The 72,089-nt window shown below is 34.5% G+C and overlaps 1 long non-coding RNA gene and 1 other non-coding gene across 2 annotated transcripts; both read right to left on the bottom strand.

Annotated features, from left to right (window-relative positions):
- Positions 1-29,248: 29,248 nt before the first annotated feature.
- Positions 29,249-29,321, bottom strand: TRNAK-CUU (transfer RNA lysine (anticodon CUU)). Its single transcript has one exon. It is a non-coding gene; the product is annotated as a tRNA-Lys (tRNA).
- A 17,868-nt stretch (positions 29,322-47,189) lies between these two features.
- Positions 47,190-47,961, bottom strand: LOC141481970 (uncharacterized). The gene is made up of 3 exons (XR_012465270.1): positions 47,853-47,961; positions 47,534-47,764; positions 47,190-47,474 (listed from the first exon to the last, which is right to left on the bottom strand). It is a non-coding gene; the product is annotated as an uncharacterized lncRNA (long non-coding RNA).
- Positions 47,962-72,089: the final 24,128 nt, after the last annotated feature.

Raw genomic sequence — 72,089 nt, 5'->3', positions numbered from 1 at the left:
CTTGCTCGCCATGTATTGGTGGGCAGGGTTGTCGGTGTCCGTTTCTGAGTTTTTTCTGCATTTGCCACGCAGATCTATCTTCTGTGCTCAGTTCTTCCAGACGCGTGGTCCACTGTCTTTCTCGAATCGCTTTCAGCTCTTCTTTCAGTATCCTGTTTGCTCTCTGCATGCACCTTTTGTCCATCGGTGCACGTGTTCTTTGGTACTGTCTTTTCAGGCGTCTTCTTATTCTGATTAGTTCCATCGTTTCTGGTGGAAGGTGATCTTGGAAGTTATAGCGCGTGGTTGGGACTTCCTTCGCCCTTCTTTCCGTTGTTTGTATGATCGCCTGCTGAAGCTGGTCCGTGGCGTTCTCCAGATCTGTTTTTGTCTCGATGCGTGGTATCTCACCCAGCGCGTCGTGTATGGCTCGCTGGAATCTTGTCCAGTCTATTATGGATGGTCTGTTTCCACTTCTCCCTCCTATTGTGAATAGGATGGGGTTGTGGTCTGACGAACCTTCATCTAGTACTTCCATCTCCGTAGTATCGACGTTCTGTACTAGCGCAATGTCAAGAGTGCTTGGGACTGCGTTTGCTTGCGGGTGGTAGGTTGGGCTGTTTGATGCTACCACCTCGACATCCTCAAACTCTTCTAGTAATCTTACTATATCTCTATCTCTCGTGTTTGCAAATCTGCAGTTCCAGTCTGGCGACTTTGCGTTGAAGTCGCCGATGGCCACTGTGGGATGGTGATCTGGGAATAATTCTGCCATGTCGGTTCTTTATATTCTCCTACCATGCGGAGGTAGGTATACCGATGATATTTTCAGCTGCTCGTAGCGTCTCACATTGACTCTGACCGCTACTGCTTCTCCAATTTGGATTTCTGGTCTTTTTTCTTCGTTTTGCGCTAGATCTGTTTTTACTAGTAGCGCAACGCCCCCTGCGGCGTTATGATCTTTTTGTTCACTCTTTGCGGTTCCGCCCGCACTATCAAGTTTACGCACGTTCTTAGTGCGAATACAAAATTACATTTGTTATTCCGATTCTTAGCCCCCTAGGCTGAGTTACTTAATGTGTCGCGTAGAACTGTATTGAGTGGCGACATCTATCTTTCCGGAGGACATGCAAAAATCCTTTTATATAGACTATATTTTCAAGGGTTATATTCCGAGTGCACCAATATTGTTTCCGTTAAAATGTGTGGAAATTCATAATTTTTGAAATTTTGCAGAGCAAATGCTAAGAGTGTAACAATTTACCGGTGTGAAGTTAGCAGCCAAAGTCAGCAGCTTTTTTTCCGGAAATACCCGAATGGTCAGTAGCGTACCGAAATCGTGATATTGTTTTTTGGGTTTCTGATGTGCCTTGACGTGAAAGCATATAGCTATACTGTATATTCTGTATCAAGGCAAATCTCTTCGGCCCCGTCCAAGAGGGTTAAACACACCCCCGAAATGAAAAAAATTCTTGAAGTATGAAGGAAACGAAAAGCCACTTTGAAATCAATACGAATGATTTGTATCATTATATTCTTTACTCGGTTCAAATGAAAATCTCTTCGGCCCCGTCCAAGAGGGTTAAACACACCCCCGAAATGAAAAAAATTCTTGAAGTATGAAGGAAACGAAAAGCCACTTCGAAATCAATACGAATGATATGTATCATTATATTCTTCACTCGGTTTAAATGAAAATCTCTTCGGCCCCGTCCAAGAGGGTTAAACACACCCCCCAAAATGAAAAAAACTCTTGAAGTATGAAGGAAACGAAAAGCCATTTTGGAATCAATACGAATGATTTGTATCATTATATTCTTCACTCGGTAAAAATGAAAATCTCTTCGGCCCCGTCCAAGAGGCTTAAACACACCCCCAAAATGAAAAAAATTCTTGAAGTATGAAGGAAACGAAAAGCCACTTTGAAATCAATACGAATGATTTCTATCATTATATTCTTTACTCGGTATAAATGAAAATCTCTTCGGCCCCGTCCAAGAGGGTTAAACACACCCCCCAAAATGAAAAAAACTCTTGAAGTATGAAGAAAACGAAAAGCCACTTTGGAATCAATACGAATGATTTGTATCATTATATTCTTTGCTCGGTTTAAATGAAAATCTCTTCGGCCCCGTCCAAGAGGGTTAAACACACCCCCAAAATGAAAACAATTCTTGAAGTGTGAAGGAAACGAAAAGCCACTTTGAAATCAATACGAATGATTTGTATCATTATATTCTTTACTCGGTTCAAATGAAAATCTCTTCGGCCCCATCCAAGAGGGTTAAACACACCCCCGAAATGAAAAAAATTCTTGAAGTATGAAGGAAACGAAAAGCCACTTCGAAATCAATACGAATGATATGTATCATTATATTCTTCCCTCGGTTTAAATGAAAATCTCTTCGGCCCCGTCCAAGAGGGTTAAACACACCCCCAAAATGAAAACAATTCTTGAAGTGTGAAGGAAACGAAAAGCCACTTTGAAATCAATACGAATGATTTGTATCATTATATTCTTTACTCGGTTTGAATGAAAATCTCTTCGGCCCCGTCCAAGAGGGTTAAACACACCCCCAAAATGAAAAAAATTCTTGAAGTATGGAGGAAACGAAAAGCCACTTTGAAATCAATGCGAATGATTCGTATCATTATATTCTTTTCTCGGTATGAATGAAAATCTCTTCGGCCCCGTCCAAGAGGGTTGAACACACCCCCAAAATGAAAAAAATTCTTGAAGTATGAAGGAAACGAAAAGCCACTTTGAAATCAATACGAATGATTTGTATCATTATATTCTTCACTCGGTGTAAATGAAAATCTCTTCGGCCCCGTCCAAGAGGGTTAAACACACCCCCAAAATGAAAAAAATTCTTGAAGTATGAAGGAAACGAAAAGCCACTTTGAAATCAATACGAATGATTTGTATCATTATATTCTTTTCTCGGTATGGATGAAAATCTCTTCGGCCCCGTCCAAGAGGGTTAAACACACCCCCCAAAATGAAAAAAAACTCTTGAAGTATGAAGGAAACGAAAAGCCACTTTGGAATCAATACGAATGATTTGTATCATTATATTCTTTACTCGGTTTGAATGAAAATCTCTTCGGCCCCGTCCAAGAGGGTTAAACACACCCCCAAAATGAAAAAAATTCTTGAAGTATGAAGGAAACGAAAAGCCACTTTGAAATCAATACGAATGATTTGTATCATTATATTCTTCACTCGGTGTAAATGAAAATCTCTTCGGCCCCGTCCAAGAGGGTTAAACACACCCCCAAAATGAAAAAAATTCTTGAAGTATGAAGGAAACGAAAAGCCACTTTGAAATCAATACGAATGATATGTATCATTATATTCTTCCCTCGGTTTAAATGAAAATCTCTTCGGCCCCGTCCAAGAGGGTTAAACACACCCCCCAAAATGAAAAAAAACTCTTGAAGTATGAAGGAAACGAAAAGCCACTTTGGAATCAATACGAATGATTTGTATCATTATATTCTCTACTCGGTTTGAATGAAAATCTCTTCGGCCCCGTCCAAGAGGGTTAAACACACCCCCAAAATGAAAAAAATTCTTGAAGTATGGAGGAAACGAAAAGCCACTTTGAAATCAATGCGAATGATTCGTATCATTATATTCTTTTCTCGGTATGAATGAAAATCTCTTCGGCCCCGTCCAAGAGGGTTGAACACACCCCCAAAATGAAAAAAATTCTTGAAGTATGAAGGAAACGAAAAGCCACTTTGAAATCAATACGAATGATTTGTATCATTATATTCTTCACTCGGTGTAAATGAAAATCTCTTCGGCCCCGTCCAAGAGGGTTAAACACACCCCCAAAATGAAAAAAATTCTTGAAGTATGAAGGAAACGAAAAGCCACTTTGAAATCAATACGAATGATTTGTATCATTATATTCTTTTCTCGGTATGGATGAAAATCTCTTCAGCCCCGTCCAAGAGGGTTAAACACACCCCCCAAAATGAAAAAAAACTCTTGAAGTATGAAGGAAACGAAAAGCCACTTTGGAATCAATACGAATGATTTGTATCATTATATTCTTTCCTCGGTTTGAATGAAAATCTCTTCGGCCCCGTCCAAGAGGGTTAAACACACCCCCAAAATGAAAAAAATTCTTGAAGTATGAAGGAAACGAAAAGCCACTTTGAAATCAATACGAATGATTTGTATCATTATATTCTTCACTCGGTGTAAATGAAAATCTCTTCGGCCCCGTCCAAGAGGGTTAAACACACCCCCAAAATGAAAAAAATTCTTGAAGTATGAAGGAAACGAAAAGACACTTTGAAATCAATACGAATGATTTGTATCATTATATTCTTTTCTCGGTATGGATGAAAATCTCTTCGGCCCCGTCCAAGAGGGTTAAACACACCCCCCAAAATGAAAAAAACTCTTGAAGTATGAAGGAAACGAAAAGCCACTTTGGAATCAATACGAATGATTTGTATCATTATATTCTTCACTCGGTTTGAATGAAAATCTCTTCGGCCCCGTCCAAGAGGGTTAAACACACCCCCAAAATGAAAACAATTCTTGAAGTGTGAAGGAAACGAAAAGCCACTTTGAAATCAATACGAATGATTTGTATCATTATATTCTTTACTCGGTTCAAATGAAAATCTCTTCGGCCCCGTCCAAGAGGGTTAAACACACCCCCGAAATGAAAAAAATTCTTGAAGTATGAAGGAAACGAAATGTCACTTTGAAATTGATACGAATGATTATTATCGTTACATTTGATATTTTGTATCGAGGAAAATTTCTTTGGTCTCGTTCAAGAGAAATATGATACTATTATTTGTCTTTATTGCCAAAAATTGGGAAGAGAAATTGAGAATTTTGAGTTCTGTTGTCATAACTCCACCAATAAAGCTTATATTCGATTATGAAACCTAATAAATTCACAATTTTCATATTATTCAAATAGAACAGGTTAGTGATAAAGATAAAGGTGTATCATAGATATGAAATTGTCGAAGGAAACTTTATAGACAAAATTCACATGGAATAATACTTAAACTACTAGAAAGCATGTGTGTTTGGTTTTCTTCAAACAAACATACCAAAATTTCATTTCTGTCTCTTCGTTTGAGGTTAACAAAATAATTTTATTTTCCATAATAATTATCTTATTATTTCTACTTTCGGGAATGTGTGGAACCTCAAGGGCTTCTTGTCCTAGAACCAACTTCGAACAATCGATTCCTACAAACAAAATTTTTCATCAAGCATCATGGGTTTCATTTGTGAAAATATTGAATCGAATGATCTGGACAATTAACCAACTGCAAAGCGTCGGATAAAATCGTAAATGACTTTCTAACAAAATGTTTCGAAACTCACTGGATAGCAAATAATGAACTTTTTTCATTGACATCTCGCTCGTCAGTTCGAAAGTTCTTCGATATATACAAAACATAATTCCAGTTTGAATTAAACCACTCCGCTTGAAACCACAAAAATATCTTGAACAATAATGTACAACATATCGGCCATTCAACTATGCACAACTGCAACAAAATTTAGGAGAAAATACGCTTACACGTACAAAAAAAAAATTATTTTACAATATCCAATCGACATTTAAAATTTACGTTGTTTATTAAAATCGTTCCTACAGATGCGGAAAGTTGAATATACAGAGTACTTTTTCAATAAAATTAAATTATTTTCAGCATCCTGAATGGAAATTCTAATCTTATATCCAGTATACTCACCTAATATTATTAATACTTGTCTCGATATTTTAATCTTGAACTCCTACATACTTCGCACCTGCCATAAATAGTTTCTGACTATTTTTCAATCTGGAACGACGTATTCCATCAATTACGTCAATTTTTCAACCTAAGAATTTTTTTTTCATTAAGATAATGGGCACCCCCCGGGGGGAGCCCTTCCAAAAATTCAGACATTCCTCAGTAATGCCCTATTCTATATTCCACAGACAGACAAAAATACTGATTTGTTGTTCCCATTCTTAGCCACCTACGCTGATTTACTTAATGTGTGGCGTAGATCTGTATTGAGTGGCGGCATCTATCTTTCAGAAAGACTATAAATATATTTTCAAGGGTTATATGCCGAATGCACCAACATTATTTCCGTTAAAATGTGTGCGAATTCATAATTTTTGAAATTTTGCAGGGCAAATACTGAGAGTGTAATTTGATAAATTATCATACACGAGAATTTTCAAAATTATGGGATATATGTTGAGAATATTTACAGAAAAAAGGAAACGATAGTATGAACTCAGTTTGAAATTCCGAAATTTGAAGATTCAAGTGAAATAGGAGCATCTATATAAATGTTTTCATTTTTCTTGGTTGAAAGGTTTATTGTTCAATGCCATAGGCTATTTCAATATACGAAGGTTTCTGGGTACACGAAAATTTGTCTTTTGTGATATTTGTTGTCAGCTACGAATTTAACGAATGACAATCAAATTCCACTTTTACACAATTTCAAATAGATACAGAAATTTCCAATGCAATTGATATTATATCGAATTGAAAAATTGTGAGTGGAAAATATAACTGAAAATATTTCCACATGGAACGATATTACTTGTCATGTTCTGTAACCTCTATATGGTCTACACTTTTTTTTTTCAAAAACCCTCAACCCCTACAACCCTATATACAGTGCATTCCATTTAAAACAAGCCACCCTGAATAACTTCTGGCACAGTGATTCGCAGAAAAAATGAAAAAACACGTCAAGCATAGTATACAGGGGTACACATTTTGACATTTGATATTACTTCCCCTATCATACCTCCAGAGCATGTCACCAATTTTTATACACAGGAGGACTCATTTTGACATATTCGCATGTCGCATGTCACCAATTTTTTTTAAATGGATCACCCTTTATTGTTTTGAATTATCAGATACACCATGATGAGCAGATTTCAAGATAGTATAAACCATATGGTCTGAAGCTTATGGTTCAGGAGTTACACATTATTTGAGTTGAAAACGAGCCACCCTGAATAACTTTTGGAACAATGATTGTCAGGAAAAATTAAAAACCACCTCAAAAATAGTATACAATGGAACACATTGTGACATATTCACATATTTAATCTAACTTTCTCTATCACACCCCCAGAGCGTGTCACCGGTTTTTTAAATTGGTCAATTGTTTTACATTATCAGATCTTCAGTGATGAACAGATTCCAACAAAGTTATGGTCTGGACATTATGGTCTGAAGCTCAGAGTTGTGAAGCTAAAAATTATTTGAGTTGAAAACAAGGCCACCCTGAATGGACTTCTATACAATCTAGGTTTCATAGGTGTTTTTTGATGTATACTAAAAAAGTCTTTTTGTGAATTCTTGAAAAGCAATGGTTTATATGCTTCGAGAACGGATTGAAATAGTGAGTGTGTACTTCCAGAATAGAAATAGTGCTAGATCTGCTTGTGCTTGAACATACGGGGTTCAATGATAATCATCCAGGAAGAAAGTGCGACACAAATACGTTTCTGAATTATTGAACAAATTTATGGAAACTGGATCTGTTAACAATAAAAAGCATAACTGTCCAGGAGTTGTCAACAATTACGAGAATCAGGAATAAGTCGTACGAGTACAAATTTCATCCATATAAGATTAGACTAGTTCATGTATTGAACGAAGATGATTTCGATAGACGTATCGAGTTTTTCGAAAGTCTCACGGAACAGATCAACTTGCATCAGAATTTCTTGTATAAAATTTGTTTTTCGGATGAATGTACTTTCAGTTTGAATGGAGAGGTGAATCGGCAAAATTGACGATATTGCAATGATACGAATCCTCATTTATACCTTCAAGTTTATTCCCAACGACCTCAAAAACTGAATGTTTGGGCAGGAGTTTTAGGTGATCACATCATAGGATCTTTTTTATCGATGATAAATTGAATAGTGATTAATATTTGGATATGTAAAAGAATCGAATGATACGATATAAATTTATTCAAAAACGAAATGATTTTTCAGCAGGATGATGCACCTCCTCATTATGCAGCTCCAGTGCGACAATTTTTAGATGATAATTTTCCTGTCGCTGGAGACCTGGAGACCTACCGGTCTCCGGATCTCATTCCTGTAGATTTCTCTCTGTGGGGTTATTTGAAGTCTAAAGTGTGTGAAATAGAATTGATAAAATTGGAAGATTCAAGAGAGAATATCATGAGGCATTGCAGATAATTAACTCCCGAAATTCTCAACCATGCGAGTGTGGCAATGAAAGCTCGTTTGCACCATTGTATGGAAGTTGGTGAAAACGTTTTTTTAAACATTTACTATAGAAAATGTTTTTCTTTTCATTGTCCAGTAATCAGATTTTGATTCAAGAATTAATAAAAGATCTCTTCTTCTATTGCATTCATATCTGTCTCTAGGACGAATATTCCAGATGTAGTCTGCTGTATAATTTTTGACCTGTTTTTTTTTTTCCTGCAAATCATCGTTTTTAACTCAAATAATTTGTAGCTCCCGAACCATAAGCTTCAGACCATATGTTTTACACTTTGTTGAAATCTGCTCATCAAGGAGCATCTGATAATGTGTAACAATATAGGGTGACCCATTGAAAAAAAATTAGTGACACACTCTGTGTGTCCCCCTGTATACTATGGTTGGCGTATTTTTTATTTTTCCTGCAAATCATTGTTATTATATGTAAATAAATAAATATATATATATATATATATATATATATATATATATATATATATATATTTGGACATGGAAAGAGGTGAATACCTGGTTTTCCTTCTGTGTGTGTTGAAGAATGTGTCTCAACTGGATTCTTCTCTCGTCTGTTGGAAATTAATAATAATAATAATAATGATGATAATAATAATATTTATTTCACTTGTTGAACAGTATGAAAGCATTACAATACACATTTACATACCGTAACAAGGAAGACGTTCATTTATAACTAAAAACAAATATACTTATATGAATATGAAACAACAAATTTTTCATCAACAAAAAATTCTTCTCAAGGCGACGAAACTTGGAGCCACGTCAAATCTTCGCTTCCAGAGTTTAATTAAAAATCAATAGAAAAGTTAGCAGATATCGTATAATTATATTAAAAGCAATACTTGAAAGAAGTTTCGAAGAATACTAACCTGAATAAGCTAATTCCAACCAAGGAATTTATCAAGAAATTTACTACTTGGACTCATTCCACGAAAGCGGAAGAACAAAGAGAATATGATCTCAATTTTATGGAAAATACAGTCGCACTCTGCCCAAATTCCATATTTCTCCACCCAATCAAGGAATATGATGTTTTTTATTTAATAAATGAATTGAAGAATTTTAATGCTAGTGGATATGATCAGGTCTCAAACAATCTTCTAAAAAATGCATGGAAGAAATAGTCTACCCCCTGACCTATCTGACAAATCTTACCATGGAAGAGGGAATGTTCCCTGATAAATTAAAAGTGGCAATCGTTACCCCGATCTTTAAAAAAGGAAACTCAAATAGCTATGAGAACTATAGAGGGGTAAGTCTTCTTTCAAGTATATCCAAGGTGTACGAAATGAATATTAAAAATTAGTTACTATCGTTTCTCCTCAAAAATTAATTACTTGCGACAAACCAGCATGGTTTCATGAAAAATAAAAGCACGGAAACAGCTTTATATGACTTCATACAACACGTAGTAACAGCCTTTGTGGTTTATTCATCGATTTTTCTAGAGCATTTGACTGTGTGGATCACTATGTAGTAATCCAGAAAATGCATCGCTATGGGGTTCGTGGAGTTGCCCAAGATTGGATGAGATCATATCTAGAGAACAGGTCACTAACAGTGAGAATTCAAGGTGTTCACAGTCAGTCCTTGGCCTGCAAGCAAGGAGTTTCACAGGGGTCTATACTCGGACCACTGCTTATTTTTATTTATGCAAACGACTTGATACAATACCTAAATAGTCTTTCAAATGTACATATAGTTGCATATGCAGACGATACAAATGTTCTGGTCACTGATTGTAATACATTAGCACTTGCACAAACAACAGAATCCATATATGAGAAAATAATGAAATGGGCTGAAAAAACATTTGGCACTAAATATCAGCAAAACAGCATTAGTCAAATTCACAATGCAGAACACCACCGAAACTCTCAAAATATTTGAAGACAGCCAACTAAAGGTGATATCCAAACCAGATCCCCATATTAAATATGGAATTGTCTTCTGGGAAGTCTGTTCTAGAGATTTATTTCAAATGATTTTTGTGCTCCAAAAAAGGGCTGTCCGATATATGTGCAAAGCAGCTCCCAGGGATCCATGCAAGCCTCTTTTCATAGCTCACGGTATTTTAACAGTAGCTGCCGTGTTCATCTTGGAATCAATTTGCTTGATAAAAAAAAAATATTCTTGTGCATCTCCCCCTTCCTCATATAATACTCGTAGCCACAATAGTAACATAGATCTGCCTTTTCCTGCGAGCTCCCTTGTTAGAGATTCAATTATATTCAACGGGATCAACCTGTTTAACCACTTACCAGTTCGAAATAAAGAAATTATAGTGCTTAACAAATTCAAAAAAGCAGTTAAAATGCTACTTGTTGATAGGGCCTATTATTCAGTTCAGGAGTATCTTGACGATTCACTTGAATCTTAACTTTTATTTCTGTCTTGTTATTTCCAGCTGAATATCTCAGTGTATTTCACATTTTAGCTTATGTTTATTGTATTTTGTTTAAACTGTTTCATGTTTTTTTATGTAGATTTTTGTATCTTATTATTCATGACTTTGTCTACAAGATGTAGTTCTTCAGACAATAAAGTATATTTGATCATAAGCTGAATTGGGGTCCTCATATAGATCCACTATGTGATAAACTACGAATTGGTAAAACGAGATCGGTTCTGCCGCCGATCATGATTCCGCCCCATAGCATTACTCTACCACCTCTGTATGAGTGGACTTCCTGGACGTGTCTCAAACGTTCATTATTTCCAGGTCGTCTCCACAGTCGTCTCCAGTCGTCTCCACAGTATTACACGACGAGAATCTGGATGAAATCCAGATCTGGATTCGTCTGTACACAAAACTGTGGCCCAATCATTTGCATCCCAGTTTTGATGTTCTTGACAACACTCTAATCTTCTACCGCGATTGCCTCTCGACAAAGGTGGACATCTAAGTGGCCTTCTGTTGTGGAGATCTGCTTCATGCAGTCGATTTCTGACAGTATCACGACCAATGGTTACCTGATGCGTCTGCTGCAACACGTTAACCAACTCAGGTGCTGTGACTGTCGGTTGTCTTCTTGCGGTTAAGACCAAAAATCGGTCTTGAACTGCAGTTGTAGCGCGTCCTCGCCCTGGATGTTGTTCGGCTGGACTGCCAGTTTCACGAAAACGCCGCCACAATCGACTGATAACACTTTGGGAGACCCCCAAACGAAGAGCTACATCATTTTGTCGCATGCCACCTTGAAGAAGCCCTACAGCTCTATTCATCTCAGCCAATGGTAAGTAATGGCGTTTCATGTTAAAGCACAATATTTCCAGTTTAATTGCTGAGCAAGAACTGCATAGAATGTACAAACTCGACACTTTCAGATTATTCATTTTATCCGAAAACCTACAGTTTGTAAAAAACTTGATGAAAGATTAGTTACCGTTTTTGCAGGCTTTGTTCAACCCATAGAAATCTACAGGGTGGTCGAGTGTACCAATTTAATCGAAATTAAACGACCTCATGCATTTATTTTTATTATATTTAGTATGTTATAAAAATATCCCTAGACATTTCCGATATATTTCATTTATATATATATATATATATATATATATATATATATATATATATATATATATATATATATATATATATATATACTTACCCCGTCTTGAAATGTTATTTCAATGATGGTTTCGTGGATGAGAACGTTGAGTATGTATTGCAGAAACATGACTTCGCTATTTACTTTCTCATTCGTATTTGAATTACGTAAATTTGTCTATCAAAGTTGGAATATATATTATACCGGTACGTAACATCCTCAGATACCAATATCTTAATGGAGTTTATTCAGTAACTTAGAGTGGGTACATACCGAAAGTTAATATATATTGTTCAATAGAAGTTTCGTACTTTTACTCACCAGAAGCGTATTATTATTAGAGAATATTATGCCTTGAATATAAAGTTTTCATATTAGAATATTGAACGGGCACTGCAACAAAACGCAATCTAAAACTTGGAAACATCGATGTTTGCTTCTGTGAGTTCATGAATGTTGTACGAATGTAATTTGAATTTTCCTCATTCCTGGGATGAAGCGAATTCGCTAGATCTCTGTCTGATTTGATTATTAATAGGTATTCATCTCAATCTGGTTGGGACAATATTTCGGATATTGTAAGGGTAGATTTGAAGCATTATCGATTCACATTATACAGATTTACGAAGAATATTGTCTAAGTTTCGATAATCCTAGCGTAAATTTTCATAGTATTTAAAAACACTGACATACCTACTTGAAGTTTTAAACGATTATTACATTTTCTAGAGAAAGAAAGGTTTTGGCTTTCTACTTCTCTGTCTTCATCCAAACATCGTGGAAATCTTCCAAAGAAAGGGAGAAAGCGATTAATTTTGAAGTAGACTCTTTTAGACACAAACTGGAAGAAACAGCCCTTTCGAAAAAACTACCTACTTTCATATGAATATTGAAATACACGGAATAAGAAATACTTTCGGAACAACTTCTTTCATATGAATATTGAATAACATATACAAAAAAACACGTATTTCAATTCAGTTCGTACTCCAAACATTCTTTTTTGGATTGAATCAGATATCATTCACAGGATTGCACAATATAGTGTTAGAAACGAGTTCAAATTTCACATGGAACATTGTAATCCTCATGGAGAACATTTGGCGTTTCGAAATAAGACAATAACCTTATTCAAATTATCTAAAGAAACAATTCGTTCAAGCCAGTCTCAAATTGCTTACACTGAAGGTTAATGAACGGACACATATCAGAAAACAACTATTCCCCTGGCTAACCAAGAAGGGCGTTGGATTGAATCCGACAGGTGTCAATGCAGGATTCTTCACTGATGCTATTCCTGCCTATGCTGTTGGCGATACAATTGCCGCAATCAATTTTCAATTATTGGAACACACTTGCAGACCGGTTTCGGGCTCTTTGGCCACTTGTCAGTGCAAGGTGGTGTCTATCATCAACATAAAGTTGATGATTTCCGATAATTGAAAATCGAATTCCTTCAGAGTATCATTCCTAGAACAAAGCTGAAGCGAACGACAACCAACAAGTTTGGCATCACCCCATCTGCCTGTGAAAGAGGTAACCAACTGTAAAATTTGCTGAATTCCTCGTGTAAGGAAGAAAACTTCACAGATTGAGTGGGCATAATTGAAAACTGACTGTAAATCAAATTATCTATTAAAACAATTCGTTCTTACTTCAAAATCATAAAAAAATCCTTGGATTTCTCTCAATATTTCATAGTATATCAGTTATGAATGATTTCCAACAAATAGTGATTACTTTTCGTTTTTTATAAACCATGCACATGAATGACAATCTGAATGAATTTCAAAAGTGTCACTATCTGAAGCTTCAATACACATTTTCTTCAGAGAGTCGCCCGATGGTTCATTCGATAAAGGACATTCGATAAAGTCATAATTAAAAATTCTCGAGAATTCGAAAAATTCTGGAATTTACGAAATTAAATGTGAGCACTGCGATGTAAAATATTATGGGCAGACAAAAATATCTACTGAAATAAGATATAAGGAACACTTAGCATACTTAAAATATGGAAAACCTGTTAATAAATCAGCAGTCGCCCACCATATTCTGCAACAAAACCATTACATATACGTCACTTAATTAAGATTAGTTAGACAACCTGACAGCAATAGACACCTAGATGCTTATGGGAGCGTATTCATAATAATATTATGAATAAACGATGGTGGACCAATACCTAATAGTATATAGCTATAGCTTGTTGAAATAATATTTCAATTATTAGATTTACCTGACTATTACATGAGGATACATGGTAAAAATTCATTCCAGACTCTGAGATAAGGCAATATTGTAAAATTACTTTTATACAGCTTGTTCAAATATTATTTCACTTATAAGATTTACCTGACTATTACATAAGGTCACATTGTAAAATTAATTTTCGCCTAGTAGATAAGGCAATATTTTGAAATTAATTTAAGACATTTGAGATGCAGCTACCTAGAAGAGGTATCTATGGTATGAATAAGAATAACTTCGTAAGTATCTTTATTTTGATCTTCCACTTGGAGATAATCAGTTAGTGATCGAAACACTTTTCGAAGTGTTAGAGTAACGGATTGGTGTTGGAATATTTTTTCTATGGCAACAACATCATTATAACATTTTTTCAAGGGCGGAACACAAGCACTTTAGGAAAATCCTCAAGGCGCTCTTTAAGCGGTGCCTGTGCGAAAGTAGTGATTCACATTGGATTTAAATAGCTGGAAATTAAATCCATTTGGAAAAACGTTCTCAGGAAGTTTTTTCCATATAAACGTCGTTCCCCAAATGAAACAGTTCTTGAACAGTGAAGTTCGAGGCGTAATGAGTTGAACCACGAAACGATATAAATATATATATATATATATATATATATATATATATATATATATATATATATATATATATATATATATATAGTGCCAGATGATGACAGTACTACCAACTGTCGAAAGCGCTCGCGGATAATTAAAAGAAGATATGAAGCTTCAAATCCTTTTTGTAGAATTTAATATTGAAATACTCAAAATAAAGAAAAATTAGTTGCATCAATCAAATATATATATATATATATATATATATATATATATATATATATATATATATATATATATATATATATATATATATATATATATATATATATATATACCGGGTGTCAACGAATCTATTGGACAAGTCATAACTTCTAGACTATTAGGTGTATCAAAACGAGATTTGGTACAGATAAATGGTATGTGGAGAGGAGAGTTTTCACATATTTTTCACTTTCCGGTCACTTCCGGTTTCAGCGGAAATGGCTCCGGTTCTGAATTTTTAAATGGAACACCCTGTATATTGTAACATTTTTGGATTTCTGAGACAATTCTGGATCAGAAACTGACATTTCCGGAAGTTTTTCAGCCTACTTGATTTTTTCAGAGTCACTTTTAAAATTGCATCTAGGTGGCCATGATCGGACGTAAACTAATCTATGGACCTCAAGTGATATCATAAAATTGCAATAGCGGAGTTTTAGTGACTAGTGTGTTGAATATGAATGAGACAAGTTTACAAAATAACATTTTCGTGTCTATCTATTATTTTTCAAATGGCCACCATTTTTTGACAAGCACTTTCCGAAAAAAGGATTTTTTGACAAATCTAACGATGCTAATTTATTTGCGATTGGATTACAAATAAGAACATAAATTAAATATTACTGAGGAAAATACTCGATACAAATTCATTTACTTTTGTCAAGGGTGCCATGGATAGGAATGATGCATAATATTTTGCGGTTATTTCCATCAAGTCCACTTTGGAGAACAAAACGCTCACCTAGGTTATGACAGTGACATAAGCTTTATGAGCAGAAAGTAGAAGTTTCTCTTGATTTTCCTTAATTTTAGTTTAATTTTTCGTCGAAATAATGTATACTCAAAGTGAAAAAGTGGATATGTTGTTATTGTTTGGAGAATGCCACAGAAATTCAAGGAAAGCTGCTGAGTTGTATGCTCAGAGATATCCCAATCGGCAACACCCATCTCATCAGTATTTTCCCTATGTTGAGAGTCGTTTTAGGCAAGAGGGAAATCGAGACGCAGAACAGAGGTTTGTCATAAATGAGGAGACTGAGATTAACGTTCTTGCTATGGTAGAAGTTGACAAAACGGTTTCTTTAAGAGAAATTAGTAGAGAAATGCAGATAAGTCACGAATCAGCAAGAAAAATACTGAAAAAGCACGGGTATCGAGCATTTAAATATCAGTTACATCAACATTTGTATGCTGACGACGGCAATAGAAGTGTAGTATTTTGTGATTGGTTGCTTCAAAATCATAGAGTTAACCCAAATTTTATCAACTTCATTCTATTTTCCGACGAATCACGGTTTACAAATAATGGCATGTTTAATAAGCAGAATTGGGCCCAACAAAATCAACATGCAATGAGAGAGGGCAATTTTCAAGAAAGATTTGGCGTCAATGTCTGGGCTGGTATCGTTGGAAACAGAATAATTGGTCCAATATTGTTTCAAGGTCAGTTAACAGGGGTTAGATACTTGGGTTTTCTTCAAAATGAAATCGAGGATCATCTTAATGATATGCCTTTAGAAGTTTTACGGCAAATTTACTTTCAGCAAGATGGAGCACCATCCCATAATAGCAGAGACGTACTTGATTTTTTAATAGAGCATTTTAATAATAGAGTTATTGCAACCAACGGTCCAGTACGGTGGCCTGCCCGCTCACCGGATCTGACTGTGTTAGATTTCTTCATTTGGGGATATGTAAAAGAAAGGGTCTACTATGCAACAGCCCCAGCCACTCTCGAAATCTTAGAAGAAAGAATTCAAAAGGCATTTAGAAGTATATCGCCTCAAATGTTACAAAACGTGTTGAGAGAAACAATTGAACGAGCTGAAATGTGTCTTGAACAAGGAGGGATGCACTTTGAAAATTTACTATAGTGGAATTTTCAAGAACTTAGGATATTGCAAAAAATCTAAATGCATCGCTGAAATTATTAGTTAAATTTGTTAAATTTGTTGATCCAATCGCAAATAATATATATATATATATATATATATATATATATATATATATATATATATATATATATATATATCGGGTGTCAACGAATCTATTAGACAAGTCATAATTTCTAGACTATTAGGAGAATTGAAATGAGATTTGGTATAGTTGAATGGTATGTGGAGAGGAATGTTTTCACATATTTTTCACTTTCCGGTCACTTCCGGTTTCAGCGGAAATGGCTCCGGTTCTGAATTTTTAAATGGAACACCCTGTATATTGTAACATTTTTGGATTTCTGAGACAATTCTGGATCAGAAACTGACATTTCCGGAAGTTTTTCAGCCTACTTGAATTTTTCAGAGTCATTTTTAAAATTGCATCTAGGTGGCCATGATCGGACGTAAACTAATCTATGGACCTCAGGTGATATCAGAAAATTGCAATAGCGGAGTTTTAGTGACTAGTATGTTGAATATGAATGAGACAAGTTTACAAAATAACATTTTCGTGTCTAACTATTATTTTTCAAATGGCGACCATTTTTTGACAAGCAATTTCCGAAAAAAGGATTTTTTGACGAATCTAACGTTACTAATTTATTTGCGATTGGATCAACAAATTTAACAAATTTAACTAATAATTTCAGCGATGCATTTAGATTTTTTGCAATATCCTAAGTTCTTGAAAATTCCACTATAGTAAATTTTCAAAGTGCATCCCTCCTTGTTCAAGACACATTTCAGCTCATTTCATATATATATATATATATATATATATATATATATATATATATATATATATATATATATATATATATATATATATATATTCCAACAAAATCCCGAAACACGTCAAATTCAACTTATAATTTGACATACTTTAAAGGAAAAATGCTAACCCTCATCATTGCATAAATGAAAACCATGTGTTGACCGAAATTCGAAAAAATATGCTCAAAACTTATTGCAATATACTTAAAACTTATTTTATGTTGGGGTATTGATAATGAAAAAGTATGCAAAAACCATAGCAATGTTCTTTTTAGATGATATCCTTCAAAAAACTGTCAATAATTTTCGTGGCAACGTTAGGCAACATTACTTTAAAACGTTTTGTCAACGTTTTGTTTTTTATGTTACAACATTTGTTGTCAGTATTTTAATTTAGGTTTGAAGTTCATTAACTCCAAGTCTGGCAAATGGTTAGATTAACAGAAATGCATAAAATAACAGTTTTATAGATAATTGGTTATTGAGATAAAACCCAAACACAACAGGAAGTAACTCGCCTATTTCATAAGAAATTTTCTAATTTACCGTCCATATCTCAAGGAACTTTTAAGCAAAATAGGTAAGCAGTTTCGCGAGCTTGGTCATGTGGGGCACATAAAAAAAGCAGCTGCCAATGCAATGAGTGATGAACTCAAATTAGATGTTATCTTTGAGTTTGAGGAAAACCCACATACATCGAGTAGACATGCATCTACTACATACAGTGTTAGCCATATATTGATAGTAAACATTTTAAAAGAAAATAAAATGCATCGCTATAAAATGATACCTACTAAGAATCTCATGAAACACGATTTTGATAAAAGAACTTATTTTTGTAAGCAAATGTTGGACATGTTAGATAACAATATAATCCAATTAGAAGACATTATGTTTTCTGATGAGTGTACTTTGTTTCTTAACGGTCATGCTGATCGGCAAAATTGCCGCTACTGGTCAACGGAAAATCCTCACTGGATGAGAGCAGAACACACGCAATACCCCCAAAAAGTTAATGTTTGTGCAATGATTGTAGAAAACCATATTATTGGTCCCTTTTTCGTTGAGGGCAACTTGAATGGCGATAATTATTTTAGCAGGATGAAGCACCACCACGTTACCAAGTTAATGTCCGGCAATACATCGATACAACATTTCCGAATTGGTGGATATGGAGGCAAGGATCGATTGAATGGCAGCGCGATCACCTGATCTTCCATCATTCAGATTTAAATAACTTAAAAGAATGAATAACGCTTGCGATTAGGTCGGTCACGCCTGATCTGTTAATTGTGAAAAGAAATTTTTAATACAATATTATTCCGAGTGGCGAAAAAAATTGCCTCAAAATTTGGACATATATTCAATTAAATAACTTCTTGAAGTTGAAGTTGATGGCGTAATTGGACGCAGAAGTAGATTTCCTTCAAAACTATATTCGGGTTCCGTATACCTATCTCGTCTGGTTTTTACAGAAAAGGCGTTTTTATATTTTAATTATAAGTAATTTTTTCATCTTAAAAATGGAAAAACCTGTATTATCATGAAAACCAAAAAAGCATTCTTGAAGTCATTTTATCGAAAAATTAAGAATCTTAAATAGTTTTTTATTTCAATAAATGCTCAAAATGGTGCCAATTATGCTCGATGCATAGGCGAACTCTTTCTCAAAATGAGTGCTGAACTCTGGATAATATATTATTCGATATGGAACGAAACGCTCTTTCTATTCTATTCTATTCTATTCTTTCTTTCTATTCTATTCCTATTCTAGTCTATTCCTATCCTGAGGTGTCATTGGCGGTGTATCGTGAACAATACTTTTGATATATCCCCATAAAAAATAGTCGGGACTTGTAAAGTCCGGAGAGCTGGCTGGCCAGTTCTGTGGATCCCCTCGTCCTATCCATCTATTTGGATATTGTCGATCTAACTCATTTCTAACACGTCTATCAAAGTGTGCAGGAGCACCATCTAGCTGCATGCACATCTGTTGACGAATATTAAAAGGTATACTTTCCAACAGTATAGGCAAATTATCCTTAATGAATCCGAGAAACATGACGCCTTTTAAATGACCATCGAAAAAGTAAGGACCTACTACTTGCGTTTCAGTTATTCCACCCCCATTCCATCACCAAACTATTCTAAAACCCATAAACAAAAATTGAGTAGTCGATCATAATCTTCTTCGAAAAGCTGTTGATGTAGTTGAATGCGATACGAGTGAAATTTATAATTTTTAATTGTTCTTTGGATACTCTGTCTGCTTACTTCAGTTGTTTCACATATTTTTCGTTGATTTGTGTGAGGGTGTTCAATTAGAGATAACATCACTAAATATTCATTTTCCTCATTTCCAGTAACGGTTTTTGCCGTTCTTGAATATTATAAGATACACTACCTGTTCTTCGGAAAAGCTGCAACAACTTTTCCAATGAAAGCTTGTTAGTTTTCTTCACACTCACCGATTATCAAAATCATATCAATTCGTTCTTCTTGGGAATCAGTTCTCATTTCGATATGACAATAATTTCAAACTAGTTAAAACCATCATGATGTTTTGATTAACAAGTTGTGTCACTGTCAAATACTTTTTGTTTCATAACAATATTTAACGAAATCTAGGCCAGAGCCTACTGTTATTGAAAAAGTGGTAGAATAGATTTAGAACTGGTATTTATTCCACTATGAAGTCTCATATATTTGCTAAGAAACAAGCGAATTCAACATATTTTGTCTCAATAATCAAGACACATGCTTCTTCTTATTTTGAAGAATGCTTTTCAATATTTCAGAAATGGCAATGAATTTTAGTTTTTACATTTGCCTGCATTTTACTTTAGATACACCTTATTTTGAAAAATTTAAACTTGTGCTTCTAGCGAATCTACGTATTCTTCAATAAAAATGTGTTTGAAACGCTTTTTAGGCATTTCATTACAATACAGCGTATTTCATTTCAAAGATAAAAAAATACTCATAAGTAAAATATAAAAACGCCTGTTGAGATAGGTATAGAGAACCCTAATAAAGTTTTGAAGGGAATCTACTCCTGTGTCAAATTACGCCACTGTTCCATTCAATTTTAAGAAGTTATTTAATTAAATGTGTGTCCAAATTTTGAGGCAGTACATTTAATCACGAGCAGCTCGTTACACGTTACAGGGTGAAAACAATTTTTAAATTATGGTCTGTATTTTTAATTTTCTCGAAATTTCTCAGAAATTTCTCTAAGTTTCAAGTATGGGAAATATAATAGTAACCCACCTTTATTTTGTCTATAGTATCTAAAAATATAGGGTGTTCCATAAGAAAAAATATAACTTTAGTATGTAACATATTACAAAATGATTTTGAAATATACTCCTCATATACCCACATATAACTGTGCTGAGAGTTCTTCCCTAACTCTCTTCATTTCACGTAGAAATATATATATATATATTTCTATATATATATATATATATATATATATATATATATATATATATATATATATATATATATATATATATATATATATATTGTTATGATAAGTTTTTTTTTTATAAGATTATTGCAAAGTTGAAGATTTTCAAATTTTAATTAGTTAAAAGTTTACATTTATTTTAGTAGTTAAAAGTTAAAAGTTTGTATTTATTTTGATAGTTCGATGTTAAAAGTTTTTCATATTATTATTAATTTGATGTTAAAAGTTCATATATTTTGTTAGTTCAGTGTTGGAAGTTTGTGAAAACCAAAGTTATTCTTAGATGTTTAATTTTATTAGAAAGCCAGATACTTTACCTTTATTCAAATTCTTATCTGTATAATGGAGTAATGTTCATGCCCAGATCAGGCAAAGTTGTGACTTATCAGTATTAGAGTATTTCAGATCATTTCCAAACAGCACAACTAACCAGAAACCATCAATCATCGGGATAAATACACTGAAAACAGTAAAGACATTAATACAACATAATAACATACAATAAAACAGATTCACACTACAAATTAATAACAAAAATTCAATTAACACTGACATTAGGAATTTTATCTGAAAAATGATAAGAACACTCAGTACATGATTTGGATGCAACTAAAGAGTAGCCAATCAGATTGATAAATTGAAAAGGAGGTGTTAACTTCTGAAAAATGATGAATTTTGGATTCAAAATTAGAAAAATTGAAAACAAAATGTGATGAAATGTAATCAAAATTAATCATTATTAGTATTAGTGAAAATTGGGAAACAGAAATCGTAAATATAATATGTGTGAACAGTGAAAAGTGTCAAAATTGAAGAAATTTCAAAATTATTGTTATGAAAAGCAGTAGGCAGGAAAATTTTGTCTGGTTGCCAGGGGTGAATCAATAAGAGAGGAGAGAAGCTTTTGAATTGTCCAGACGCGAATTTTTTGAAGAGCTGTTAGAAATTAAAAAAAGGAAAAGAAAGAGAAAAGGCCGTTTTGCATGTTCTTATCAATATAAATCCATCAATAGGAGCCAGAGTATAAATAATAATAACAAGAAAGGATACTTACTGGAGATTTTAGAGTGTCTGGAAGAATTCAAAATTCCAATCAAGGGAAAACCAATCCAGGGAAGCTGTACCAGTTTTGAGGTATTACAATATCATTTATAATTCCCAATCCATAAGAAGAATACATTTTTTGAAAATCTTGAACAATTCATAACCTCCAAATCGAATCAAAAGGTTTCCAGTCACAAGGAACTTCCAGTGTGAAAATCACAACTTCTGAACTTTTATTTATTAACGAACTTCATCATTTTATTTACATGAACTATTATTGGATTTAATATTAGGAAAATTTGAAAAATTCACTGACATTTAGCACAGATATTTTTAGAATCGTTTCCCACGCACGAATCACAGACATCTTAAGTTTTCAAGTAACTAATTTGCCGTTACACGTGAATTTAACTGTACGGAACACTATTCTAAGAATATTTTTGTTTCAAATTTAACTTTTATTGGAATATTTCTTAGCATAAGGTATTTTGGCGCAGTTTTAGGGTAATTTAAGTTTGGTTTGACAAAACATTTACAAAAATTTGACATTCATTATATATTTTTTTAACTTTGAGACGAAGCTCTATTTTCAAAAAACACAAACATACAAAATTTTATTTATAACACCTTTCCAAGAACTCTACTCTGAGAAAGAGAGTTGCATGAGCTTCGATTGAGCTGAGCAACCTTGAAGAATAGAGGTAAGGTTTAGAGGTAAGGACAGGTATCTGTCACTAAGAATTTTGATATCACAAAAAATTTTCAAATTATTTGAACTATCAGAATAACAATCAATAATCAAATTAATTCAATCATAAATACTCTTCTAATTTTATATATTTATAACAATATATATATATATATATATATATATATATATATATATATATATATATATAGGGAGGAGCGCTTTCTCGCTCTCCCAATATTTTTGTTGATAATTATATCATGCAACAGTTGCTTCTCACACATAAAAATATGACTAGATTCTTCCATACATGGAATCAAGTTATCAAGTTATCAAGTGGATATCAAAACAAGAGTTTGTCAATGTATACATTCATTTTCCTAATATTACTTTGACTTTTCTGGAATATTCAACTACTTCGCAATATGAGTTGATAGCAGTGGAAAACGCTCAGTCTGTAATATAGGAATATTGTGTCTGCACTTCTGAGATAGGAATAGAAAGTTCTCTCCCGCCGGAACAAAATAGTTTCCTTATCCCGATGGACACTCCTTTCTATTGCTTTTCCGATACGAGAGCTCGCTCCTTTCAGCTCGATTACGTCATAAATACTGTTTCAGACCCGACTTTATTAAAAAGAAGCTGGTTCCATATGACTGTAGCTGAATTCGACACTTTCTTTCAATTCGAATTTCAGTTTATATTCCTTTCTTCTAACCTTTCGATCCACAAGGAGGGTTTATGAATTGAACGAATCAGTTCGTATTCCTGTTTTTTAAGGCCCATTTTGAACATATTTCACTTCATTTGATGGAAATATAAAAAACTCCACCTTGCTCTAAATTTCATGAAAGAAGTTAAAGTGAAACCGAATTTATGTAAAATTGCATCATTTTTCGTCAACGCTATCATTTAATTTTTGAACGTTTCCAACATTTCTGTGGTTCTGCAAACAAATAATTAAATGTCATAACTGAAAACTTTTATTGAAATCCTACTCCAGTTTTAAAAACTATTTTTTCAGTCATGATATTTATCGTTCACCTCTTTATCGTTCTCTCTTAGAGCGCCCGTACACGAGCCACATTTTGCGGTCGAATCAACCACACACAAAACGGGCTTCTGAAGTCAACTTGCTGCTGATCTCCGCCGTACACTAACCGCAAACTTGCAGTCGTATCCAACCGCGTACATATTGGTCTCACAGCATTGAATTTTTGATGTCAGTTGCCTCAACTGCAAGTGCGGTTTATATGACCGCAAGTCGACCACAAAAATGTGGTTGGGTCAACCGCGAAGTGCAGTCAACGTGGCCACAATGTTGTGGTTGCCTCAACTGCAAATATGTGGTCCGTGTACGGCCGGACTTATCGTCAAATTATGTCACATATTTGTTGTGATGCACAAGTAGATCTAGTAGTTAGTACAGGTTCAAGATCAAATCACTTTTCAAAACATTCCAGTCCGATTAGATCCACTACAAAAGTTGTTCATCTACTGAATTCTGATGGGAATCTAATTCCTGTTGCAAAAGCAGTAGAAAAGGTATTTCAGTTGTATTTGATTTGGTAGCTAATACTTTTTATAGAAGTGATTGGTGGTAAATGAATGGTGATGCACAAAAATGCGAAAAATAAATGGAATTAAGAAAAAATTGAATATTTTAGATCCATTTATGACTCTATTGAACCACTACACATCATTCATCTTGATCATTTCACTTGATTTCTAGTTTATTTTTGTTGTTCATATACATTTTATATTTCACAATTATTTCTTTGCTCTACTGAGTACCATTTCCTGAATTTATACTCATTGCCTAACCAGTCTTAGTTTTTTTTCGTCTGTTTTTACTAATACATCTGAATATTTCAATCCGATATTTTTCAGTATCTTCAATGATTTGGTTATTTCATTAATTTTTATATTATTTGTTATTTCATAGATTTTAAGCCTGTTGATATCTTTTCTGGACAATGGAAACTCGAACTTGTAAGAATACCATATATAACTTGATCTCAACATTAGTAATTTTAAGACATATGTTATATGATTTTTCTAAATAAACTGATGGTTTTTATTTGATTCGGAATTAATTTTCTCCTTTCTGGAGCTGATTTAATGAAAAACTCAATTTTAAAAATATTTTTTACTTTTGATTCATTTCATCTTAATTTGTTAAAATCAATTTTAATTTTTATATGCCGTAAAATCAATAAAATTTATTTTTCTGAACGTCATTCTGAATCCAATATGCTATAGCTCAGAAGTTTCATTTCCATTTTGATTATTTCCTATGAGGCTTCCTCAATTCTATTGATTGAACAACGCAGGTGATAAGTGAGAACGATGTGAATAAATAAATTATTGATAATTCATTATTAATGAATATTATTCACAAATTAATTTTCATCATTCCATCATTCGATTGGAATACTCAACACAATGACAGAAATTTGTCATTTGAATTTTAAATTTCGAATATAATTGAGAAAAGAGAATTGAAATTTTTTATGTTTTTTACCACTTTCATTTGTAACTAACGTTACTAGAGTATCGTCCTATAACGACATTTTCACTCATACATTAAACTCATCAATATATAATTTGAAAATGCCCTCAGAGGACGAAACTGCAGTAACGTTAGTTACAAATAAAAGTGGTGAAAAACATAGAAAGTTTCAATACTCTTTTCTTCATTATGATTTCCTACCACGTAGTACCTAATGGCTACATTCAACAATTTATCCAATATAATTATCTTTAACTAATTGAAAAGTTATTTTTCTGCTATCTGGCAAATTCCAAATATCTCTCAATAAAATTCTTGAGATTCTAAACCCCACTCATTCATACTTTGTATTGCTCAGATCCAACTCCACGGAATTAACGACATGAGAAATAACATTGGACCATATCTTTCAATTTTGCTATTTTCAGTATTTTTACAAAAATTTACATTTCCACTTCGACCTCAACATATCGTTTTTTCGAAGTAGGGAGTTAGAACTTATGTTCATCATGATAATTCTTCTCAAGGAATCACTAAAATGATAGCCGTATTCAAGAACACCCTATTTCTCAAAAAACTAACACACAAATCTTGTGATTTGTTCATTTGAAGAAATCCGGAAAGTGACAAATACTTCATGACCTTCCAAATTTTATTTATTTACTGATAGAATAACGTTTTCTGATATCACTTTCAGGAATGCTGTACGTGTTCTTTATTACTGTAGGGGAGACCGGGGCAAGATGAAGTCCGGGACAGGACGGGAAGTAAATTTGTGTGCATGAATAGTAACCGTATTCGGATCGACGCGACGCTTGACGATGGCGGCATTTGCACGAAAGTCACTTTTTGCCGTTGCGTCCATGTATATTCAAAGACAACCGGATGTTTGGTCATCTGCAACGTGTGCCATGGTTGGACACAAAATGGTCAAGAATTACCCACAAAGTGCCGGTGTAGATGAGAAAGAGAAGTGGCACATATTTGTCAATGATGTCTACCAGATAGAAATGTGTACCCGTTTTGCCTCATAGCGTTTCCTATTTTACTTTGGCTATAGGGCAAAACGATAAATTTGCTGAGTTTACTATAATTATTATTCATAATAATAATAATTATAATAAATATGCTTTAATGTCCAAAGAAAAGCTCTTATCGCCAAAGAAGTTCTTTCATTTTGCATGCTATAATCTTCAAGTATAAGGGACAAATATATAAGTGTATAAAAAAAAAGCAAAATGAAAAAGTTATCAATTACAGCTATTTTCATTTCATCGACATTTTCGAAAGGTTCTCATCTATTTGATTTTTGTTTTCAAGAACCTCAAGGGTCCCTGGAAATTTTTTATACCTTTTAATATACAGTGCATTTCCCCTCATAATATTTTGAACGGGTCAACTCAAAAAATTGAAATTTGTAATAATGAGATCAATGCATGAATACTTTATTTAGAACTGAAATTGACAGATGAAACTTACAAGATGGCCACTGGGCACCATCTGGGAAAAAAATTAAATAGAAAGGGGGGTCTTGTGACACATTATTTCGAAGCTCTTGATGAATACTTCACAACTCTAGAATATGAAGTCAATATCTTCACCTACTACAAAATGGCGGAATATTTAATACTTTCCTGAAGACAAACACATTAATATCAAATTTCTAGAAATATTCCTTTTTATTTGCCATTTGGAAATTCCAACAACCCGATATGGTTTGTTAAATTATTTTTTTGTTCGTGAAAACGACAAAAAATGTCAGTACGACAATGAACATCATTGTTCAGTTAGAACATTCTCATTCAGTTTTGGTTTTACTAGTAGGAAGGTACCACGTCAACAATCTCTAAAATGGTCAATTCTCGTTCATTGGAAGCAAAAATTGAAGCGATTTGTATTTACGGTGCGACGCGTAACTTTCACGAGACCGAAAGGATTTTCAATGAATGTTTTCCGAATCGTCCTATCTGTAGAAAATATTTGAGGAAACTTGTATCAAAATTCACAACTATCGATAGTGTACATAACAAAAAGCCCCCACGTCATCCGTCCGTTCCAGAAAAACAGCAAGTGCAAATAATTTGTAAGATGTTAGTAAATCCTTTTACTGTGTGGAGACTTTTGAAGAGGAATAGGTATCATCCATACAAAATTAAAATAGTACGGACGGAAACCATTGCAAGGCATCCTACCTATCTCCACAATATTTGTGTTAGTGACGAATGTACATTTTTTTAAACGGCAATATTCACAGATGAAATTGCCGTTATTGGAGTGACACCAACCCTCTCGTTTTCCGGGAAACACATACTCAATATCTAGAAAAAATTAACGTTTGGGCAGAAATACTGGAAAACCGTATTGTAGGACCTCTATTTATTGATTAAGATTCAACAGAACTGTATTTGAGTATGCTGGAAACTACAATAATAATAGTAAATAGTCTCTATTTCACGTGGTGGAGTTTAGCAAAGCGCTATTTTTTCACTCAACCACGGTCAACTACTGTTGACCTTCTCATCACTGAAATCGTCGAAGCGAATCCTAATGAATTAGAAATGGATATTGTATTCCAACAAGATGGAGCACCACCACATTACTTCAGACAAGTAAGAAACTATTTGGATACTACTTTTCCCGGTCGTTGGATTGGCCGTCGAAGTTCTACAGAATAGCCAGCCCGCTCGCCAGATTTGCCACCTTTGGAATTTTTTTATGGGACTATTTGAAGCAAAAGGTGTACCTGCTTCAATATTGGATATACTGCAGAGATTTATAAATATTTGTAGAGATATTGACGTTACTGTGTTCAAAAATGTTCGGCGTGAAATATCGGATACGCTGTTCATGTGTCAAGAACTTCAAGGCAACCATTTCGAGCATCTTCTGAACTGACGTCGAACTTATTTTCTCATATTATGTAGTTAAATGTCAATGTATTCAGGCAATTATCAAAAGTTCCGCCATTTTGTAGTAGTTGAAAATATTTACATTATATTCTCAGGTTATGAAGCATCTGTCAGGAACTTCAAAAAGATGTGTCACAAGACCCCCTCTCCATTTAATTTTTTCCCAGATGGCGCCCAGTCGCCATCTTGACTCTAAAATAAAGTATTCATGCGTTAAGTTCGTTATCCCAAATTTCAATTTTTTGAGATGACCCGTTCAAAAAATAAAAGGGGGACGACAACATTACAGTAACGCACTGTATATTGAATTACAGGTAGAAAATTACCTCACACTGAAATATTTTCTTGATAAACTTTTTAAAATAATTGAATTCGTTAATTTTTAAAAGGATTGTGATTGTGTGTGTCATTTGAAGACTGTTTTCATTATATTCCATTCCAAAGGTAAAGAAACGTGAATGTCATCAACTGCAGCTTTCATTTTTTATAAACTGGAAAGTGGAAAGGTCAAATTCCTTCAAGTTTGCAGGCAATAGTTAGGTAATAGAATGAAAGGACTTACGAATGCAAAAATATATGCAACGGTATGCAAGAAACACAAAACTTCTTATCGCGATGTAATTCATAAACACTTTGCAGTCCAGAATGTTTATGATAAAATGTACTGAAATCGTCTCTATGAAGGTTTCAAATCTCTTACTATTTTCAAAAAGTTCAAATGCAAATTTTGATCAAAGATACTCATAATTTGAAACACCTTTTATGAAGCCGATCTTCATGTAATTCAGAAATTTTGAACATCAATATCAATTTCTCCACATCAGATTAAATTACAGCTGAAAGAAAATGTATTGAATCTGAAATAAGAATAATTTCAGTTTGGAACGTTGAAATGGAAATTTATTGGTAGAACTCAGGGAGGAATAAAAACCTCAATCTAAATAAATATTTTCAATAATTTGTGAAGAGATGTCGTAAGAGACTAATTATGTCATGGACTCGAAAATAAAAAGAATTCGCCCAACGTGGGGCTCGAACCCACGACCCTGAGATTAAGAGTCTCATGCTCTACCGACTGAGCTAGCCGGGCTTACACAAACAATCTCTGTCAGACTGTATATAAACAAAGAAATTTTTTGAAAAACATTTTTGTGGATGGATTATTGTTTTTACTGTTTATTGGGTGTTTCACCTGCCACAATCTGAAAAATAAAAAAAATTAATTAATCAATAGAGAATCTGCTTACTCCAAATAGTGACTGCGTAATTTTAACCACTGACGTGTATCCAAACAAATATGTAGGTAGGTAGGTATATTACCTACCAAGTACCTACCTGTTTCTACATTTCCCAATTGAAACGTTGTCCATGAGAGTTTTTTTTATTTGGGTTTCTATAACGGTAAAGGATTATTTTCCGAAACGTCAACTATCTAAAGAAAGCACGGTACCTATACAAACCTAATTTTTTCTATTCAATTTGTTTGCTAAATTTACTGACTAATTGGACTCCGGTGTTTGATATCAATAATAGCAAATGCTTTCATTGAAAGATTACTCATTACAACAGTAATTAACCTAACCTCACTTTTCGGAATGAACTTTTCAATATTACCTTTGATATAACACTTCAGCAGATGCTCTATTAGGTATTCATTTTTCAGATTGTGTGAAAGGTGAAAACAAGGGAAAAACTAGCCAAAACTATTATCAAAGCCGCTACACATAATCACATTCACAATGAATTTAATAATGCAAAACAATGACATAAGAATAAATTTTTATACGCATAGTTTTATACTTGTGATGCACTCTGTTTGGATCCTTTGATATAATAAATAGGTATTACCGGAGTTTTATCCCAACAACAAACCGTTACTAGTCTTGAGCAAGAGGCAAAAGAAACATATGTTTTTAGGTGGCTTTTAAAACACTCCCAAGCTGACTGTCGACTCGATTCAAAGTATACATATTGGGTGTATTTATTACTGGAGCCACAAATTTTGAACTATTTACCTATTACTATCTATTCCATTCACCGTTCTTTTCGTTATGGCGATACTTGACCTAATGTATCCCTACTACTTATCCCGGCATCATTTATTTCCCGCACGAGAAAAACTATTATAACACAAATTTTACAAATCAACAGTCATATCTATAAGGTAGCTATGAACAACCAGGTTCATAGTTCATTCGGACCTACCTACCACTATTTATGATGGTATCCAAGCATTGATCTCATTATTACAAATTTCAATTTTTTGAGTTGAGAAAAACTATTTTAACACAAATTTTACAAATCAACAGTCATATCTATAAGGTAGCTATGAACAACCAGGTTCATAGTTCATTCGGACCTACCTACCACTATTTATGATGGTATCTAAGCATCAACCCTGAGTTGATTGAAAGTTCAATTAACGGAATTTGATTAGAAACGGGAAAATTGAAAAGTTTGTACCTGTATTTCATTTCAACAATCGGTGTTTCATTGAAATGAGCTATACTATAAACTTTTTTCTCGTTGAGTTATACGTTTTTACTGAGCAGTTTCGTAAAACTGCTTAGTGAAAATTGTTTCTTGATATAAAAAAACAACATTGTCAATACATATATCAAACTTTTAATAGATCGATATAGATTCGTTTTTTAATAACGATTGTTTGAGAAACATTAATGCGTTTATTGAAAATATCATATTGTACCGTTTCTCATCGTACAGTATTGACTAGTTCCACGTTTAATATACGTCCTAAAGCTCCATTAAGGTTGAGCACCACTGACCTCTAATATATCGAGTGGTCCAACGAAAAGTATGAACCTTGCTTTTCTCCTTTTTTTATAACTTAACGCAAAATTGCTCGGACAGGTCAATTTTGCTTTTGAGGGGGACACATTTAAGATGTATTTTTCTACCTGTGCCTTCAACCCCCTAGCGAGATTGAGTAACAACCCTAAAATTTTAAATGGAAAGCGGGGTAAAGTGATATATCATTTGAAAGTGCACAAAATTCTCTTTCCAATGATACCTAATTTGTTGTATTTACTTGAATAGTTATAAAAAAAGCAAGAACATTTACTCGATATTTTTGGTGTTAATGAAAATGCGGAAAAAACGGCATTTTTATCACTACTACATTCCTCAATTTCTCTCGTGCTTTTTTTGGTTCAAATAACAACAGCAGATAAGTGTACAAAAATAATTTAGGCAAACGTTCATTGATTCAGTTCGGTTGCTTTTGAAATTATTTCAACTTTACTGTAAAAATGGTTTATTTCATTCCTGAACGAGTTGAAATTGTTAAACTTTATTGTCAACATAATAGTTATGCTAGACTCACTGCTCGCCTCTTTAATAACAGTCATCCCGGGAAAAATGTGAATGATTCGTACGTTGCCAAGTTAGTCCAAAAGTTTGTCGATACCGGATCTGTCTGTAATTTGAAACACCAGCCACGGAAACCGATCAGAAATGAAGCAGTGGAAGTCGCTGTTTTGGGACATGTTGAATTGGATCATACTCAAAGTACCCGTCAGCTTGCTGCAGCCTCAGGTGTCACCCGTTCGTCCATAATACGGATATTGAAAGCTTCTAAATTTCATCCGTACAAAATTAAATTAGTACAGGAACTCAATGAAGATGATCGTGATAGAAGGCTGCAATTTTGTGAACAACTGAGCCAGCTACTAATTGATGATCATTCAACACGTGCTTTTCCGATGAGAGTACATTTTTTAATGGAGCTGTGAATAGGCATAATTGCTGTTACTGGGATGACAGTAACCCACACTTATTCCGAGAGGTCCATACCCAGTACCCTCAAAAAATCAATGTCTGGTGTGGCATATTAGGTAGTCATATCGTAGGGCCACTTTTTATTCCTGAGAATTTAACTGGTGAGGTCTACCTGAACATGCTTGAAGGTACAATTGATCCCCTCATAACAGAAATAATTGAAAATGACCAAAATCATAATGATGATCGGCTTCATTTCCAGCAAGATGGAGCACCTCCTCACAATGTTGCTCCGGTAAGAGAGTTTTTAGATGATCGGTTTTCTGGACGGTGGATTGGAAGGATAGGCCCATCGAATGGTCTGCCAGGTCACCTGATTCATCGCCTTCAGACTTTTTCCTTTGGGGACACTTGAGAAATAAATGTTTTGCTACGCAGCCCGAGTCCATAGAAGATCTTCGCCAACAAATTACAGCAGAGTGCAGAAGTATAACACCTGATATGCTACAGAATGTTAGGAATAGATTTGAACAAAATCTGTATTACTGTATGGAAGCAAATGGGTCACATTTTCAGCACTTGCTGAAGTAGGATTCTACTAAGTACATTTCAAAGTACTGAGTTGTAGTTGTTTTTCTTCATAATACCTACATGTTTGAGTGGAATACAAAAAATTAGGTATCATTGGAAAGATAATTTTGTGCCCTTTCAAATGATATATCACTCGACTCCACTTTCCATTTAAAATTTAAGGGTTGTTACTCACCCTCGCTAGGGGGTTGAAGGCACAGGTAGAAAATACATCTAAAATGTGTCCCCCCTCAAAAGCAAAATTGATCTATCCGAGCATTTTTGCATTAAGTTACAAAAAAAGGAGAAAAGCAAGGTGCATACTTTTCGTTGGACCACTCTGTATAATCCATTACCTTTTCCTAACAAGTTGTGAATTCCACCAATTATGATCAGTCAAAATGAACTATCAAGCATAGCATGCCAAAACGAATGTAAAGTATAAAACAGAAGTGTTTCATATTGAGATGCTTGTTGGTGACGGTATATAATTAAAATAAAAATCGAATATTTTTGCATACCCTGTGAAAAACATTCAAGCGGAATATTAGATAGAAATAAGTAAGCTGGAAGGGAACCGTTTAGATATAAAAGCATTATGTGTATGCGAAACGTATGGCCCTTACGATGAAAATTCCACAAAAGGCGGGAAAATGAAATGATATTCGTTCATAAACCGTCCCTAGACGAAATTTGTCTGCGGAGTGACTTTTAAGATTTCTCTCACTTCCAGTTTTTATTGCCATCTTATTCATGAGCATTTTTGAGAATCTCTCTAGCGTGTTGGAAAATGCATGGTTCATCAACACAATATTTTTGTTGAAATTGTTTTCAGACCATTGCACTGAATATTTTCGCTGGAAATCCCTGCATATTTTTCACAACAACCGAATTAGAGGCGACAAAACTGGTTTTGTAGGCAATTCAATTCAATTCACAAACAATTAATCATGGAATACTTTTATTTTCTTTTCGGAAAAAATTATATTTAACAACGCATAGCTTTCGAAACATAATGAGTATTTGGAAATGGTCGCAAAGAAAAGGACCTGCAGAAATCCGAAAGTTTACTTCAAATTTCAAACCACTTGAAATAGGAGTGTTTGTTTAAACCAATATAAAACTGACTTAGAATTGGAATGAAATTATTGATAAAGCAGAAATGGTTTATTAGAAAAGTTGAATGAACATGAAATAATTCCATATATTTTTTGCATTTTCGGTACGAAAATCACAAATAGGGAATCTGATTTTAAGTCACTACCAGAGTTGCCTTAGTTGATACAGTCCCAATTCTTACAAATATTTCATTTATTTCAATTTCCAATTTTTATGTGATTTTTTTCGCTTTTCAACTCAGTACTTATAAAAAAACAAATGAGATTTCTATACCTGGTATTGAATCAAATAAACGTACCATAGGTACTGTGATCATGAAATATGAGTAGATTTGTCTTTTTCGGTGACATAAAGTCGTAATGTTACGAGTAAAATTGATGCTTCGTCTGGTAACGTTATTCAAAAATGTGTTGATGAGGTAATAAGACAGGTTTCTTATTTCGTAACTGTCAAGTACGCCATGTAAGTTGAATTGAATTTCATACAGTAACTTCTTCATACTGACCTGAATTGGAAAATCTTCTTATTTCAATATTCATATGAGAGAAGTTGTTTCACAAGTACTTTTTCATTCAATGTTCATGTGGAAGTAGTTATTACCTCCAGCTTCTGAATGTTACTTCCATGCTTGATCGACACATATTTATGAAGAACTTCATTCTAAAGTGAATTTCTTTCTCTTCTCTTCGAAAGTCTCACACAGTTTAAGAAGAAGACGTAGAGCACCAAAAAAATTCCGAGAAAGTAATCTCTGTAAAATATATATATATATATATAAGATATATATATATATATATATATATATATATCTTATATATATATATATATATATATATATATATATATATATATATATATATATATATATATATATATATATATAAATATATATATATATATGTTGGATGTAGCCTGGGAATTCTAGGTCTTCTAACTGGAACCACAAATGTGCGGTTGGCTCCTGTTGTTGACTCCGTGCATATGTGTTGTTTCCTGCTTTCGCGCTGATGAGGCCAATAGCCAGAAACACGTGTCCGCGGTTTGCCCCACTTTTGGAGTGTTGTGTCCACTAATTGTTTCATTTTTGATTTTTATATCATACCCACTCGATAAAATCTCTCTTTATATATATATATATATATATATATATATATATATATATATATATATATATATATATATATATAATATATATACCCTCTTCCATTTGATGTTACTTCAGGGACTTATTTTGATTCAACAAAATAAAAGAATAAAAATATCTATCTAAACAAACAAAAAATCAAATTCCATAAAATTTCAATAAAGAAATTCCGTATGATCCCAGATGCTAAATTCTACGTAACCGCAGCAACCACATCTCCCTAGGGAGGGTTATTTACATCGGATCATAGATTCACCTGTAGTACAGCGAATAAGAAACTCGCGTATTCTTCCACGTATATAACACGTACTTTTTTTGCAGTCTTGACCGAAGAATCATCGTATTTTATCCAGCAGTTGTAGCCGACGTGGAAGGCATCGGTCACGTAGTGTCCAATGTTGGCATTTTTGCCGTCGTGATATTCACGACGGTGAATAGCTTTTACTGCTTCTCTGTTAGAGACTGTGTTTCCAACGATATCATTGTCCAATCGAAGTTCAAGTATCCAAATTCCACAGCCTTGATAATGTACAAGCAACCATCGTGGCAGAGCATTATTTGCTCCCACTCTTCGACGGAGACAGCCCACCTTAACTGTTCTTGGAGACGACAGTCTTAACTTTCTCAATCTTGAGTGGCAGGGTGAGGAAAGGCTGGATATTCTCAGTAATGTGGTCCCCAGTACGATGGAAGCTCGACTTTAGTTACTCCCCGAAGATGTCACTTATCGGTTTACTGGTGAAGTCAATCCTTCTGGTTAGATTTCTCTTATTTTCTAATTCCATTACGTTCCAGTCATTATTTGAATCATTTCCCAAAGCAGATTCAACGAGCGGTTTTTCATCCCCTGTGTGATATTCAACCAACTCCTTCAGCTCAAACATTTCATCATTGAGTCCATTCAAAAGAGAAACCAGAAAGTCTTCCGCATCTTGTTTTCTATCCTTCAGTCAGTCCGCATGTCATGCAACATTTTATAAATCCACGTTGGACCGAATGTGATACCAGTGTTGATCAGAACTTCTTGGTCATTCTTGGCATTTTTATCCACTCTTCCGTCTTTCGTTCTAATGTAGGAAGGTAAGTAAGCAAACTGCTCCACAAAACGACACATTCCAAATATAACGTCGTTCTTCCTCAATTTTACAATGTATTTTCACGTGTATCAGTTTTGTCACAACTATATGTTTCAACGTAAAAATATCCAAATCAAAATATTTTACTTAGAATGTCACAAAATTGTGAAAAAATATTAACTGAATCGAAATTATTATGAATCGCATTCCATGTCAAGTAATTGACAATTTCTGTAATAACCGTTATCTCAGCTGCATTTGAAATTCTGGAACAGATCAAAGCCATTTCTTGGAACAACTTCATTCTATTATGAGCCTGTGATTGACTATGAATAAAGCACTCAAAAATTTCATTCATTGGGGTGCTTGAAGACAACAAGAATGGGCAACATTTTTCTCCAGGAATAAACATAAATGTAAGAAGTCATCAACAAAAGTCAGCTTCACTGGTTTCATTCAGTTAGAAGCATCGAGTTAGAAGCATCGACTAACGTCTCCACTAGTGTTGCCGCTTGACCAGACCAAATGATAAAATTCTGGTTTCGATTAGACAAACTTTTTTCTCTCGGTCTGTTGAAAATCCTGTTCCTCTCCACGAGAGAAACGGAGACAATATCTTGTCTTATCTTGTCATCAAAAACGATATTGAATTTCGTGAACGCACGTGGGTCGATAGAGTTCCATCAGAAATTTTTAGTGGTTTTTTGTCGATAGAAAATTTTATATTTCACATCAGGGTGATAGTAAAAGTTCCGCGAATATTTTTTGGGAACAATGAAGTCAGTTTCGAGTCCTGAGTTGATGAAATTGAATAATATCTAAAATTGATATATACAGTGTACTGGGACTGAAAAATTCCGATATTTCGTGACTGAACCGTGAAAGGGCCTGCTCATCCAGTCATTTAAGCTTAAATTAGGTAAGAATCTCGGAATTCGAGATACCCAGCTGTAAGTCTGTGAATACCTGTATATTGACACCCTAAAAGTTGTCTCAAAACCTACATATGGTAGGGTGTAAGCAACTATTAAATTTCAAGGTCAAAGGTCACAAAAATCGGTTTTTTGCGCTTTTTTTGGAAATATCTCCTATGGGTTTTTTGCTATTTGTAATCATCATCAATATTGTAGAATACAAAATTCTCTAAAAATTTTGTTTAAAAAAATTTTTTATACGGTGAACCGTTTTCGAGATAGAGGGCGGAGAGCGCGCGGTCACAGCATCACTTCAGGTCAACCGGTGCCTCCGGTCGAAAACACGCCATATATAGTTGATGAACTATCGATAAATCAATGATTATAAATATTTGTCAATTTTTATTAACTATTATATTATATTTTATCATTTTCTTCATGCATTAAATCTGCAAGATATGCTCTTATGAGAATTTCAGAAATGGATTTTTCACAGTGAAACGAACAGAAAATTATAATTCAGGTACATGGACAGATATGGTCATCGAACGAAGTCTCATGAAATCCATGAAAACCGAAAGAGGAGTATCTCGTGGTCGAAGTACGAAAGAAAGTGTTTTGTGTAAATGGGTATATGCTATGTACGCCACAAATACTATTTGTGAGGAAATGGAGAAGTTCTGTAATATCTCCTTGGAGTCGACCGAGCAACACGTAGATTCCAGAGACTCAAGAGTGAAAAAAGACAATGCTGACGTAAATATACTATTTGATTGGTTTAAACTCCATGATCCTTTTCCAAATACTACGCAGTTAATATCGATAGCTTCTGGAATTGTTGGAAATGAGCAAATTAACTCATTTAATGAAATAAAGCATAAACGCTCCGAAAAAGTAATGCCGCTTTCCAGTGTTAACAAATCTGTAAAAATAAATGATTGTAAAGTTGCAGTGGATCCATTATTACTCTTCCAAAGAATTACTGTCAGCAAACAATTTGAAAGTAATCTTGAAGAATATCTTCAATATGAATTGAGTCCGTATCCAACAGCTCTATTTGATAATGATGGCATGAGAAAAACAACAAAATCGTCATGACAACATGAGCCCAATTGATTTTGTTCTCAATGAAAATAATGTGACGTTCATTATTGATGGCGGATTTCTTCTTCATCATATTGTATGGAGCAGAAAAGATACTTTTTCTATTATTTTTGATAAATACATGAATTATTTACAAAGGCATTACAGTTCCAAAATAATTGTTGTATTTGACGGATATTCAGACTACAGTAAGAACGTAAAAGCTATGGAGCAGCAGAGAAGACCTGCTGCACTTTCAAAAACGTATGAAGTTTGTTTCGATGAAACAATGGTTGTACCAGTTACTCAAGAAAAATTCTTGTCAATTCGAAATAACAAAGATAAGTTCATTAATATGTTAACTGAAAAATTACAAGCTGCAAATATTACTACTAAACAAGCCAGAGATGATGCGGATGTTCTTATTGTTGGAACTGCAATTGAAGAATCAAAGTCTAAAAAAACTGCAGTTATAAAAGGACAAGATATTGATTTACTTGTCATTTTAATTGGGCGTACATTGTCTCACGATCAAGAAATTTTCTTTAAAAAAGTTGGGAAAGGTAATGTAAAAACGGAGATATACTCGACTAAATGTTTTGATAATTATCCTCATTCTAAAAAACATATTTTATTTTTGCACGCATTAAGTGGCTGTGAAACAACTTCTGCGCTTTTTAAAAAAGGGAAAAAAATCATTTTCAAAAATTTTTGAGAAACTGACAAATTTGGATAAACTAGCTGCAGCATTTGAGGAAGTGGAACTTAAACCTTATTGGCAGTCTATAATGCTCCGAAATCTGTGAAAAGTCTCGATCATCTTCGTTATATGCATTACGTCAAGTCTACAAAACTTAATAAACCTGTGCAGCTTTCAAATATTCCACCAACAAGTGCAGCTGCTCATCAACATTTCAACCGTGTATATTATCAAGTTCAAACTTGGTTAGGACATGATTTGGAACCCCAGGTATGGGGTTGGGAAATGCGAAACGATTTTCTGGAGCCTATCATGACAATTTTACCACCTGCTCCAGAAGATTTGCTAAATACAATTTTCTGCAACTGCAAGAGTGGTTGTGGTTCGCGATGCGGATGCAGGAAAGCGGGCTTGCAATGATCTTTAGCTTGTGGCCAATGTAATGGACAAGCTTGTCTCAATGCTCTACCATATCAGAGCGACATTAACGAAGATGGAACCTTTGACCCCGAAATCATGGAAGAACATGAGACAAATGTCGTTGAAGACGATAATGAAGACCAGTTTGAAATTTACCAGCAGCCAGAAGACGACGATGAAGAGGAAGAAGATGATTAAAATTATAAATTGTAGTTTTTGTACCCTTTATTCCATTTCTTTACTTTCAATAAAAATGAATGTATTTAATGATATTTTTTAATAAAAAGATTAATTCATAATTTATTTTTTTTTTCATCATGTAAGAAGTTATAAATATCAATTAGGTTGAAATTCAAATATAATTCCTATATTTTCATTAACAATTCTGCAATTACATGGGCAGGTAAGTGTTGTTATAGTTAATAAAAATTGACAAATATTTATAATCATTGATTTATCGATAGTTCATCAACTATATATGGCGCGTTTTCGACCGGAGGCACCGGTTGACCCGAAGTGATGCTGTGACCGCGTGCTCTCCGCCCTCTATCCCGAAAACGGTTCACCGTATAAAAAATTTTTTCAAACAAAATTTGTAGAGAATTTTGTATTCTACAATATTGATAATAACTACAAATAGCAAAAAACCCATAGGAAATGAGATATTTCCAAAAAAAAAGCGCAAAAAAACGATTTTTGTGACCTTTGACCTTGAAATTTAATAGTTGCTTACACCCTACCATATGTAGGTTTTGAGACAACTTTTAGGGTGTCAATATACAAGTATTTACAGACTTACAGCTGGGTATCTTGAATTCCGAGGTGAACTTACTATAATGACTGGACTATGCAATAAACATAAATTACCTCATCTGGCAAGACGACTGGGAACCCCACCAGAGGCGTACCAAAGTGAGTGAGCTACCATCTATACACATAACACCACTTATTTTCATTGTTGTATTTCGATTTTGGGTGAAAAATAAGAGATTCAATTAATATGTCAGCGAAATTTGACGAATGCACAAAAACTACAAATGATAGAGTGCCAGGCCTGCAGTGTAGTTTTTGTTCAAAACTTTTTCATTACAAATGTTATCGCACCGGGTGGAGAGTGTGCCAATTGCCGCGAATTAACTCGGGCGATCAAGGATCTCACTGTACTAGTGAAAGGTCTGCAGAAAGAAATCAAGGAAATCAAGGAGAACAAATACTCTGATAATGCTGAAACCATTATAACTGAAATTTCGGAAAGACAACGAAAAGAAAAAAATATAATTATATATAAACTGAAGGATGATGGCCAAGACTCCGATATGAAAAATGCCAAAGATATAATTGGAGCTATTGCCCCGCCAGTAAATACTGAAGATATAAAAACGTTCAGGATTGGAAGAAGAGGTGTTCAACCACCACCACTGAAAGTAATTTTGAATACACGAGAAGACGTCTATATGGTATTGAAAAATAAACATAAAATAAAAAACTTCAAATTCAACGTCCAGATTAGTACCGATAAGACAATTCTTCAACGTGAATATTTGAAAAAGGTTCTCTTGCAATTCAATGAACTAAAACAAAATGGCGAGGATAACATATATATTAAATATGTTAATGGCGTTCCTTCTATCAGTAAATAAAAAAACTCAATATAAAATTCGGTCACGTGAATATTCGTTCTTTGAATAATTGTTTTGTTGATATCAAAGACTGTATCAATAATAACAAAATTTCAATAAGTGGAGTCACGGAAACATGGCTCGCTCCAGAATATCCAGATAAATTTGTTACTGAACCTAACATCAACTTGATACGTATGGACCGAGATGGTAGAGGTGATGGAGTATGTTTTTTCATCAAATCGCTATATAAATACAAATTATATTACTCTTCAATTTCGCCAAATGGTCTAGAGCAGCTATGGATTATAGTCAATATAAACAAACAAAAAGTAGCCTGTGGAGTTGTTTATCGCCCACCAGGAACAAATGTAGAGGACTGTATGCAGGAGTTAGCAGATGTACTGGAACGAGTGTATTTGGAAACATCTACTGTGGTGTTAGTTGGTTATATTGATATTAATTTGTTAAACTGTGACTCCCGCGACACTCAACTATTCACTGCCCTACTTTCTTGTTTTGATATGAATCAAATTGTAGAAAATTCTACTCGGATAACAACAACTTCTGAATCTCTGATTGATGTCATTTGCATTAGTAAGAAAGTAATGGTAAGAAATTCTAATACACTTGATATGAATGGTCTAACTGATCATCTGATGGTATTTTGCGATATTGATTTCGAAGGCGAAGATACTTAAGATAACTTGATTTTTTTAGAAATTTCAAGAATTTCAATCATGAACTTTTTTCTCAAGATGCTGCTAACTTACCATGGGGTGATATTGTGACTATGCAAGAAGTAAATTTTCTCAACGAATGCATCATTATGTCTATTTGACAAACATGCTCCAATTTAAACTGTAAACAGAAAACATGAAGCATCCCGGTATATAACTTATAATATCAAATCGATGATGAAAACCCGTGATAGATCTCATGCCAAATATCTTGAAGAAAAGACAGCAGCCGCTAGACAGTACTATGTAATTTTATGCAACTACGTCAATGACGCAGTAACACGTGAAAAAACAGCATATATACAATTTGTTTTGAACAAAAATGAAAACAATTCAAAAATGACATGGAGAAATCTTGCAGATTGGGGTGTCATCCTCGCAAACCTATAGCCTGCCAATTGAACTACGTAGACCTGAAGAAAACAATGACTATTTTTTAAACGTGGCTGGACATTCAATAGTAAATAATGACACTCCTTCATTTTACAATAATAATGAATTAAAAGTCACCATTTTAATACTGATTGATCAAAGTAAAGCTTTCGATTTAGGTAATTTTGATTTACTCATCAGCAAGCTCAAGTTCATAGGATTCGATGACATTTCTCTTAAATGGATGACCAGCTATCCCACAGACCCATCACAGAGGGACAAACTGGATGATTACTCATGGTCATCCCTAAAAGAAACAATCCCAGGTGTACCGCAGGGAAGTATTTTAGGACCCTTGATGTGTTCAGTGTTTATTTTTGATTATCTCACTTTCTTATCACATTGTCAAGTTCATCTATACGCAGATGATATACAGTTATATTTGTCTTCTCATAACACCGATACAGAAGGTTGCGTGGCCAATATAAACACAGATTTGCACAAAAACATTCCTATACTCGGAGAATCATGGACTGAATATCAATCCAAATGAAACTTTGGCCTCATGCATAGGGTCTCAAAGACAAATAGTAGAAACTCAGTGTAGCTTTAGACTCACTCTCGATAACGCAGACATTGACTGGGTAGACAGTGCTAAAAATCTTAGCGTAACCATAGATAGCTCTTTGTCTTTCCATGAACATGTGACAAACATTTTCAAAGTATCGTTCTTCAAACTCAAATCGCTATATAAATTCAAATATCAGTTATCAGAAGAAATGAAACTCAGAGGAGTTAAAACTCTCATTTACCCCCATATCGAGTATTGTTGTTCGGTGTATTACAATTTTTTGCCGCAATATAACAAACAGAAGTTACAACGTATACAAAATGCTTGCACGCGATTCGTATGCTGTATACCATATGGTGAACATGTCACCCCATTTTTGTTAAAAATGAAGGAGCTGAATGTGAGGTACAGATTCCAATATTTGATAAAAATGTTTTTGTTTAAGTTGCTTCAAACTAAAACACCTAGTAATTTATATAGTTTATTAAGCAGGCATTCTAACATACATATGGTTAATTTGAGAATTAACTCATTCAACATAACTAGGCACCGTACTTCCAAATTTCAAGGATGTTCCTCTTATATAGCCCCTTCTTATCTGAATGAAATTTCACCCCTTTCAAATCATACTATTCATCAATTTAAAAAAGAAATAAAATCACAGATGCTTACTGCCCAGTGCTATTTTAAAATTTTTAAATTCAATGTATGGTAGTGCAATGAAATTGTTAAATTGACCAAAATAATGTTAAGAATATTAAGAGTTATTAGCAACTATTTGATGTATAATTTTTTTCTCTTCTCTATTATTGGTATGATAGTAAATAATTATGTTTATAATTATTTTCTTATACTCACTGTATAATTTTTGGGACGGGTGGAAGATAGCCTTTGGCTAACCCTTTTCCTTTTATGTATAACTGTACTTTTATGCATAATAAACGATATTATTAATCTCTCGATTGAGTTGATATGGGTAATACCTACTCAGATGATTGGCATCCTGCTGCATTCACAACTTCTAGCAAAAAGCCAGATCGGTAAGTCTCTGAAAATACTATACCTATACGAACTTTGCATTAGATTTGTTTTTAGACAGTAATGTCGGTTGTTCACAAATTGTCGATAACTCTGAATTACTTCATTCTCATATAGATATATGAGACACTATTTATCAAAAACAAAAAAACGAATGAGAATTCTTCCATAATCATCTTCACTTTTTTCGAAATCAGTAAAATTTCAGCACAAGAATTATCTATGAATGATTTGAGAAGAATATTGTATTTTTTATGAAATGAACAATCAGAAATGCGAACTACCCAGTGTTGTCATACCTCATTAATCTCAAAAAATAATCTCAAAAATATTTTTGGATTTCTTCACAACGATGTAAGAACTATCGAAAATTCGGAGTACACATTTTTCGTTTATTGTTTACCCTGAAAGTTTCAACATTTGCATTTTATCTGGTCAGACTATTCTTTTATCATATGTATCAGCTACACTAAATAACATTTTATTGTACAGAAAATTTTTCTAGTTTTTGTGACATTCTATACATCATTTTTCCATTATTGGTTTTCATATCAATTTTTCAATACCAACCCCATTCAAACTTATAGATAGCTTATTGAAAATATTAAAGAATAAGAACAATTGTTCACATTGTAAACAATATTTGAATGAACTGGTTCTCATGAATGTCGCAATTTAAGCCCTGTTCCATCTAGTCCTAGAATATTGGTTTCATACCCTAATGAACTCAAGAAATTTTCCCGCATCTATTCGGCTGGAAGATTTTATTTCATCCATGAATGCGTCCAATTCCCCATTGGCTACATTTTATTATGATTCATTCTGCCTCCTAACATTAATTTGTTAGATGAGTTCTTGGTTCAGTTCCATTCCGACATTATTGAAGATTCTGTTTCGTTCCTAGCTATTGAATTGAAATTCGTACTTTTCCAAACTGATGAATACAATTGATTTATACCATGCTTCTGGACTGGTGGGTAGAATGGAAAGAGTTCGTTTTCCATATTCAGGATAAATATTTTTATATATTTGAACTTCATTCAAATCAATGGAGGAGTTGGAGTTTCATCCCAACACCAAACCGTTACTTTTGACACATTGACACGTGTTTCAATCACCAAGTGATCATCTTCAAGAGGAAGATTGAACTGCGAAATATCATTGGAATGTTCTAAATCGAAATTATAGTCTCGTCAAACCATATTAGACCAGGGCTGAAGCTTTCAGAAATGGTGAAAAGTGAAAAAAACAATAGTAGGATGGAACCCATCAGAAAAAGAGGTGAATATGGTAAAAATAAAAAGAAAAATAGATTACAGACGATCTGGGTTCAGGAAGGATAAAATATGGTTTATCTCGATTTCCGGCCAAACTGCGGGACCTATGAAACAGAATAATTAAATGATAAAGTTGTAGGTAATGAAACGATCTACAACTTTTGTATTCACAATTTTTTCACATAACCTCAAAATTTATATGAAAAATTCAAATAACCGAGTTGTTGGTTTTTTATCTTTAAAAAAAATTTCTACGAAATTTGGTGAAAACTAATCTTTTTATGTCCCAAATACACTGTAGTTTATTTGATTTGAATTATTCATTTTTTAACCTTATTTTGACCTTATATCAAAATAGCATCCTATTTTTCAATCGAAAATTCTCACATCAAAATATCAGCTTTTTTCAGAAAGTTCAAAACTATACAAAAATACTAGAGGGAGAAATGTTTATCTAACGAAATTAAGACCTTCATAGAAATTGCCAGAGATACTAATGAAACTGAAATTGTTGTGGATCAAGATATAGATCTTTTGGTCCTTTTCAATCAAATATTTATTTATTTATTTCGAAACAAACAGGAGGAGCCTAGTTATATGTTTCTCATCATCTACAAAACCAGTTTTGAAACAACGAAAATACTAAAAGAGAAACCAAGTGAGCGGATATAAACGCAGTAGTGAACTAGTGAACTATAGGGGTACGTTCACACTCGTCAACAGAATCAGGAATTGATAACCTCTCTTAGGTTACATTTGAGTTTTGAATATGATACCTCGAAGATACCAAACCTAATGATATTTGCGCATTTATTATACAATGAGCAAATTCTGTCAATAGGGGATTTATGTTGATTGACATGAAAAGTAGTTTGTTGCGGACGAATACCTGGCAGCGGAACATAAAAACAGATTTGACTGGTGAGAAAAATGCTATCTACATGGCCATTCGAAATGTTTCCCAAGAAAAGTATATTCTTCTGTTTTCCAATAATTCTATGTGAAATTCATCTCTGATCGGTCCATACGATATGAAACCTAGCGAATGTCCGTGTTTTTTTAAATACAAATATTTCAAAAATTTATTTTGTATTGTTTCTAGAGTCTGCTTTGATTTTTTTTTATTCCCATATATTACTTGCATATTCTAGTTTACTTCGAATAATTGTATTAAACAAATATTTTATACTGTTTATGTTTTTGAATTCGTAAGTGGTACGTTTTAAAAAACCTAGTCTTTTATTAGCTTCATTAGTAATATGTTAAATATGCCGGTTGAGTTTCAGGTCACTTTGGAAAAGGACCCCGAGGTCACGTATTTCTTGAACTCTTTCTAAAACTGTATTCTGCATTATATATACAAAATGATGTGGAATCATATTTCGGCTGAACGTCATAACTTTGCATTTAGAAATGTTAAAAAGTAATTTATTATCCCTGCACCAATTTGATATTTTATCTATGTCGTTTTGGAGTTCTGAATAGTCATTTAGGTCTGTAATGTTTCTAAGCATTTTGATATCGTCAGCATATAGCAAACAGTCCGATGACATTTTTTTCGAGAGGTCATTTATGGAAAATGAAAAGAGCAACGGGCCTAGGTTGGATCCTTGGGGTACTTCCAATCCAGCCAAAAACATTTCAGATTTTTCTCCTCCATAGATGACGTGTTGTATTTTTTTTAAATATGAGACGAAAAAGTTATTAGGTGGTTACTGAGTCCGTAGTGTTTTAACTTTGCTATTAATATATCTAATGATTTTGCAAAATCAGTAAAAACATAGTTTACCTGATTTTTTTACTCATTTCTTTAGTGACAAATAACATTGACATATTTTACACTACTAAAAGGATCATGGAGCACACCAAATATGGTGTTATTCACAACACTTATTTTATTTCAAATTAATATTCCTTTTATTGATTTTGAGTTCACTCAGTGTGTTTTCAAATTTTTATGGTGAATATTATAAAAAATTTCGGTGTAGAATTCAATAATTTTTGCATTTTTGTAGTGCGATAAAATACAATTCTGGTGAAATGTTACAAAATAATAGTGTGAATCTACACTACATCGGGTGTGAATTTACATCAACTGGTGATGTTTTTTTCATTTTATAGTAATATTTCTAATATTCAAGTGTTTTTTAAAATTCAGCTTCAAGAATGTTATTCCTGATAGTGGTTTATAGCACTTTTCGGTGTAAAAAAGCACTATTTTGGAGTAAATCAGGTCTCTCTCTTTAAATATTTTGGGTGTAAATTTACACTAGATGGTATTATATCATATTGTCCTGGTGCAAAATGTATCTTTTTGATTTCGAATGCATACTAGCACCAGTGTTTCTGTAAAAACATTTCGTGTAATTCTCAACTTGATTTAATGTTTTTGTGAAATACATTAAAATGATAAGTATTAAAATAACACCGGTTGTAGGTATGAATTCGGAAGAATTACGTAAGAAATTAAATTCGCCTGAAAAAAAGAAAGAAAAACAAACATAAATCATGTATAAATTCCATTTATTATAAAAATATATATCTGTGGAAAACATATTTTCCTCAAATAAAAATAACGTTTATTAGAAAAAAATGCTCTTTAGAAAACCTAACTGAACATGATTTTTGTTGACAATTGGTCTGATACCAAAATATCAATAATTCAAACTTAAGAATATTATTAAATAAAAACAGATTTTGGAGTTCTTCAGTAAGATTCATTTCCTCTGCTGTTATCGAAACATTCTGGTCATGAAGGTGTTTGGCAGGAGGATTGTTTCTCTCTATTTTACTTATTCTATTTGAAGTTGTCAGTCGATTTTCAGGATACCCTCCATTTGTGCTAGGGTTGAAAAATATTTCCTAAAATATTACATTTTCATTTTACTTCTGAACATAAAAGTCATCAATTATGAACTCACGTAATCCCCTGTAGAACTTTCCGAATTTTTGTACGCTGGAAAAATTTCAACTAATATTTTTGCGCACTCCATTTTTGCGCTCTTGGGTACTGCACTCCCATATTTTTCATAAAGTACATTTGCAGCTATGTTTACTAACTGTATTCTGCTTCTGTCAGTCAACAGTTTATTCTTCTGGTACTGGTCTATTATGTACTGTCCGCCGCCACGAATAATTTGTGTTTGTAGATCCTACATAATATAATTATAATAATCATAACAATGATGTGAACACTGAGTTATGGCGAGGAAATTCCAATTCTACATAGAAAGTACTTACATCTACATCTGAAATGTTTTCCATTCTGGAGCTAATTGATAACGTAGATGTAGAACTATTAGTTCTATCAAATATATCATTATCACATATTGCCTTAAAAGTGGAATCTACAAAACCAAATCCGCATTTGTAATTAATTTTTTGATTTGAAAAGTCACAGTGAATTTTTGAAAACCTCGAATTCAAACGAAATAAATTATATTTTGTAAGGTAATATATTGGAAAAAAATGTATTATTCACCTGACAATATGTCCAAAGGAGCTAAGGTCTCGGAAATCGGATCAGAATTTAAAAATATCTTCAAATGAGGTTCTTCTTTAGATTTAGAGAAAAATTCCAAAAAATCGTCTTCAATTTCAGTGAAGTCTTTATCTATTTTAAAAACTTTTATTTCACTTCGAATGCCCATCTTTTTTTTTACTGAAACAAAAAGACAAAAACTGTCATAATATAAAAAACAGATAGTTGGTGTACTCTAGTAAGCGGTGTATTTTCTGAATCGGAACTTTGCTGTCCTCACCAGGGGGTGTTAAACCACGTCTAGAAGTTTTGGTTGACACTGAATCGGATTTAATGCAGGTACAAACTGGTGGTTGATTATCAATTCCAAACTTTTATTTCAGGTGAAATATTAACGGAAAAACGTGAAATTAGACACATGTTCTTTGAAATCACCTATAAAATCTAGAAGTTGACTGAGTACACCTTTGAAATCAATATTATACGTATGGAAGTTCAACCAACCATAATTCGCTGAGAGAGTAGACTCAAGCATGTGAAATAAAATTTAAGAAACACTTACTTGTAGATTTGATTACTTCTGGAGCCAAATCGATAGCTATCCACTTTTCAACCTCCCTAAAATTAATTTCGATGCAGTTCATTGTTCAAATTTCCACCAGAGGAACAATTGCCACAGAAACTGAATAATGCACCACTGCGATGTAAAACAGGACTACTGATTGTGATGTAGGATACCTTTTATAGAAATTGTTAGCGTTTTCATATAAAACCAGTAAAATTCCTTCCAGAAGTTTTAAGTTTTAAGATGTCTGGTATCCAACTTCACTATACACAATAACGCCAACCAAGCACAGACAATAATTGGTTCCCAATAGCAAATTTTTTACAAACAGACGTCCTACTGAGTGTAGAATTTGGAGTAACTCTTTCAAATCCACGGCTGTCTTGACTAATTTGATACGATCCTAACAGTGGAGCTATTACAGCGTTGCCAGTAAAATAGTAAAATAATAAGACCTCAGTCAAATAAAAGTTCAAATACATTTTTTTGTATATAAAGTAAGTGTTTACTTTGTATTCTAGCCTCAGAAAAATTAATTGAATGATTATTTCTTCCGTCAAATAGTAATTTTACAGAAATCCTGAAGGTTTCAAATCTAGGAAACATTTTTTTCTCAAAGGAAACATGTAAACTGTTCAATAGATACCACTTTGTAATTTTATAACCTGAGCCAAATCTTTTTCCTAGTGTCCATGATGATGATGATGTCCATGATGAAACCTGTGATGGCTCGAAACAGCTCTGTCTGATATTAGATCATGGATGGAATGCTTCATTGCTTAGTAATTTCATAACTCTAATGTTGTTCTATGAACAAGATTTTTGAACTATACCATTGTATTGATTGGTATATATATATTGAGGTCGTGTTGGTGGGATCCTTTCCACGAAACTTCGACCCATTCAGAAGGCGCGCTGGCTATGGCTAATGACCACTCCCCACAGCTTGAGATAGGTGATCACTGGGTCCAAAAATCATGTGCCCTGAGTAGATGTAATGAGCCAAGAATGACAGCCTTCTGCATTTGTCCAGCCAAGATCTCTGCCATATTGCGACAAGGCGGTATGATCTTAAGATTTTAGAGTAGGGAGGGCATCATTTCACCAAGGACTCCAATAATCAGAACAACAATTTCAACAGAGTGGTTTGGGTAGCGTCTGTGGAATTTGAAGAATAAATCTCGATATTCCACCCGTTTCTCCTTCTCTTTTCGGACGATATTCGCTTTACCCGCATCTGATAACTCCACGACAAATATCGTCTCACTTTGATGGTCGAGCAGAATTACATTAGGCTTATTTGCTTGTATCAGCCTGAGGAGAGGAAAAATGAATAGTTCCAATAAATTCGGCACTTCTCATTTCCCAAAACGAATTCAATATCCCCTGAAGCACTCGACCTGAGAAAAGCAAAGGTCGGGTGCTTTGATTAGCCGAGATCTTCAATGTTGTTAAATAAGGCACCATGTATTGGTCTGTGTAGTTCTGGAACTTATTTAAAATGATAACAATATTTGTTCTAGACTGAACGAAATTCTAGTTTGTCTAGAAATCGCACAAAAATCAAAAGAAGAAAAAAGACGTTCATTCAAAAACAAGTACATAACCTTTGTTATAGATTACAGGTCCTTTATGCTGGTCAGTTCCCTCTTGGCGTTATTGTTTTGGTAAAAGACTTTTCCTCCCATCGTCCATACGTGTTTGGTTCCATATTTCTTCTGCGCTATTTGAAAAAACTCATACCGATCTTTGGATAAGTCCTCATGAATTACTATTCCACTATTTTTGAGGTTTCTTCTGGCGGAATAAACTTCATTTTTCTTCAGCAAAGTTACGAACTTCACTAAAATCATTCGGAATCCATTTTTTTGTTTAGGTTTTCCAATTCTGAATACATCATTTATGTCTATTTCATTGCATGCTACCTTTAGAGTATGATTAAAAGCGTCCAAAATTACATCAAGCATATTATCCTGGTTTCTTTACAAAATTTCGTTTATTCTCAAAGAAGTTTTCCTCTCTATTTTATCTACTGTCTGTTGTAGTGAACGCACATCAGTTTCAATGTTTTGCACTCTGTTTTCGACCGTTCCTAAATTGGCAGTTATTTTTTCAATTTTTTCATTGAAATATTCCAGTTTGGTATCTAATTTTTCACATACTTTATCTATTAACTTGTCCATGTTTTCATTGATATAATCACTATCCAGTATTTTTAATTTAGAATCGACTGTTCTTCTTTTGAAGAACTGGAATGGCTGCGTAAATGTTTATCCTGAGCCTTGGTCATCATGAGATAAGAATGTTTAATGAAAAGCTCAATTTGTATGCAACTGATCACTTCACTAACTTGTGTGCTGGTTGAGAACACTAAAAGATATATTCACACCAAATTTTATATTTATTTTCACTATTTTTACCACATAAATTTTGACATAAGCTGGGAACTGGGAAGCAAACTCACTCTTGCGATGTTGCCATAGGTAATAGGTAATATTCAAATATTCATGACGTTCATTTCCTCAAACCAGGTTCTGGAAATTTAAAGGATCTCTTTTTCACGTCTGATAGTTTCAAACATAAATCCTTCAAAAATATTGTTGCATTTCTACATTGTTTCTCCAGTTGCGATACAACGTCTGAATTTGCCGGAAAAGGGAAAAAAGGTATCGTAAATTTGTCAAATTTGGCCAATGTTTTTTATAAGAAAGATGCAAAATAAAGAAGATATAAAAAAATCAAATCTATTAATGACTATGAAAATGAAAAATTAAAACTGAATCAATTAAGATTTCAAAAATATGAATTGGCAAAAATTAAATCATCTTTCATTTTGCCAAACCTCCCACCCACAGAAGGAGTACAATATTGTTATAGTGCATATTATCAGCTTCAAACTTGATTGGGTAACGAACTAACAGCAACAGATTGAGGCTGGGAGCAACATCCACTTATAATTATACCCAAATTTACATAAAAGGGAATATTTCTGGAAGTATTACTCAAAAGTAAGTGCTGCAGCTGGATGTAACAGTTTGAAATGTGTTTGTCGAAAGCATTTATGCTCGAATTGTCATGGTTCTGAAAATTGCTCCAATATGAAAGAGAAAACCTACGAGGAAGTTGATGATTATTATGGAATTGTGAATGAAGAACCAATGCAGACTGGAAATAATATTGGAGACGAAGAAGGTGATGGTCCTGAAAATTTTGAAGAGCAACTAGAATTGGAAAGGTTTGTCGAGTCTAACGATGAAGAAATGCCATCAAAGAGACAAAAAGTAATGGAGAACGAGAATATAGGAAGTAGAAACATATTCGAAATATAGATGTTTTTTTAGAAATCACTATCAAATAGTATGCCTCTTTTGTGTAAGGGATGGCGGAGAGGGCATAATATTAACTTACACCAAACAGTACTTGAATTATAACTTCAACCACATGTAATTCACACCTCAAGTGATCGTTTGTTCAGTCTCTGTAACAAAAAGACAAGTTTCAACAAGAAATTGAACTGATCAGGAAAATCTTGAAACAGATTGGTTACTCCAAAAATCTGGTGAAACAGATTATCGTTAGAGAATTATCAGACATTAACTTGAGCCTACGTCACCAAAGGCAGATCATCCATACAGGAATGGTGTTTATCGGATTCAGCGAAAATACGGAAAATTATATACATCGAAGAAACCAATTGGTCGTTGAAAGTCTATATTAGCGAGTACAAAAAATACCCAGCAGAGAGAAACCAGCAAATCGGAAACAGCAGAGCATTTTTGTATCGAATAACATAAAACTAGTCCGAAACTGAAGTCATACTCAGAGGTGAACACTGGTTTGAGAGAAAGCTTGAAAATCTGCGTAATTATAATACATGACGCATTCTAAAAATGATATATGTATATAAAGTATTTATATATGCATAACTATATATTGTATATTAGGATTTCTACTACAAATCATCTAAAACAACAATTCGTTCAGACCAGTCTCAACTCCGTACACTATAGGTTAATGGACTGACACCTATCAGAAAACAACTACTTCCCTGGCTAATACGGCTAATACCACCAAGGGCGTTGGATTTTATCCGACTGGTGTCAGTGCAGAATTCTTCACTGACACCTGTCGGATATAATCCAACGCATCATCGATTTTATGTTAATGATATACACTACCTTGCACTGACGAGTGGCCAAACAGCCGGAACCGGTCTGCAAGTGTGTTCCAATAATTGAAAATCTATTGCGGCAGTTGTATCGCCAACAGCATATGCAGAAATAACTTCAGTGAAGATTCCTGCAACGGACGCCTATCGGATATAATACAACGCGTTCGTGGTATTAGCCAGGGAAGTAGTTGTTTTCTGATAGGTGTCAGTCCATTAACCTACAGTGTAGGGAGTTGAGACTGGTCTGAATGAATTGTTCTTTCAGATGATTTGATTTATAGCCAGTCTTCAAGAAGGGTAGAAACAATGTTGCCTGGTGTTGTATCACGAATGAGCGAATTCAGAACTCTTGAGTCACCCTGTAAAAAAGCGAGCCATCTATACATTTTCACTCGCCTCCAAAAAATTTTACTGTCCGATATTCGAGTACCTAAAGAACATTTCTAATTCATCCAGCCAGCTACATCATTGCTTTAAATATGGAAGCTGTGCGTGTGCCGAATTCCAATGCACTTAATAGACTCGTGTTCTCTAAATAATAAATGTAATCGCGAGGGAAAATAGTGGAAATTCCGCACCAGCGTCAGCGCGATGCCGGCTATTGACAAGAGGGAGCTGCATTCACTTCCGGAAATGTATTACATTCAAATGTGGTCCCCTCGTCTCATTTTGTTAAAAATTTGATGGATGGAGCGCTCCGGTGAACTTTTCTATGCGGATGATGAATATTGGATATGCCTCGTATGAGCGGTCTTTTGATAGAATAGAAAATCCGGATGGAGGTTTGAATACAGTACTTTCCCAAAGTTCAACAAGTATTAATGGGGGATGATTACGTTGTAATATCAATCGTGATTATTATAAATGAAAACTGAGATCCATTCACTCATGAGAGAGAAAAAAGGTACTCGCATTCTGATTTATGGTATTTTATCATCTACTACTTGTAACTACAACTGATTTTCCCACAGACCATAACTGCAACACACTTCTCAATGGGTGTATCATCAACCATGTTGGAGATGTACTGTACTGCACTCTTAACCCCAACTACTCCCATTTATTGCTAACGAAAAATACTTTCACTTCCACTTTTTAACCCATAATTCATTAGTTACAAATTAGTAGAACATTTTATATACATTTTTGCGATAATTTTCAACTGAGTGATCCATATGCAAGTAAACAAATGTCTGTCTGCAATTTGACCGGGTCACTATTATTATTCTCATGTTTTCCAGAAACGGAAAAGTCTTTAGAAAAATGATTTTTCATTCAATACATAAAAATTATAAAAACGATGTTTAACACTTCATGTATATGTAGTGATCAGAGTGACTGCATAAGGTCGTCCCCGAGGCGATGCTTTCTGGCCGGCTATGCTGATAAGAGGCTTTCCTAGAAATTGTAGCTGACTGTCAGCAGAATCCGAGGTCAGTGACAACGTAATTTGTTACACTTTGCTATTAACAGACTAACCCAGTCAAACCCAACTGTTTCCACCCAGCAGACTGTGTTAAAATATTATGCATGTCAAATTCAAATTCATTCAGTTAGATAATTACATTACATGAGTAACCATTTTATATGCTATTTTGCATTCATCAAAAAGTTGAGAATTACACCTGAGCATAGATTATGCTTTTATTGTGCCTATTATCTCACTTTGAATGAATTCTCACGACTAAAGAAACAAAACCAAAAGTTTCCATATTATAGGTTGTGTTCTATGCCACATATAATACGATCTCTTATGAGTATCTTTCAACTTTACAAAATCACATGAATTTGCAAGAGATTTCAATTCTGTAACATAGTTGTCAAACCCTTCTCCAGTGCTTTGATTCCCCATAAAGAATTTGTGTCTTTCATATGTTACATTGACCTTGGGAACAAAATAATCATTGAACTTGATAACCAGCACTTGAAATTTATCAATTTCATTTGGTTTCAACTCCAAAGTGTTGTACACATCTAGGGCATCCTGTCCCATGCAGTGTAGTAATGAATTGCACTTTCTCTTGTCATCAGCTTCCGTTAATCCAGCAGCCACCATGAATACCTTTAAGGCTTGTTTAAACTTCGGCCATGAATTGGCGGCTTTTGAATAACCAACCTTAAAATATGACGGTTTCAAATTCATTTTTTGAGCTTCAGTTCCTCTGCGCCATGTGTTATCATTTACCACAATGAGAATGCTATTTACAAGCTTCATTTACATATTCATTTATAACGATATACAGCATTAATCTTATATTTTACAGTTCTTATTTTCATGCACAACGTGTCTAGTCTCACCAAACAACGCTTACATCTCCGTTCTTCCGTCAGTGTCAACGGTCATTTCATAGTAAATGTTTCAGCGAAGGTGGATGCAATGGAACAAAGAAAGAGTGAGAGTGGGTATTTCATGAATGAATACTCTTTGGAATTTTTGTATGATATGATAAATTTGTGTCAGTTTTGTACTAGGGGATTCAAAAGATATTGGTAAACACTGGTTAACACTGTTGATATTTTTCAGAGGTGCTGCTAGCATATTGTAGAGTTCCGGACCAAAAAGAAAACAAATCTCTGAGTGTGCTATTTCTAAACCTTCGAAATTACGCAAAAGGGTAATGAATGTACTGATTCCAACTATATCAGATGGTATTCGTTCATTCTATGCCCAATCATGAGAGCGTGATGAACGATAATACACTTTTGTCATTTTGGAAATCGGATACGTGCAGCCTGTACTTTAATGCTAGTTTCAGTTATTCATTTAATCGGCCAAAATACTCTTTATCGCAGTCCCCAAGGCTAATTCTATATACCTCCTACATTCAATCTTTCACTCACCTTGTTTTCTGGGTTAAATAATATTTGTTGAAGTGAGCAAGCAGTTTTGAGAACTACTTTCACGTTTAGCTTTTTGAAAATGCAATCTGATCTGTAAGTATATTTTGGTTCATAAGGAACAATAAAAAATCAGGTCATTATTGTTTCAAATTCCCAAAACTAGATAGATGAGATACTTTAGCTTATGGTAATATTATATAACACAGTTTCCAGATACGAAACAACATTTCTTGTTTTTAAGAAAAATGGGAAGTATAGCACACCACATCAATAGAATGTGAGAGTACTGAAGTAATAATTTTTAAGATGATTGGGTCAATGCCATAAGCATCTGATTTGGTATTTCTTAGACAGGTGTGAAATTTCTCCGTTTTTAATTCGGAAAATAGTTGAAAGTGAGACCATTCAATTGATTATTCCCGAAATTCAGAGTGTGAACTTTCACTGCCTCGAATTTATTTTTCGAGTTTTCTGGTCGTGGTGTGCAGGTTTTCATGCCTGACGTTTCGTCTACTACAACGGTAGACATTGTTAAAGGCGATGACGTGAAGGCGAAGTGTTAGAATTATTCTCAACGTAAACAGTCCAGTATTGGAATTTTGATGGGTGGCGTGGATTCCTTTCCCTCAATTGGATAGGATGGCCTTCTATAACTAAGGACAAGTAACTACCTCATTGCCTACGCTATTTTCTCATTTTAGTGAGAGAAGAGTAGTATTGCGGAGGCAAGGGCTCAGTCTGACTTCCGGCCATAGTAGTCTTCAAATTAACTGGTCCCATTTGGACGCCATCTACAGTAAATTCCAGAAATATCATACTCCTTTTTCAATACTTGTATGACACTCTAGATTAACCCATTCGCGCTTATACAAGAGGCACTCCAGTAAAACAGTTTGATAAAACAATGAATGAGGTTCACCTTTTTATTTCAATTCTATTTAAAACAACCAAAGGGTCATAGATTCAAAAAATCACTGAAGATTCTATATTTCTCATCCTTTTCTACGATAGGAATATTTTCGAGAAAGAAAGTTTTTGGCTTTCTACTACTCTGTCTTGATACAAAAAATATGGGATTCTTTTTTTGTATCAAGATGAGTGCAGAAAGCTAAAAACTTTCTTTCCCAAAAATGTGTCCCTCCTGAAAATATAACCCTTTCAATATGAATATTTATCAATTCAAACAGTAATTACTAAAGGGGCCACCCCAGGGTTTGATGCATTGAACCTCACAACTCATAATTTTAATCCTATTTCTTAGAACCATCAAGAAACCGACGATTTTCTTTTTTTAATTCCTCTGTTTGCAATCCAGGATTTCGGCAAACTTTATCAGTAGTTCTGTAGGATCTAGGTACTTTGATATTCTAGCCAGCTCTTCAAGAACTGTTTTCACTTTTGGGATCAGACTTTGGTTTTTATTTCTTGCTAATAACTTCAACTGCAAGCTTGATTTTGATTCGACCCAAATTACCACGTCGGACACAAGCTTGTTATCGCCATAAATTTTTTCAGTTTGCCTGATTTTTTTTAATTCACTTGAATTTGTCTTGATTTGACTGACAGAACTTTCCAGGATAGAAAAGAGAAGAAAAACTTGTAGTAATCTTGATGACTTGATTAAGAGTAAAAATTACTAATGCAGAAGATGACAGCCTAGGCTAGAAGACAGCAAGAGCCTCACATGGAAGAGTAGCCGTCACAACCAGTACATGAACTTCCCCACATCTGAAGATTGTCGGAAAGAATAAGAGAAATTGGATACAAGTATAACATCAGAACCAGCTTCAGATCTGGGAACACCATCTGGGGCAGCCTCACGAAAACCAGGCCACCAAACGCAGTGCTGCGATTCCAAGAATTGCATTTACCGGATACCCTACATCGGTCAAACTAAGAGGCCATTGAAATTCCGCATTGCCGATCATAAGGAACACACAGCGAGGAGAAACCAGCAAATCAGAAATAGCAGAGCATCTTTGGACTCATCAACATAACATCAAGTAGTCTCAAGCTGAAATCATCCACAAGGAAGAACACTGGTTTGGGGGAGAATTCAAAGAAACCGCATATATGTTGTCCAACAACGCATTTAACCAAGCTAGTGTAGAGATACGCAACCTATAATCAAGCAGAAAACCACCAACTTCCGCCAAACGGCCCGTTCCCGCTAAAACCGATGAAGCGGAGAGAGGGGAGGGGGGGGTAGGTGAAAGCACTCGAATGACCTATAAATAGTCAGCTCTCGAAGAAATGAGTCCAGTAATCACCCGAAGACGATTGTGGATACTAACAATCGAAACGTCGTGAAGTAGCTTGGCTCGAAATCTTTTAATCTTTTAATTTTTTTTCTTGTTGATTGTTCAATTTTCAATTGTAGCTTGTATTTCATTTCATTGTAATTTTATTTTTTTTCCTCAGTATAATTTTTATTTTTTATCTAATCTTTTCAATTTTATTGATTCTTTCAGGGAATTCAAAACATTTTATTACATTATATTAGACAATGGAAGTCCGAATAATTGAAATGTACCACCATTACTCTCAAAACAATGAATTGTGGCATCATTAGAAAAATAATTTGAAGTCTTTGATGTATCATTCGTTTGAAATACTTGAAGGGAAAGTACTATTCATTTCACATAAAAGGTTAAACCAGGAAAACTGAAAATATTTCTGAAAAATGTCTTTTCTCGGAAATCAAGCTGAGTGTAGTATTTCAACACTCAATAAGTTGATTCTAGGTGTTCAGCCAATGATTCTATGAAAAACATTAACATTGACATTTGATGATAACACAAAATACTTATTACCGATGCAACTTTATGAGAAACAAAAATATAATAATTCCCCCGTCTGAGAATCAAGTGAATTTGGGTAAACATTCAGTAAGTCGTTTTAAGTAACCCCTGCAATTAATTAAGTAGCACGCCCTATTTACTTCGATCTTTTGTTCCTCTCAAAGCCTGCTACAATCTAATCTCGAAGGGCTTTTTTTAGGGCCGATGAACATTTTGTAGCCGATGGAAGAAAAACCCGCCTTCACAAAATTTAATTTAGTTCCTCCTTTTGCTGTAAGGGGTTGTTTTACTTTAATTAACAACTGATTAGTAAAAAACGGCTAGGATATTGGATGTTAACCTCGTTTTTGTTTTTTCATGGGTGTCCTGATTCTATTGACTAGACTGATTAATTGATATTGCGTTCAAATTAGGAAGGGTCACTGATTAGATTCCTGTAATTCCGTTGGGATTCTGGAGACGTAAAGTCTAATTGAGGAACGAAAGCCTATAAACGGAATGACATTCATTACAGAGTAACTGTAAAGTTGAATGTTGGAGTTTCGCTATTCTATTGTTCTTACATTTATCAAGAAATGTTGACAACTTCTCCAAAATCATGAGATAAAGTATTAGAAAAGACGATAATATTCCGAGAACAATGTTATAGTTCAGTCGTCTGTTTCAATAGTTAGAAAAATATCATACACTGAAAATTTATTGGGCACCAATATTCACTTTAATCAATCACAACATTTTTTACAATGAAGGTTACCATATCTTCTAATACGAGATATCTATACCAATCACTGAATTTCGCTTCGCCTTAGAATTAATGCTTAGCAATTGATTTTTGTCAGCACAGAGTAGATTGATATAAAAAACAGTACAAAATATATGTTATAGACACACATATGTGGCAATTTCCACTATTTATAGTTTGAAAATTGATATTATTATAGAAAGTAGATACATTTCCACTCTCAAACAGTAAGACAGAAGAGCAAAAACAGAATATTTACTGCAAAACAATAAACCTGGCTATACAGAATAGGGCGCTCCTCTCTTATGATTTCTTCTTCATCTACAGTGGCCTGAATCGCGCAATTGCTTTATGGCTTTGTTGTAGAAGACTCGACTTTTCATTGTAAATAACACTATGATGGATATTTTTCTCTTGTGACATAAAAATTATTCATGCTCGCACAATAATTACGAATGTCATAACCCACCAAACCGAACGTCGTTCTTGAAATATTAATGGTGTAAAAAATATTGTTGGTCTGAGATGTGGACGCAAAATCTTCGTTATTGATGATAATATTCAAAATAGTGTAATGAAACATAAAACTCCTATAAATAGAATAGAAGTCACGGTATCAATTTCTAAAGATTTTGGCATTATTTCAAGAAATATGATATGGTGGTAAATGTCTTCTTTCTTTTATTTAGAAAAAACTGCATCAGCCGTAGCTATTAGCGGCAAACATATAAAACATATCTAAAATATGCAGTTTTTTACAATACAGTTTGAATAAAAGTTGAATAAATACAACAATATTGTTGGTATTGGTATTTTGGAAAATTTCTCTTAGGTTGGAGGGAATTTTATTGTTCAGTCTCTCAACTATGAAGAGCGGGTACTCTACCAGAACATGCTTTATAGTCACGAGAACTTCACACGCGAAACATTTTGGTGGCGGTAATTTTCCTCAGTAGATGTTCATGCGTAAGGCGAGTATGGCCCAGTCGTAATCTGGTATTTATGACTTGATGAAAGCGGTATGTTGCTTTGCTGTTCCAAGGATATAATGTAGCCTTGATTTCTTTGACTTTGGAAGGTTTTTGAGACCAGTGGTGATTCCACATTTCTACAATTTTGCCATGGAAATAGGATTTGAGATCTATCAGCATTGCTTTCATACTGAGTGTACATCGGCTACATCGTTTCCAGATATCCCAGTATGTGAAGGAGCCCATTGAAGAGTTACTGTCCTAGTTGTTTCATCTCCTCTTTAATCATATTCACCAGTAAGTGATGGGTATATATTTTCGACAAGGAAATAAGGGAGTTGAGAGAGTCCGTAATTATCAAAAACTCTTTACCAGGTGCCATTTAAATGAAGGAAAGAGCTTTATAGATGGCATAAAGTTCTCCAGTGAGGATAGTGGCAGATTCATGTGAAGAAAATTTACAGGCGGTTTCGTTCGTTACGAATGCATATCCTACACCACGAGTTGCTTATGAGGCGTCAGTGAAGACTTTCTGGTGAAGTGGGTATTGAGATATTATAGTTTGGTAATCAGCTTGTATTAGCTGGGGATTTGTGGTTGCTTTGCTCATGGATAGTAGCTGAGTATTTATATTCGGTAAGGGAATACGCCATGGAGGAGTTCTTTTTGAAAGTTTGGATTGGATTTGTGGAAATTCTTGCATCTGTGTGAGGTTGAGGGAAAGCATGTTTCGTTCATGAAATAGAATATTTGTTTTTGTAGTGGGAGTGACTGGGACAATGAAGGGTTGTCGTGTTTGATGGGCTTGTCGCCTGGCTAGTGTCAGTTGATATCTTCTAAGCTTTAAAGGTAACTCTCCAAGTTCACAAAGTAGGCTGTCACCCGGACTTGTGATAAATGTTCCAGAGATGATTCTGAGTGCGTTGTTAGGTATTGTATCCAGAGCTTTGACGGTGCTCGCGGAAGCAGACGAGTAGCATACGCAACTGTAGTCTAATTTTGACCTTATTAATGTTCTATATGTAGTCAATAATGTCCTACCATCTGCGCCCCACTGTTTATTTGCTGAGCATTTCAAGGGGTTCAGCCTTTTTTGACACACTGTGACAAGATATTCGATATAGGTTTTCCACGGTAGTGAATGGTCAAATATCAATCCCAAATATTTTATTTCATTTGTGTATCCTAGTTTTTCAGTCTTGAAAATTAAGGTTGGTGAATTTTAGATTTTATTCGGTTTTTTTGTGAAGATAATACATTTATTAGTTTAGTAGTTTTATTGGAAGAAAATTGAAAACCGCTTTTCCTTGACCAGTCTTCTAACTCATTTAATTTACCATGCAGAATATTGACCACATTTTAAATATGTTTTCCCTTCACAAATATAATGAAATCATCATCAAAAAGTCTTGCCTGAACTGGTTTCTGCGCATTTTGTAGCACATCATTAATGGCCACAAGGAATGAAGTGGGGCTGATTACAGAGCCCTGCGGTATGCCATTCTCTACGTATCTTGATGATGATTATACACCATCCACTTTGACTCGGAAATATCTCTGAGAAGAAAAACTCTCAATAAAAGCTAAAATATTGCCCTGATATCCCCAGGATACTAAAGTTTTGATAATTTTATAGTATCATGCTATGTTGAATGTCTTACATAGGTCAAAGTATACAGCGATACATTTCTGATTATTTTTGAATGCTTCATTGATATTACTTTCCAGATCAAACAGGTTGTCTGTTGTGGATTTCAGTGGACGGAATCCAGTTTGTTCACTTATGAGCTGATCGTTTTCCTCAAGAGTCCAGATAAGTCGTTCATTAATGATTTTCTCAAGCAATTTACATAGGTGACAGGTAAGAGCTATGGGTCGATAAGAATCCACTTTATCAGGAAATTCTTTTACTTTCAATATGGGAACTATATTTTTCAATTTCCAGAGTTCAGGGAATTTGTGTTGTGTCCAGATTTTATTGAAGAAGATGAGAATAAAATCCAGAGCTTTTTTGGTAGGTGTTTGAGGAAAGTAGAAGGGATATCGTCAGGCCCTGAAGATGTGTCCTTCAGTGATTCGAGAGGCTCTAAGAGTTCTGCCATGGATATGGGAACGTTTATAGGATCTTCGTTAAGAATTATCGGGATACATTCGTTCTCTTCTACTTCTTTGTACGTTGAAAAAATCGGATCGTATTTGAAAGACATATCTCTAAAATGACCGGCTAGTTTTCCAGCGAAATCAATTTTGTCTTTGGAAGTTTTCCCTTCTACTTCCAGTGTATTAATCTGAGAATAGGTAGTGATGCCAGATATTTCCCTAACTTTTTTCCAAACTTGATTCATTGGTGTGTTGATGTTAAACGTTTCAACATATTTCTGCCAAGAATCTGTTTTTGCTTTGGTAGTTACTCGTTTTGCAATTGCTCTTTTCAATTTCAAGTTTATCAGATTTTCTGTTATGTTATGGTGTTTATAAGAATTGAGGGCTTTTTTGCTTTGCTTTATAGCAGTATCGCAGTCGAGATTCCACCAAGGTACTATTTTGTCCCTCTGGATGTATTTCGTCTTACCTATCGCCTTAGTAGCCGATTCAATCAAGATACCATTGAATTGGCGGAGATTGTTATCAATAGAGCCTTCAGAAGTAATATTCTGCATGTTTATTTCGATACAATCTCGATGCAGGACCCAGTTGGCGGTCTCTTACTTCCACTTTGGTTTGTGTATATGAAGATTGCCACTGTGGCGATTTTTTGTTATAATTATTGGGTAGTGATCACTTCCGTGTAGGTCGTCATGAACATTCCAAGTGTGATCAATGAGAAAAGAAGGGCTACAAATGGAGAGATCTATGACTGTTGAGGTTCCCGAGGATATATCTAAATGAATATTGGAGCCATCATTCATAAGTGAGAGATTCGCTTTATTATTGGTTGTATTGAAAATTGTTCTTTCCATAGTGGTTGTGTTTTGAGAACCCCATAATATGTTATGACCGTTGAAATCGCCCAGAATTATTTTAGGTGACGGGACTTGCTGCAATAAATCATACAGTTTATTCTCGTCAATGTCATAGTTAGGGGGAATGTAAATGTTACAGAGATTAACCTTTTTTGAACAACCTAATTCTATTGCTACTGCTTTAAAGTCAGTTATCAGTGGGATTTGTTTTGATCTCAGATGGCTCTTCACGTAGATGACAACTCCTCCTGATGCATGAGTTTTATCTGTTCGGTTTTTGTGAAAAATATCGTAAGTTTTCAGATTTTCATGTTGTAGGTTCTTGAAGTTTGTTACTTGAAGGCATAAAATATCTGGAGGGTATTGGCTAATTAGTATATGTAGGAAAGGCAGTCGAGCACGGAAACCGTTCAAGTTCCACTGAATAATTTTGTCATACATTTTTCTCTCTGATGATGTAAAATGAAAAAATTGAGTTTATGTAACATTTCAATAGGTGGAAGAGTCGCTCTCAGTGTCAACAATGCCGGCTGCAATTTGTTTTACTATTTTTGTTTTCAACTTGGTAAACTTGGTTTTATGCTTTTTATCTAATAATTTAGGATGGAGGGCCTCCAACATAGAAACTAGTACTGAGGATTCGTTAACATAATCCTTGGCAATGCAGAGGAGATCTTTAGATCCGTGAGAGTTTTCAATAAAATTTTGTAGTTGTTGGCTGTTGAGTGGAAATTTTGAAGGGAATTTGTCAATAAACTTTCAACATCGTCGGATTCTTTCAGTCTTATGTTTTTTTGGATTTCTTGTCATTCGGGGTTGAAAAAATTTCAAGATGATCGGATGGTGCTGTCAATGTATCTGTAACGCTTCTTTTGTTTGATGTGTGGGGATCTATCTGGGTGTGATCTGTAGAATCATCAAAAGTTGTGTTTACTTGTTAATAACTCTTAGCTGCTGATCGTCCTCACTTGTTGTAGAAGTAGTAGTAGAAGTAGAGAAGTAGTAGTAGGACAGTGGCGGTTGTAATTATAATGTTGTTATCGCGGGTATTGGGTGTAATATTTCAGGAATGGGCTGTGGCTCTTGAAGTAGGGTGTTTGGAGTATCTTTAGACTGGGATAATGTGGTCTGCGAGGTGCACTAAGATACTTGGTGCCCAGCTTGTTTACATCTGAAACACAAATGGTTTTCTGCAGAAAGAAATATTCTATATTGCACTTCGTCATATTCTAATTCAATGTATTCAAGAACCTGTGATTTTTCTGGAGAAGAAATATAAACTTGTCTTCAAAAACTGAGAATATGGCTGTATGCGGGATCATTTGCGCCTATTCTCAGACACGTCATTGGCGACATTATCTTCAGGACTAAATTCTCAAGGATTTTTATAAGGGTCTTATGCGGTATGGTAGGACTCACATTTGACAACAGGAGTTTTTCTGATGGTGTTATCAATCTTCTTGCTGGAATTTCTATACCATCAATTTTTATTTCACCGTGGTTTCTCAAGAACTCATCGACGTGTTTTTTGTCGAACAGGTATACACAGATCCTGTTGTTAGAGATTCGGGAACAGAAAGTTATATGTTTGGGGCTTACTACAGTCCCTAGTTCGAAAAGGTAATCCTGTATTCGGAGTCCATCCAGAGATGTGAAGACGATTGCTTGCTCCTTAGTGGGAAGCTGGTTTGACTTTTGTGATAATACAGATGAATAAGATTTTGGTTGTTGAGTGATATCGGGGCTTTTAACGGTGGTAATTTCCATATCGGTAGATGCTATTACTGCTATTACTCATAAATGATATCCTTGCTCGTGCCCCCACTGAGTCCGCCTCTGGCAAACCCAGATGCACACGATAAGGAAAGTAGCGAGCAATTTCAAAACAAAGGTTATTTTGTTCTATGACGCATATGAATGTATTTAAACAAATGAAGAAAGGACTCACGACAGTAGGTTGTGTTCACTTTCTCTACAAACTTCCGAATTTATATTCTAGTGCTAAAATTCCAACTTTCATTTGAATAATTTCAAAGCTGCTTAGGGAAAATGTTATCACTACCTAGTACAGGTCTGGACTCCGTAAATGTCTTTTGTGTTTCCATTTTGTCCAAGTTTTACCAAAAGCTTGAAAATACTAAATAAAGAATTAGTGTTTCAGTTGGTTTCCGAGTTCTGCCGTAGTTTTCTTAAGTTACAATCTCCAAACGTTTCAACTGCCACTACGGTCTTCATCTTCAGTGGCGTAGTCGAAGTAATCTTCTTGACATATCAACTGAAACTGAAGCACAAACAGATGTACACCTACATAATGGATCCAACTATCATCCAAAACAGAAAGGAATCGTCATCAACACTCTAGTGAATAAAGCTTTTAGAATATGTTAAGAAAGGTACGTCGACGACGAAATGAAATACCTTAAAACTGTATTATAAGCTACGACAGAAAAGACATAATCCGCGCTGCGCGTCCAACGGAGAAGGAGAAAAACATCAGTGAAGATCAACCTCAAGGCATTGCCTATCTGCCACACATAGAAATATCACCAACCGAATCGGAAACATTCTAAAGAAGAAGAAAATAAACACCGTCTTCAAACTAACGAACAAAATATCGGAGTATCTGGGATCAGCAAATCAGTGGAAGCTTACATAATTCCATGTAACTGTGGTGATGTTTATACCGATCAGACAAAAAGAAGCATTAGTACTCGCCTAGTCGAGCACAAGCGGAGTTGCCGATTGGGATAGACCGAGAAGTCTGCAGTCACTAAACATGCACTGTCCGACGGGAAATACAAGTTTCTTTTCCGTATAGTCAGTGGGCATACTTGAAGACTGGCTATAAATCAAATCATCTAAAGGAACAATTCGTTCAGGCCAGTCTCTATTGCGGCAGTTGTATCGCCAACAGCATATGCAGGAATAACTTCTGTGAAGAATCCTGCACTGACACCTGTCGGATATAATCCAACGCCCTTCGTGGTATTAGCCAGGGGAGTAGTTGTTTTCTGATAGGTGTCAGTCCATTAACCTACTGTGTAGGGTGTTGAGACTGGCCTGAACGAATTGTTCCTTTAGATGATTTAAGTTTCTTTTCGAAAATACCGAGAGGCTAACGCTGTTGAATCATTATTCAACAAGAATGTTTCTAAAAGCCATAAAAATACAAAAACACCAAAGGAACTTCAACAAAAAGAAAGAGAGAACATATCTGTCATTAATATTGATAGGGTTATATTTTAGGAGTGAATAATTTTTAGGAAAGAAAGTTTTTTGCTCTCTACTACTCCATACTCTTACCAATGTGAGAATCTTCCAAAGAAAGGAAATATATTCCTTCCAATATAAACGAGATTTCTTCTGGCTGGGATTTTATCAAATAAGTGAATGCATGTCATTACGATGTCATCGATGTCATAAGTAGATCCAACTTATTCCGTAACATAAAAAATCGTAATTGATGAATGAATTGTGTGGTTTTATATCTAGATTGGTACTGAAGAGGCCTAAGGCAAGTATCTTAATGTGAAACATCGATGCCTACCAGTGAGGATGACAGTGTTCCATGTAGAAATCCTTTAAATGATATCTCATGTAATTTCATAAACGAATGTTTGGAATACAAACTGACTAGAAATCTACAACTACTCGTATCGAAATGTGAGATATAAAATACAAAATGTGTTCGAATGCATTAAAAATCTGAATAGGAAGCACTTTGGCGCCTAATGGAAATGTCACACGATATTTTCCAAATAAGTTCGGTTGTCAATTTTGCGTATCAGCTCCACTTATAAATGTAGATATTCTTGCTCAATGTATCGATGAGTGATACACGTTATTGATCCGTTTAAAGTGAAATATACACTATTTCCATTATTCACTTCAAATAATCTGTCATCGTTACTGACGTCACTCAAAGCGTCTTTCAATTGGAATCGTTCGATTTTCACTGATGAACATTCATGGAAACATTAAATTCACTATTGAAGTAGAAACAGACAATTCAAACTCAATCAATTGCTTGGACTTAACAATCAGTAGAATGAACAACAAACATGATTTTTCATTCTATCTCAATCCGTCCTATACGGATATTACTATACATTACGATTCTACCCATTCATATCAACACAAAGTAGCAGGTTATAATAGCATGAGTCATATCATGACTCGATATCAACAAATCAACAAGCAAATTGCCGTAAACAATGGGTTTAAAGCTGAATCTAAGATATAAAAATGGATGTTTGCATAACGCTGCGCACGCCTGAGTTCGTTGATTCTGATTCTGTCAAAATATTGGAACATCAGCGATACAGCAACATAGTACCAATTAGTAAATGGATGTTTGTTGGTTGGTTGGTGAGTGATAAACTTCTACATCGCTCAACCGAACGTGATGAAACTTGACATGTAGGTGAGAGTAACCCAAGATGGGACGGTCTCCCAAAAAGAGACACTTATATTTTTGCATAATTTAAACACTGTGGTGACATCTAGTGGTGGCACGCGAAAGCTTATCATATAATCATACTTCTGTAAGTGGCATCATTCAGTCCTAGTAGTCTCAGTTCCATGGCCGGTTATTTGTTTTCGGGGTTTTTATAAAAATATTACCAGTCTGCAAAACACTGAATAAGGTTCTAACGGTACGTTTCTATAAAATTCTATAAAGACAGGTTGAAAGAATAACCTGTCCAAAAAGTTCGAAATGGACAATTGAGTATTCGACAAGCCGCAGAACGGTACAACGTGCCTAAAAGTACTTTGCAAAGGAGAGTTACAAACAAAAATAAGGTTGTGACAGACAATGAAAAATACCTAGGACGATTCAGAATAATTTTTTCTGATGAACAGGAAAATGAGATTGTGGATTATATTTTCGAAATGGAAAAGCGATTTTTCGAGATCACTTATAAGGAACTTCGTCAACTGGCGTTTGAATTTGCTTGTGCCAATAACATCCCCAATAACTTTAATAGGAATACCAAAATGGCATCTAGAAAGTGGATTTACGGATTTTTACATAGGCACCAAAATATTGCACTTAGGAAACCAGAAGCAACGTCATATGCCAGAGCTACCGGTTTTAATGAGAACGCAGTACAAAGTTTTTTAAGTGACTCCAGATCGAATATGGAACGTCGTTGAAACGGGCGTAGCGACCGTTCAAAAATTGCCAAAAATTCTTGCTCAGAAAGGCAAAAAACAGGTAGGTGGACTGACAAGCGCCAAAAGGGGGGTAAATGTTACCATTGTTGCTTCCATGAGTGCCACTGGAAATTTTTTGCCTCTCGCTTTCATTTTTCCAAGAAAAAGAATGAAACCTGAGCTGATGGGCAATGCACCCAATGGAAGTCCTGCTTTCCCACAAGACAAAGACGGGATGGATCGAGAGGTATTTTTACAATACATGAAATATTTCGTTGAGCAAACCAGACCCTCTAAAGAAGCACCAAGTGTTATAATCTTAGACGGTAATTGCTCACATACAAAGAGTTTACACGTTATAAACTTCTGCCGTGATAATGGTATAATCTTGTTATGCCTCCCGCCTCACTGCACACATAAAATGCAGCCATTAGATGTTGCCTATTTTAAATCGTTCATGTCTTACTATGACAGCTATCTTACAACGTGGTTGAAAAATCACCCAGGTCGCACGTTTGGTTTGTATCAAATAGCAGGAGCAGTTGGAAATGCTATTTCAAAAGCATCAATTGTACAGACTGCTGTAAATAATATCGCAGGACTGGAATATGGCCGTTTAATGATAAAGTATTCCAAGATTGGGAATTTGCTGCTTCAAAGACAACGGAACTGCGAGAATAGTCTGAAAACCTGAACCAGAGAGAAAACATAAATCCAGCAGCAGACGTGTATGATAATCCTATCCCTTCGACTTCAAGGGCTGGAACTAATTTGACATCATCGGGAAATGATAGAAATAGAGACGATGAACAAGACCTTCCTCTTTCAATCTTGGCAACTAATAGACAAGAAGCGGAAAACATTGATAGCGTTACCCAACCTGAAGTAAGAATAGTTGATATCAGTCCCTTGCCAATTGCAAAAGACAAACAAAACAAGACTTCCTCTAGAAAATCAATAAAATCTACGATTCTCGCAGAATCACCGTATAAAAATGAATTGGACGCCTTACTAAACGCAAAATCGAAAAAATGTGTCAAATCTGTAAAGAGAGTAATCAGTGTCGAAAATAAAAATACCAAAACAGAGAACAAGTCTAGTTCCTGTAAAAAGACAACCAACACCATAATGGAAAAAGCAACCACGGATGACACAAGTTGCATTGTCTGCGGAGAAAAAAAGGCGAGCTAACAGGACCGGTACGAATGTCACTATTGTTCGGAATGGGCACACGAATCCTGTGGAATAATGGATGACCTTTATTTCAATTGTGCAAATTGCGAAACTTAAGTGTCTCGTCTTGGGAAACTTTATTTTTAAATAATCACAATAACGTTCATTTTTATTTTGTTACTAATTTAGTACTAGGAACTGTTTTTTATTCTAAGATATATCTGCTTCGTGGCACCAGAGTTGCTTTATTCAATTTAGTTTTGGAAATACAATTTTTTTTATTAAAAAAAGCGTCCCATCTTGGGTTACTCTCCCCTAAAAGTAATTTTTCATAGAGAAGGTTTTTAAGGCTATCAATTTTTCTGTAATTCGCCAGTAGATGGCACTGTAGAACAATTTTTTGAAAGCACTGTTCTCTAACACTGCGCACGCCTAAGTTCGTTGATTCTGATTCTGTCAAAACATTGGAACAGCAGCGATACAGCAACATAGTACTAATTAGTACTACAACTACCGAATTCTACGCGGGCAAAGCCGCGGGCAACAACTAGTTAAGTATAAAACAAAATACTTTCCAAAAACGTCTACGCAAAAGCGATTCGAGACGTTTTTCCCATTGATAAGTTAGATAATCAAAATCAAAAGTATAGAGCTTTTTCGTATTTTGGACAGACAACTGAAAAAGTGGCTGCATTTTCGAGTAAACGAGATATTGAAATTGCAAATAGAACAAGTAATACGTTGGAAAAGTTAGCTGAAAATAATAAAGACAAAACATCCAAATTCGAGAAATCATGAGTATAAAAATTAATGCGTGGAACGTGTCCTGAAGTATATATTGGTCAAACTGGCAGAACATTTAGGAATCGAATCCATGACCGTCATATGAGCTAAGAAAATAAATAAACAAGTTTCTCATTCAAAACATATTCAAATCATTTTTTAAAAAGAAATCATCTTCAGCGAAGATTTCGAAATTTCCCACATAAAAAATAAAGGTTTGAAACTGTATCATTTGGAAGCAATGGAAATTAATCAACCTAAAAATTGAAATATACAACTGAATGACCAACTGGATTTGAATCACCGTTATTGAACTTGATTTCTTAAAAAAAACGAGGAAGTATCATTATTGATATATAAGTGAGGTTATATGCTTCAGGTAACCATAATTCAAGATGTACCTCAGGTATATAAAAGTTGTTGAGGTTTAAGTAATTTGATGGAGGTAGTCTCAAATGTAGTTACCTGTGGTATATAAATATCAGCGTAAGAAGCAACTTGTAGTATTCAAATCACTGTTGAAGAAGCTACTGTGTTAGCGATAAGTGTCGTGATATATTTTTCAAATGAAGTTGGTGGAGATCAAGTTGTAGTTTATGAAAATAATAAACATTACTTGGACACCATGTTTGTGGGCATGGTCAGCTAATAATGGGCAACATCTTTGCATTCAAAGCCATTGATTGATGCCGATGAAATCAGCCGTTCTGTACTGTGAAAAACAATTTCTTGAAGGTAGACAAGTTATTGCCATCATGACAGCAATTCACGATCATATTCCATACTTGAAATATGTTTTCTTCTACTCAATGACATACTTCATGAAGAAAAGTTCAGTTCTCAGTGGAAAACTGTTTGATGGTAACATAATAGCAATCAAAAAACGACATATCTCATCCTTATCAATTTCTCATTCTCTGATAGCATTGTAGCAACATTAATTCAAAACGGAAATCCAAGAATTAGCCAATTTGTTTCGAAATCCTTTTCGTCCATCCAACTCGTGTTTTATTGGGTATTATCATGCCAATGGCTCCTTTTTTCGATAGAGAATTATAGCGGAAGGGCGGTAGGGAAATAAATTCTTGGTGCCATGACTGAAATAAATAGAAAACATAACAAATGATCTGCAAAAAGGACGTAAACTGCCGCAAATCGAATGATATATTTATTATGATGGTATTTCAGCAACTGTAAATCTTATTGTTCATCGGTTTTAGAATATTCGATTATAGTTTTGACAAGCACTCTACGACCAAGGGAGACCTCTTTCTAGTTTTGTTGAGACAGATATATGAAAACGTATTCCAAAATATATTTGGAAACACCATGATGCACCAAGACATCAGATACACTCAGATATATTGATGAATTTTGTGTTTCCACTCAGTCATCGCATATACGGAGTTGGCCATCGGAAATATACCGCAAGGGTAAGCTGTCATAAAAAGAATGTTTGATATTTTCCGATTCCGGAGCCTAAATATCAGCTACCAAGCCCAAGGCAGCAGGCGCGCGTGTTAATGAAAAAATACTTTTCTCAAATGAAGAAATACATATAAACTGAGTTCGAATTATATCAAGGAGGTTACGTACAGCGTCATCTGCCCGCTAATAGATCAAGCAATAATGTCGATATATCAAGGAGGTTGCGTACAGCGCCATCTGCCCGCGAATAGATCAAGCAATAATGTTGATAAGTGTTTCAAATACAGATCCCGAGCTTGAGAGTTACAAATAAGCAAACAAACATATATACATACAGGTGGAGCTAATGAAAGCTTGTTAAAAAAATATTTTGATTTTTTCAGTTCGATGTTCTTCAAAAG

The sequence above is a fragment of the Leptinotarsa decemlineata genome, unplaced genomic scaffold (assembly GCF_025532065.1).
Source record: "Leptinotarsa decemlineata unplaced genomic scaffold, Ldec_3_MD MMD2_tig00000576_RagTag_RagTag, whole genome shotgun sequence".
Classification (NCBI taxonomy): domain Eukaryota; kingdom Metazoa; phylum Arthropoda; class Insecta; order Coleoptera; family Chrysomelidae; genus Leptinotarsa; species Leptinotarsa decemlineata.
The sequence above is the reverse complement of the archived record's forward strand: the minus strand, read 5'-3'. Positions and strand labels throughout refer to the sequence as shown.